The 72089-nt window shown below is 41.3% G+C and overlaps 2 protein-coding genes across 7 annotated transcripts in view; one reads left to right on the forward strand and one right to left on the reverse strand.

The window, feature by feature from the left end:
• Window positions 1-3249, forward strand: part of LOC110492681 (L-amino-acid oxidase-like) — a 14830-nt gene extending 11581 nt beyond the window's left edge. Inside the window, exon 8 of the mRNA XM_090203669.1 lies at window positions 3061-3249. Coding sequence (XP_090059795.1) covers window positions 3061-3075 — 15 coding nt within the window. The 3' untranslated portion in view covers window positions 3076-3249. The remainder of the gene's footprint in view (window positions 1-3060) is intronic.
• Window positions 3250-25361: 22112 nt separating this feature from the next.
• On the reverse strand, window positions 25362-59236 carry LOC110492691 (ceramide kinase). 6 transcript variants are annotated; one of them, XM_036951892.2, is made up of 14 exons: window positions 58885-59222; window positions 40535-40579; window positions 37589-37723; window positions 37338-37460; window positions 37039-37164; window positions 36275-36341; window positions 35576-35721; window positions 34035-34109; window positions 33286-33438; window positions 33087-33192; window positions 32866-32951; window positions 32548-32753; window positions 32189-32400; window positions 25362-30854 (listed from the first exon to the last, which is right to left on the reverse strand). In XM_036951892.2, the coding sequence occupies exons 1-14, from the start codon at window positions 59033-59035 to the stop codon at window positions 30767-30769; spliced, it is 1719 nt and encodes a 572-aa protein (XP_036807787.2). In that variant the 5' UTR covers window positions 59036-59222; the 3' UTR covers window positions 25362-30766. The 6 variants fall into 6 exon arrangements, with proteins under 6 accessions (XP_036807787.2, XP_090059765.1, XP_036807783.2 ...); XM_090203639.1 differs by lacking the exon at window positions 40535-40579 and having other exon boundaries at window positions 58885-59234; XM_036951888.2 differs by having other exon boundaries at window positions 32866-33192; window positions 58885-59186.
• Between the last annotated feature and the right edge of the window lie 12853 nt (window positions 59237-72089).

The raw sequence follows: 72089 nt of genomic DNA on the forward strand, positions 1-72089 counted from the left end.
CCATGAGTGTCATCTGATGAAGATCATAAAAGGTTAGTGATTAATTTGATCTCTATTTCTGCTTTTTGTGATTCCTCTCTTTGGCTGGAAAAATGGCTGTGTTTTTCTGGGACTAGGTGCTGACCTAACATAATCGTTTGGTGTGCTTTCGTCGTAAAGCCTTTTTGAAATCGGACACTGTGGTGGGATTAGCAACAAGTTTATTTTTAAAATGGTGTGAAATACTTGTATGTTTGAGGAATTTTAATTATGAGATTTCTGTTTGAATTTTGCGCCCTGCACTTTCACTGGCTGTTGTCATATCAATCCCGTTAGTGGGATTTCAGCCGTAAGAAGTTTAGACATACAATGTATAATTTTGCCATTCGATTTAGAATTTTAGGATCCATGTAAGTAAAAAAAAATATATATATATATATATATATATATATATATATATATATATATAAGATTTGATGAAACATCGAATTTGGTCTTTACTGCTATAGCCCATAGAAACGCATTGAATGACACATTTGTACATAGCAAAACATACAGGAAAAAAAATCACAAAGAACAGAAATGTCTGTTCTATATTTGAGAGATTTGAGAAAAACAAAACAAACAACAGTAAAACAAAATCAACCCATGTTTGGTCACAGTATTCGTGGCGCATTTTACCCCTATGCACTTTTTAAGTCATAACTGAGTTACCTTCAGACGACTCCCCTCACCCTTGTGTAGGGTAGATAAACCGACACCTTTGTGTTCGTGACAGTCTCCCCTTTCAAAATTGGTGCAATATGTGACCCATTTCAGGAAGCTAGGCATATGTCGCATGTTAATACTTCACAGGAGAGGCATTTGAAAGTATTTTTATTTCAATCAAAGTGTGCTTTTTGGCAGAAATGCCTTCTCCAACATGTGAACTTTCATGTGCCCTAATATCAAACTTGTATGCCATCTGTAAATACAAATACAATTGTTAAATTACAAGCTTAGTTGGTTCAGCCACAGAAAAATACAGCAACCTTCCCGCTAGCCATGATTGGCTGAGATAATGAGTGGACTGGACATGCCGAGAGATGAGTTTGGATTGGTCTGCGGTGTAGCATCTTGTGTCTATAAAATGAGCTGCTCGTAATGCGTAAATAATCCTTTCTACAGCAGTTTTTTTGAAAGATATAACATTAGCCATGGAGAACTGCATATATGTTGCCACTGCTCTCAATAAAATTGCTGCCCTGAAATTATCAGGCGCTATCGACAATGGTCAGTGGGAAAATGTTGTGATGGACTACTTTCTGGAGGACAATCGTGCCATGCTGGCTTGCTAACGTTACTCTATGGATGTTAATAAAGAGTGACTTGACACAACTGGCCAAACAAGCTGTGCAAACTAAACAGAAACGACACAGGACGTCTTATTTAATAAAAGGGGTTGTGGTCTGCCGTGAAGCTTTCATCCATGTATACGGGTAAGAATCTAACATTGAACCTATTTGGTTAACTTTAGCTAGCTATGACAATCGGTTTGTATTGCTAGTTCAAGCTTGCTGTTAGCTAGCCAGCTGGACTTCAATGGCTGGCTTGCTAACATTACTCAATGGATTGGGATTTTTGTACTTTTTTTTTGCTAGCTAACGTTAACGTTACATATCTAATCAAAAGACACCAAGTTAAAGCTTGTTGTTAGCAAACTAACATTAGCGGAGGTCAGATGGCTGGCTTGCTAGCTAACATTGAACCTATTTGGTTAACTTTAGCTAGCAATGACAATCGGTTTGTATTGCTAGTTAAAGCTTGCTGTTAACTATCCAGCTGCAGTTCGATGGCTGTCTTGCTAACGTTACTCTGTGGATTGGGATTTTAGTTAATTTTTTAGCTAGCTAGCTAACGTTAACGTTACATGTCTAAACAAAAGACCCCAAGTTAAAGCTTGCTGTTAGCTAGCTAATGTTAGCCGAAGTTAGATGGCTGGCTTGCTAACTAACTTTGTACCTATTTGGTTAACTTTAGCTAGCTATGACAATTGGTTTGTATTGCTAGTTAAAGCTTGCTGTTAGCTAGCCAGCTGGAGGTTGATGACTGGCTTCCTAACATTACTCTATGGATTGGGATTCGAGTTCATTTTTTAGCTAGCACAGGCTTAGGAGAACTTCTAAGTTTTTTGTTCTATGAGATGATATCAGTGAATTTACATGACCTTTATGAGTTATGAAGCCTTTATGTGCTTGTTTTGATTACATAAATGATTCAAAATGCACCAAAAAAATCACAGAAATTGACAACGTCTACCATATACCCTATTTTCGGTGTTTAGTAGATACAATTATTCTCCTATTAGGGGTGTGGCATTCAGATGGTTATTTTGGCCACCCGTTACAGAAATGTCATTCCTGTTCATGTTAAGTTTATACACTGCAAATTTATATTTTCCTTTAATATTTAACCGGAATGACATTTACTCTCACGGGTGGCCCAAAAAATGATCTCAACCCCACTCCCGTACTAAGCCATGCCTCCAGACAACCTAACTAAGTGACCCAAATGGTTGGGTCAAAATAACCCAAATTGTGTTCTGTCCACTATTTACTCAGTATTGGGTTGTTTTTAAAACCTTTTACTGCAGTGGGCTAAATTAGGGTCACACAGATTGTCTTGGTAATCTCAAAAAAATCTACTTTGACACAAAGGTATACACCTCACACACATGGTTATGGGCTTAAAAAAAATCACATGTACAATGTCAGATATAGAGATTAAATGTATTACATTTTGATTTTGCATCCCAATATTACACTTTATATACATCACAGAAGACTGACTGTTTGACATAGAAATACGGGATTTTCGGCAGATTTTTTTTGAAATAATGTTTATTCATTATAATATTAATGTCACACCCTGATCTGTTTCACCTGTCCTTGTTATTGTCTCCACCCCCTCCAGGTGTCGCTAATTTTCCCCAGTGTATTTATCCCTGTGTTTCCTGTCTCTCTGTGCCAGTTCGTCTTGTATGTCCAAACCTACCAGTGGGTTTTCCCCATTTTCCTGCTTTGCCTTTTCTCCTTCTTCTAGTCCTCCCAGTTTTGACCCTTGCCTGTTCTGGACTCTGTACCCGCCTGCCTGACCATTCGGCCTGCCCTGACCCCGAGCCTGCCTGCCACTCTGTACCTCCTGGACTCTGATCTGGTTATGACCTTTTGCCTGTCCCCGACCATTCTCTTGCCTATTCCCTTTGGATTTATTAAACATTTTAAACTCCAACTATGTGCCTGCTGTGTCTGCATTTGGGTCTCGCCTAGTGTCATGATAATTAAATTATTAATGATATTCCACCCATGAGGCCACTAGAGGGTGATTTGGTCATTTGACTGCAGGAAAGGGCGGCCCCATCCTGTTTTTGACTGTACTCCTATGACTGTAGGAAGTTCTTCACAAGATCTGACCTTTTAACAGTTCATAACTTAAGAAATCACAGGCGAGTATACACTGGAAATAAATCGTATTACTGTTCTGACTGAGGGAAGTGCTTCACAACATCAGGTGATCTAACAATTCATCTGAGTGCACACAGGAGAGACATTTTACTCCTGCTCTGACTGTGGGAAGTGCTTTACCTCATCAAGTGGTCTAACGGTTTATCTGAGATTGCACACAGGAGAGAAATCTTACTCCTGTTCTGACTGTGTAGAGTGCTTCATAAGAACTGATATTCTAACAGTGCACACAACTGGGTAACTTAAAACATCACCAGATAATACACACTGGAGAGGAACCTCACTAGTGCTCTTCTCTCAGACCTCCAACAATTGAAATCAGACCATCACTCAATTCTCAGCTCATAAAATAAATTGTTAGAGTGAATTGTATTAAATGAAGAGTTGCACACTCAGTGTAATCTCATTGTTTCTTAGAAGGGGGGGACTGCAAAGAATGGAAAACTGGCCTACTCCTGGTGGGCAAAATTGGTGGCAATTACATCAGGCTAATGTCCTATTTAGTCAGGTTGTATACTGATTGAACTTTTTTTTTGGCATCTTTGTGACCAACACAATCTTTATTTATTTATTTATTTATCTGACGTAGATTCAGTCATATGTCATGTTGAAAAGTCAGAAACAACTAAGACTTTGGGAGTTCACCTCAAAAATGTATTACAGTATTGATCTTATTAAATCAAATTCAAAACAAATGTTATTGATCGCGTACACATGTGTTGCAGATGTTATCGCAGGTGCAGTGAACTGCTTATGTTTCTAGCTCCAACACTGCAGTAATAAATAACAATTCAAAACAATGCACACCATTCCCAAAACATTTAAATGAAGAAACTAAGGAATATCAGAACGAACAATGTCAGAATATAAATATATACACTGCTCAAAAAAATAAAGGGAACACTTAGACAACACAATGTAACTCCAAGTCAATCACACTTCTGTGAAATCAAACTGTCCACTTAGGAAGCAACACTGATTGACAATACATTTCACATGCTGTTGTGCAAATGAAATAGACAACAGGTGGAAATTATAGGCAATTAGCAAGACACCTCCAATAAAGGAGTGGTTCTGCAGGTGGTGACCACAGACCACTTCTCAGTTCCTATGCTTCCTGGCTGATGTTTTGGTCACTTTTGAATGGTGGCGGTGCTTTCACTCTAGTGGTAGCATGAGACGGAGTCTACAACCCACACAAGTGGCTCAGGTAGTGCAGCTCATCCAGGATGGCACATCAATGCGAGCTGTGGCTAGAAGGTTTGCTGTGTCTGTCAGCGTAGTGTCCAGAGCATGGAGGCGCTACCAGGAGACAGGCCAGTACATCAGGAGACGTGGAGGAGGCCGTAGGAGGGCAACAACCCAGCAGCAGGACCGCTACCTCCGTCTTTGTGCAAGGAGGAGCAGGAGGAGCACTGCCAGAGCCCTGCAAAATGACCTCCAGCAGGCCACAAATGTGCATGTGTCTGCTCAAACGGTCAGACTCCATGAGGGTGGTATGAGGGCCCGACGTCCACAGGCGGGGGTTGTGCTTACAGCCCAACACCGTGCAGTACGTTTGGCATTTGCCATAGAACACCAAGATTGGTAAATTCGCCCTCGCACCGTGTGCTCTTCACAGATGAAAGCAGGTTCACACTGAGCACGTGACAGACGTGACAGAGTCTGGAGACGCCGTGGAGAATGTTCTGCTGCCTGCAACATCCTCCAGCATGACCGGTTTGGCGGTGGGTCAGTCATGGTGTGGGGTGGCATTTCTTGGGGGGGGGGGGGGGGGCGCACAGCCCTCCATGTGCTCGCCAGAGGTAGCCTGAGACTGCCATTAGGTACCGAGATGAGATCCTCAGACCCCTTGTGAGACCATACACTGGTGCGGTTGGCCCTGGGTTCCTCCTAACGCAAGACATGTGGCTGGAGTGTGTCAGCAGTTCCTGCAGGAGGAAGGCATTGATGCTATGAACTGGCCCGCCTGTTCCCCAGACCTGAATCCAATTGAGCACATCTGGGACATCATGTCTCGCTCCATCCACCAACGCCACGTTGCACCACAGACTGTCCAGGAGTTGGCGGATGCTTCAATCCAGGTCTGGGAGGAGATCCCTCAGGAGACCATCCGCCACCTCATCAGGAGCATGCCCAGGCGTTGTAGGGAGGTCATACAGGCACATGGAGGCCACACACACTACTGAGCCTCATTTTGACTTGTTTTAAGGACATTACATCAAAGTTGGATCAGCCTGTAGTGTGGTTTTCCACTTTTAATTTTGAGTGTGACTCCAAATCCAGACCTCCATGGGTTGATAAATTTGATTTCCATTGATACTTTTTGTGTGATTTTGTTGTCAGCACATTCAACTATGTAAAGACAAAAGTATTTAATAAGAATATTTAATTCCTTCAGATCTAGGATGTGATATTTTAGTGTTCCCTTTATTTTTTTGAGCAGTGTATTTAGGCGTGCCATAACAAAGGGGTTGAATACTTAAGGCATCTCAGCTTTGAATTTTTTATGAATTTGTAAAAATCGCTTAAAAACATAATTCCACTTTGACAATGTGGGGTATTATGTATAGAAGTGACAAAAAAAATCAATTTTAAATTCAGGCTGTAACACAACAACATGTGGAAAAAGTCCAGGGGTGTGTATACTTTCTGAAGACACTGTACATCCCTGGCTGTTCAAAAGCCTTGCTGGTCATCACCAGTAACACATGCAGATTATAACACGGTCTGCTGACTTGTCGAAGGCATCTGTTTTCTGTCTTCTGACCTCCCACCGGGCCATTCAGAGTCGTAAAAAAAGAAAGGGAGAGCAATTTATTTGTCTTGTGATAGGGAGGGCTGACCTCCCCCCTTTCATTCCATTGATGCGGTCCAGGGAATATCTGTTTTCCAATAACCCCGACTGAGGGTGCATGATTTCACTTGTGGGCTCTCGTTAAAACGACATGTTTTTCTTTCTTTCAAGTTTCTCGGTAGCTTGGTATCACTGCTCAAAGTTAGCAGAGTTTGGGACTTAATTGCTCACTCATTTCATTTGTATATTTCCTACCAAAGCCACTTGGTGTCACTAGATCACAAGATTCTGAGCTATGTTCAAGAATGTTCTCCAGTCACATGTAGTTGACAGAATGCTACCCTTCCAATTTAGCCCTCATTCCGATAACCAGTTTGTGAAAGGCTTATAAATAACAGTATAATAATTATTATTTTCACCCATTCAAGTGATTGTGTAGAGAGTGAACAATAAAAAATAAAAAAAACTAGTTTAGGGCATAATGCTGCTGTCCCTGCAGCTGTTTGTAAACTGTTGTGATGAGCTTTGTATGTTGAAATATCAGGCTTATTCCCCAGGCTGGTCCTCTTGTTAAGAAGACATAGGGAAGCCATGCAAAGTTTTCTCTGTATGAATAAACCATCTGGCTCCCTCCGGTACTGAGCAGCGTAATCACTTACAGCTCCCGGGAAGCACTGGGATGTTTTCCTATGCCTTTATCAAACTGGCAGTAAATTGGCAGGCTGCACCTTGTAAGATCCATGTAGGTACGGTTGCATACTCAGTGGAAGGGCATGCTTGACAGAGAAAAGGGGTAACTGGATCAAAGTTGATGTAGTACGACTTCTGTGATTTGTGCAGCAGTTATGTGGTGCTTATGAAGCCTTTGTACATGATGGTTTTTCTATAGAGGGACCCACATTGATAAGGAAAGAGGCAGTGAACTGCGGCCATGCTGTGAGGGAGGAGAAGAATAGTGGCAAGATTAGCCACTTGCGTTATCAATTTGGGTCAACTTTTACCACCACTGGGACTTCCTTTAAACCACGGCATATTATGGAGACACAACAGACAATTATTACTACCGGTTTTCATAATGGCTTCACCTACTGACAACCCTCATCTCACAATCTCTAATTTGCCTCCATGTCAACAATAACATGTCAACTTATTGTTGCTCCAGTTTGAATTTTCCATGTGAGGCAAATATTGATGTCACTTCTGTAATGCGGTGCCCAGGCCGTTCTCTGTGCAGTGTAGCTGCAGCATTGAGCCAGTGTGGTTTAAGGAAAGTCCCAGTGGTGGTAAAAGTTGACATTTCAGAGCATATTATTCCCGGAAACATTTTCTGGTTACCCAGCTGTTCCTGCTAATTGCAGTGTAATAAATTCCTAAAGTTAATGTCAGTCAGACAAATACTCCCCGCTAAAGAGGATGCAGGAGCATTAATACCAAGGTTTGTCTCACTTGTTGTATGATAATTGGGGTTAAAGGTCCTGCCTAGTAAACATCATGTTTTCTGTTGAATTCTGTTGTATTTAGCCAGATGAACTTAGCATTATCAATGGTTGAAAAATGTGTTTCATTGCTACTGTATGTTGCTAACGCGTGAAAAGGTCTGAATCGCACGCTTCAAAGACCACGAAGACAACTTATCTTGTTGTCACTGGTTGCTTCTACAGCTGCACCGGGACCAGGACTATACAGTAGATAACGGGAAAGCGGCCTGCCATCATTGTGCAATCAAATCTGTTAAAAAATATTGACCCTTTGCCATCCTTAGGGTATAAGTGTAAAATAAGGAGACCGGGTAGCAAAGAAATGTTTTGGTATCTGCATTCCATTTTCACTGGTAAATTCCCATTGGTGAGTCTCTAAGCGTTGCACCAAGGGAACAAATCTTGGAACATTTTAATTTGGCCCAAAGGCCTTCTCTGCCACCACCTCTCCCTGGACACCAAGTAAACACATCTCCTGTCTTAGAGGTGTGATTGTTTTTCATGGTTGCTCTTGGGATACTTTCCTCAATAATGGGCTCCTATTCTGTCTGGGGGACGAATTTGAATATCTTTCAGTCTGCTGTGTTATCACGGCCCTTTTCCATTTGAACATTTCCCTTCTCGGTCCTATGCTGCATCGTGCCGCAGAATGATATCTGCTCTTGTCAGCAGATGCAGGATTTTAATCATAGCCAGGGAGGCACCCTGTTTGCAGCAAGCACCAGTATTTTCATTTGCCTAGACTCTTCACCATTATTTGTTATCTGCATGCCCTCACTGGCGTAGAGACAGCCCTTCTAATCCTTGCGGGGCCCTGCCTCATACTGAATGTTATTTTTTTGGGGGTGGGTTGCTCACAATTCTGCTCATAATTGCAAACAGAGATAACTCGGGACATATTTGGGTTTGGAACCATTTTTGTGCATGTACTGTTATTATACATTCTGTTGAACCTAAAGGGGGAACCTTCTCAGGAATGTTCCGGTTTCCCTCTGACAGGGAGCCTGCACCTCCTAATGTATATCATTAGTGCCCTCTGCTAAGCTGCTCAACTGTGAATGAGAGCGTCTGAGGACAGTACAGTCGTAAATTTGTTTGGTTCAGTGTTTTCAAAGGGTACCAAATTGCCATTTTGTATCTATGTTGTGTCTATGTATTTTTAATGGTGAGAAGAATATAATAGATAAGGAATCCACTTTTTCTGGTGGGAAACATAAGGTATTCATGGTTTTCTGGAATCTCATTTATATTTGTCAAGAATTCAATTCCCATTTTTTTATGAATTAATAAAACCGAAAGCTTACCTTAACTTGGAAAAGTTGCAGTGTTGGAGAGCCTTAGCCAGCAAGCTAGCATACATATCATTCCTCTCTATTTGAGTCAGGTTGATTAGTTTTTGTTAATGATGTCAGGGTTAAACATGTGTTGAAGTTAAGGAGACAATGTTCCAGATGATCCATCTACATGGAGAGACATCTCTCTCTTGTCCACTGTCTATAAAGTGTTAATGAAATGCTTGATTGCCCGCATACTACCATGGCTTGTAGATACAGGCATTCTCTCTCCCAAACAAAATGCATATATACACTGTAGACAGACAGGGCATGAATTAACATGTATTCTGCCTAAAAACTGGAATTGCTGACTTTAAGCATGAATCCACAAAGTTTAACACTGTGTTATTGGACTTTTAGATATGCCTTTGGTACTTTATCAAAGTGCAGTGATCAATGCCCTTGAAGAAATACACCTGCCTCAGCCTTATTTGGGCATTATATCCGATGTATACAAAGGCAATTTCTTTCCAAGTTATTTGTGGAAGCAGCTGACTGAACCAATTCCACCCACAGGGTTAGCATAAAAACAGGCTGCTGTTAACTTCATCCCATCGGTCAACCAGTGGCTGAAATGGCTATGCCAGTGTGCCTCAAAACTTTTGAGGTCATGGAACCCAGGACAGTGTTATGCTGATGATGTTCCAATCTCCGCCAGAGAGGAGCATGTTATCAAAGACATGCTCTCCAGCACAGATTACTTTTTGTTGAGAGTTACCGGTGGGGGACCCCTGACTGGTAACTTGACCAAGATTACTAAGTTTAGATAGCTGGCCACTAGATCAATTCATCAATCTAAGAAATGTTAGCTGAGATGGGCTAATTGTGTGACTATCAGTGACTGACATAACAAGAGAGAAACTGTTGATGCACAACCAAATTTAATGCCCCCAAAAATCGAAATAAATTTTGTTCGGAAGTGTCTGTCCTATAGCTGAGCGATATAAGAAATATCAGGAAACATTTTATTTTTCTTCGTTTTTTTTTACATGTATTTAACCCCTTATTTTTTGGCACTAAACAGTCTCCATATATACTTCCATACATTTTTTCAATCTGTACCAGGGGACCTTCGGACGAGTCTTGTGGGGCCTGCGGGCATCCTCGAGCAATACTGTGTACCGCAAACTGTTCGGACGCTACAGACTATTTTTTGAGAAGACCAATTTTCAGGATGTCTCATGGTTTGACAAACCCCGCTCTGCTTCTGTACCCTTTCACCGTAGACGTGGGAGTGCGACAACGGCGGATGCGGTAAACAGATATCTTAAACTGACAGATTTTTATATGGGGTTTTCGTATTATGTTAATTACATTCCTGCAGGGCCTTCAGATTTATTCAACAAAATACGATAGTCAGTTTAAAAAGTCAGAAACATCCAGCTAACCCTATGCCCTATCTCAAAACTGAACTTGGATTGAGCTCGCCTAGAGCACATGTGCGCCCAGTGAACACTAGGCTACTTCAGGAGACAGATTGTAGTTTTTATGCCCTGATATCAGGAGTTGGCGGCGAAACATTTGATGAAACAATTCAGAGACTGAAACTAATAAATCAGGTGACTTATATTTAAGTAGATCGATAGACAATCCTGAAATCAGCTGTTAATAGTCAAACAAGGTTTAAAACAATGTTTGAGTGAACCCAGAATACAGAACATTTATGGTGAGGTCGCTTCCGAACACTGTAGACTTCTCCTTCTCATTGGTATCAGGCAGATGCAGCTACGACGGCACTGGACTGGCTTGAGGCTGCTTGGGAAACTCGCTGCTATGGACTGTGCTTACCATTCTGTCTCACACTCCATGTATCAGAATGCTGCTATTGGTGAAGACATTCTCACTTTCAGTGTTAAGGCGAGATTGCAGGTCCTACCAACAAAATACAACCTAGCACTTTGGTGTCTGTTGCAAATCAAATCAAATTGTATTGGTCACATAGACATGTTTAGTAGATGTTATTGTGGGTGTAGTGAAATGCTTGTGTTTCCAGCTCCAACAGTGCAGTAATATCTAACAATTTCACAACAACACACACAAATCTAAAGGAAAGGAATGGAATTAAGAATATATGAATATTTGGACAAGCAAAGTCGGAGTGACATAGACTAAAATACAATAGAATTGAAATACATTATGTACATATGAGATGAGTAATGCAAAATATGTAAACATTATTAAAGTGACTAGTGTTCCATCATTAAAGTGGCCAGTGATCACAAGTCAATGTATATTGGGCAGCATTCTCTAAGGTGCTGGTGATGGTTATTTAACAATCTGATGGCATTGAGTTAGAAGCTATTTGTCAGTCTCTCAGTCCCAGCTTTGATACGCCTGTACTGACCTCGCCTTCTGGATGATAGTGGGGCGAACAGGCAATGGTTCAGGTGGTTGTTGTCCTTGATGATCTTTTTGGCCTTCCTGTGACATCGGGTGCTGTTGGTGTCCTGAAGGGCAGGTAGTTTTCCCCCAGTGATCCTGAGGTTGCGGGTGGTGCAGTTGCCTTACCAGGCGGTGATACAGCCCGACAGGATGCTCTCAATTGTGTAACATTTCTGTAAAGTTTTGTGAGGGTTTTAGATGCCAAGCCAAATTTCTCCTGGCACCCCACTCCCAGGGCCTTCACCTCCTCCCTGTAGGCTGTCTGGTCATTGCTGGTAATCAGGCCTACTACTGTTGTGTTGTCTGCAAACTTGATGATTGAGTTGACCCATGGTCCTGTGCTTAATGATGGGCTTGGAGGGTACTATGGTGTTGAATGCTGAGCTATCATCAATGAACAGCAATCTTACATAGGTATTCTTCTTGTCCAGATGGGATAGGGCATTGTGATGGCGATTGCATCATCTGTGGATCTATTGGGGCGGTAAGCAAATTGAAGTGGGTCTAGGGTGTCAGGTAAGGTAGATGTGATATGATCCTTGACTAGTCTCTCAATGTACTTGTTCATGATGACAGAAGTGAGTTCTACCGGACGATAATAATTTAGTTCAGTTACCTTTGCTTTCTTGAGTATATGTTGTTAATGGTTGACGCTCATACAAAGTACATAGCTAGACACTGCCTTGTCGACCTGATAGCTACTGGTAGTCTCACCAACAGCACACGTTCACAAACTCTCTCAGGCTGGTTTAATGTCGATTATGATATGTTTTCTTGTATGCTAAATATGCCAGACGTTGTTGTGGGGGAGGCCAAAGGGAGGTGCTCATTTTGGAAGTAGGTTGCTCTTTTGACTCTTACATGGAGCAGACCTTTTCTGACAAGTGACAGAAATACCAGTCCTTTGTGTCATGTCTTAACAGCCTCGGTTATCAGTGCAAGCTTGTGGTGCTGATATTTGGGAGTCTAGGCCATGTACGTAGACTGACAGTACGTGGCCTTCAGATTGCAGGCCTGCATAAGACAACAGCAGGAGCAGCTGGCGAGGAACTGCTCTGTGTCAGCGGTCATGGGCACCTTTGCTGTGTGGAGAAGAAGGTGCTATCTGTGTCCAGATATTCATGTCCTTTGAAATGTTTTAATTCATCTCAGCTGTAATGTGATTTAAATAAAGTATTTCAGCTGTGTGTGCGTGCACATGAGTGCCTGCAGCCTGGCATATGAAGAACCCACTTAATATATCCCTCCATGCTACATGTCTTCAAACGAGACGAGTGAAGCTTCCAAGCACATTATCTTTAAAAAAAAAAAGTAATTCACATCAAGATGATGTTATTTGTTTAGTAGTCAAAGAGAAATACTCACAATTTAAGCAAGAAGATTCCCTCTTTCAAAATGTGATGCCTTGTATTTTCTTATGATGGGCATTTTAGAAAAATAACAATGTTAGGGTGACGATGTGTGTACAATGGGCATTTCAGATTCATCTCCTTGACATGGAATGTTGAAGCCGGGGGGGTTTATCTGTTGAAAGACACAATCTGTTCTCGTAGACACCTAGAGATTGGCGTGTCACCTTTCTATGTGACTTCATGAAATCTCGTGAACCAATCATCTAAAAGGATTTATTGGTGAGATGGCGTGAACAGTGAGTCAGTGAACCTTGGGGTCCCTTAGTTGAAGGCAGACACTTCAAAGCAATATTGTTTGAAACTCTCAAGGTTGTCTGATGAAAACAGACGTTGTATCACCTCACATTATCACATTGTCCTGTTCATAGACGCAATAAAGAGAGGAAAGACTCAGACGCGTGAATGGCAGTGACATTGGTGCTGCTGTCTAATTGGATAAACACACGTGAGGGTAAGGTGTGCCGACGCTCTGTGGAGCTGGGGAGTGTGTTTATGGGAGAGTGAAATGGCGGTGAAAGTGGGTGGAGAACTCTACAATAGATATGTACCAACATTATGTCAACGTTTGTGTGACGGTTTCTGTCAGTGTTTGTGTTTCTCCAGAGTGGGCATGAGGTGGGTTGGACATGGCGTTCGTTGTGATCGAGTTTCTGTCTTCGCCGGCGATGCATGATGGCCATCTGGAGGGAAGCGCATTGCTCATTAATCACCTCCCTCTGGACGGACTTCATTAAACACTCTGCTAAGGTGCGTTTCACTAATTCACTGTTCTTTCTTTAACTTTCTCAATCTCTCTCTTTCTCTCTCTCTCTCTGAGATAGTATTTTGATAGTTGATAGCATTTTCTTCCGAAAAAGGAACTGCATTCAACTGCTGGAGGTGGAACAGGAATTGAATTGGTTTCTTGCACAGTACAGGGATTCAGAAGGTAAAGCTGAAAAACTATCAGGCAGTACGCTGTAATGCTTCCATTCACCACAACATGGCAGTGTGTCTACATGAATGAGAGGCATGGAGCAATGAAATAAACCATGGTTGCTGGCTGCACTGTTAAAGATGGTGCACAGTAAATTACTGGACTTTTTCTGTTATGGAGTTTCTATCTGTTAATTTTGTATGGCACACACACACACACACAATCGCTCACTCGCTCTCTTCTCATTGCTCCTTGGATTAGGAAGGTAGCTTAGAGCTCTTACTAAGACCTCTCTTATATATGGGCTTCCACAAAAGACAGATGAATCCCTTTGGATATTAGAGTATCTCGTTCAGTAATCACACACGCACACACACTTTGTCTCCTGGCCTCTGCTGTGCTCATCTCAAGTGCCGGACAGAGGAGAGCAGTTAGAGAGGCCTGGAGGAAGTAAACACTGTATATCATTTAGGATGAATGCCCTGTATTATCCCTCGCTCCTCTCCTCCGCTCACACATTGGCCCACAGGTGGGAGTTACGGTAGCTGCTTATTGCAGTCCAGATGCCTGGCTGGGGTGTTTACTGTGAGAATGGGACTGGCTGTGTTCAGAGCTGTGTTCACAAGGCAAATGATATAGTCATGAAAGGTGGTAGTATATGTGTGTGTTTGTGTTTACATGGATTTTGCATACAACAAACAATGTGCCACATCATATCTTCCAGCTTTCATCTCATCTGCTGTTGGTAATGTGTGTGTGTTTATTTCTAGACCATCACTATGACATATGTCTGGCGCCTTGTATCACTTTAGAGACCCATATAGTGAACTCCCCTCAAACGCCTGCAAGATAAATTGACCCCAACCCCCGCAGGTGTGGATGTCCCCTTGTTCCCCCCCAAATAGCTCAACTAATGTGGGTGTACAGGAGGCATGCATGGCGGATGGGTGAATGTATTGCTCAGGGGGGTGTGCCCAAACCTGCCTTAGTGACCCCCAGGTGATTACAGTACTGCAAGCCCACCAGGCCCTCCCACCTGGATAGATGGAAATAGGAGAGGAGAGAGGAAGAGAGGTTGTTCCCTTTGATGTATACCTTTATCCTATAACTTTGGTGTTTAGAACAGTTCAAACACAACAATCTGTGATCTGTGTGAAGGTTTTAAGGTGGGTGTAATGTGCATGGTAGGTTGGCTGCTGAGGGGGAGGACGACTCATAATAATAATAATAATAATAATAATAATAATAATAATAATAATAATAATAATAATAATAACTGAGCAAATGGAATGGCATCAAACTACGTGTTAGATGTAGTTAATACTATTCCACTTATTCCGCTCCAGCCATTACCACTAGCCCGTCCTCCCCAATTAAGGTGCCACCAGCCTCCTGTATTGCACATGTAGTTCCATGGAACATGCATTAACATATCACAATATCTGGTACTTTGGTTCTGAATCATGGACCAACCTCTCAGGCAGGTAGCAGAATTTGTTTACAATCTTGGAACCCACGACCAAATCTAGCTAGCTAACTCAATTCACTTCTGGGGGTGTGAAACATTAAGCATAGATCAGGGCACCAAACACTCCAGGATCCGAATAAGAAAATGCCCTATAATTAAAATGAAGTGCTTCTCTGTTGTCAAATCAGCATCCTCTAAGGGGTGCTTGGATTGGTCTACCCCACCAAGCAGCTTATTCCTCCATCCTAAATGTCCAACACATGAGTCCCCACCAGACTGCAGCCAGACTCCTAGCTGCAGGGAGATCGTCTCCACTAGGTCCTGGAACATTGTGTGGCACCTCATCAAGGCCCCATCTGTCATTCACGCTGCACCACTGTGTCCACAGAGGCCTGAAGATAATGATAACCGTTAGTCCATTTGCCACAAAACACTGGGCGACCTCCTTTTCAGACGCCCTCACTCGCTGGATGATGGAGATAACTGGACCACGGCGTCCGCACTGTTGTTTGTTGCTTAGGGCCTCATCCATCCAGGCAACAGATAGAGACAAAATGGCAGGCAATCATGGCCGCGATTTAAAAACGGAGGCAGTTGGCATGACAGCCATTGATGTCGTTCACAATTAGCGAGTGTTTTATAATTAGCTAGTTAGCTAATGGGCTGATGGCTGTTTTTCTCCTCATTCTGTCGCCGTGGTTGCAGAGGCAAGACCACCACCTCCTGTGGTTTTGGACAAAATGGCAGGTTAGTCAGGTTGCTTAAATGTGCCCAGCAAATGTCCCTGGTGGCTCCCAGACGTGTGATTCAGACTGCCATTTGGCCACGCGCCTAGAACTTTTCTGTGACACTGCCACCAGCGCCGGATAGGCGGGACAGCTGGTGCCAATGACAAATCGTATAGGGATGTGTTTTTTTTGGGGGTTCCCCCGAAATCGGGGAGCTTCTCTTCAGCATCTGGAACGAAATCCCAAAGTCTCCTTGCTTTGGTTTTGGCTGATTCCTGTTGACTGCCTCTGATATGTTCCAACTGCTCTACATACAGCCAAGAGAAACAGTCATTTCTTCTTTATCTATATTACTCCCCACCCATTAGGGACTCTACTTTTCCTACCAACACCCTTCACCTTGAAAGTCAAAATAATCTCTGTGCTCTTGGATTTCAATTAGAGTTCATATGGGAAGGCTTGTGACATTGACAAAAAAATTGGTGGCTAAACTTCATCACTCCCTGATGAAGGTTGTGTGAAAGCAAAACATTTTGGCCATATTTTTTATTTTTTAAATTGTACCTTTATTTAACTAGGCAAGTCAGTTAAGAACAAATTATTATTTTCAATGACGGCCTAGGAACAGTGGGTTTAACTGCCTGTTCAGGGGCAGAACGACAGATTTGTACCTTGTCAGCTCGGGGGTTTGAACTTGAACTTGCAACATAGAAGGAGATATGATCGAATGTGCTTATCACACAACCTATCCTATCATTTCAAATCCAGTGCCTAGGACAGGGGTGTCAAACATACAGAGGGGGTCCAATCTGGCCTGCGGGGGGTTTGAGTAATAATAAAAAGAAAAAAATATATTTACAAAAAAAAAATATATATATATACAGTGCCTTGCGAAAGTATTCGGCCCCCTTGAACTTTGCGACCTTTTGCCACATTTCAGGCTTCAAACATAAAGATATAAAACGGTATGTTTTTGTGAAGAATCAACAACAAGTGGGACACAATCATGAAGTGGAACGACATTTATTGGATATTTCAAACTTTTTTAACAAATCAAAAACTGAAAAATTGGGCGTGCAAAATTATTCAGCCCCCTTAAGTTAATACTTTGTAGCGCCACCTTTTGCTGCGATTACAGCTGTAAGTCGCTTGGGGTATGTCTCTATCAGTTTTGCACATCGAGAGACTGACATTTTTTCCCATTCCTCCTTGCAAAACAGCTCGAGCTCAGTGAGGTTGGATGGAGAGCATTTGTGAACAGCAGTTTTCAGTTCTTTCCACAGATTCTCGATTGGATTCAGGTCTGGACTTTGACTTGGCCATTCTAACACCTGGATATGTTTATTTTTGAACCATTCCATTGTAGATTTTGCTTTATGTATTGGATCATTGTCTTGTTGGAAGACAAATCTCCGTGCCAGTCTCAGGTCTTTTGCAGACTCCATCAGGTTTTCTTCCAGAATGGTCCTGTATTTGGCTCCATCCATCTTCCCATCAATTTTAACCATCTTCCCTGTCCCTGCTGAAGAAAAGCAGGCCCAAACCATGATGCTGCCACCACCATGTTTGACAGTGGGGATGGTGTGTTCAGGGTGATGAGCTGTGTTGCTTTTACGCCAAACATAACATTTTGCATTGTTGCCAAAAAGTTTAATCTAACCAGAGCACCTTCTTCCACATGTTTGGTGTGTCTCCCAGGTGGCTTGTGGCAAACTTTAAACAACACTTTTTATGGATATCTTTAAGAAATGGCTTTCTTCTTGCCACTCTTCCATAAAGGCCAGATTTGTGCAATATACGACTGATTGTTGTCCTATGGACAGAGTCTCCCACCTCAGCTGTAGATCTCTGCAGTTCATCCAGAGTGATCATGGGCCTCTTGTCTGCATCTCTGATCAGTCTTCTCCTTGTATGAGCTGAAAGTTTAGAGGGACGGCCAGGTCTTGGTAGATTTGCAGTGGTCTGATACTCCTTCCATTTCAATATTATCGCTTGCACAGTGCTCCTTGGGATGTTTAAAGCTTGGGAAATATTTTTGTATCCAAATCCGGCTTTAAACTTCTTCACAACAGTATCTCGGACCTGCCTGGTGTGTTCCTTGTTCTTCATGATGCTCTGAGCTTTTAACGGACCTCTGAGACTATCACAGTGCAGGTGCATTTATACGGAGACTTGATTACACACTGGTGGATTGTATTTATCATCATTAGTCATTTAGGTCAACATTGGATCATTCAGAGATCCTCACTGAACTTCTGGAGAGAGTTTGCTGCACTGAAAGTAAAGGGGCTGAATAATTTTGCTCGCCCAATATTTCAGTTTTTTATTTGTTAAAAAAGTTTGAAATATCCAATAAATGTCGTTCCACTTCATGATTGTGTCCCACTTGTTGTTGATTCTTCACAAAAAAATACAGTTTTATATCTTTATGTTTGAAGCCTGAAATGTGGCAAAAGGGGGCCGAATACTTTCGCAAGGCACTATATATATATATATATATATATATATATATATATATATATATATATATATATATATATATATATATACTGTAAATATATCTTTTTGGGGGGTGGGAGCAAGGAAATATAACACATTTGTAGTGCAGCCCACAAGACCTCGTTGAAGACCGAATGCGGCCCCCGGGGCAAAATTAGTTTGACACTCCTGCCCTGGGAGATAAGGAATGGGGGTCGATTTGAGATTGAGTGACAGCGATTGACCTACAAAGATGATTGAAGACAGCCATTTTGAGCCGATGTCTGCCTGGAGACACACAGGATGTATGACTGAGATGTGAGGCAGGACTGCAGTGATATGTGAGGAGAAGATAAAAGAGGGGAAAGGTGTCACAGCTCCAGGGAGGAGACCAAGGGTCGGACAGCATGCAGGAGAGATGGAAGAGGGGGTTAACAGCACAGGTCTCCGCTGTCAGAAAGGGTCGATCTCCCGGTATTCATAACACTCTGAAGATGAAATAGCAGACATTGACATTGAATTGGACAAATCGTTCCTTCCTTGGCATCTCCTCTACCATGTGAAATCCAACCGACAAACTTGATTTGAGATTCCACAATCTTTATCTGAGCTGAGTTAAGCAAGGCTTCCATTTGTGGGAAACATGTTCCCTAATAACAATTTCGGGTTGGACGATATGAATGAACATTCCAAAATGTTAGAGTGAAACATAAAACGGCAAATTGTGTGTGCATAGTCAGGCTTGTGAGGGGGTGTTCACATGTACCAATCAGTTTGAATACACAAATTTGTATTTTTTATATTACCTTTATTTAACTAAATAAATGACAGCCAATGCCTGTTCAGGGGCAGAACAACAGATTTGTACCTTGTCAGCTCGGGGATTTGAACTTGCAACCTTTTGGTTACTAGTCCAACGCTCTAACCACTAGGCTACCCTGCCGCCCCCAAATATTGAATTATGAAGGGTTCTCACTCTTGCAAGCTCTCCTTTGTAATTGTATTGTATGGAGAGAAAGACCTTAAGTGAAAAATGTTTCATTGGGGCACAGAAGCCAGAACTATCCTTGTGCTGTTGGACCATAAAGGCCAGGAGGTGGTCTCACAATGCTCCAGCGTCAGCACTCCTTCTTTGTGGGCTTATCACTAGCATTAATGGGGTCTCGTTCACTCTCCAATGGCACTGTCGACCGCTGCAGCTATGGCCAATGAAACATCTGTGAGGGTAATACTGTTTTTTGTTTACTGTCCTTCTAAATTAGATTTGTGGTGAAGTTCAGAGGGAAATCGATTCGCTGTATTGAATACAGAGCTGTGGGCGTACTGTGTGGTGAGCAGGTTTAGATTTTATGGCAATGTTCCAATTCTCTGAAATGTTTTCTTACATGAAAGGACTGGAACTGTTTTTCCCATGTTTTTTTCCTTTCCCTTATTCGGTTGGTTTACAATGTTTCCTTTCCTGAAAAGGATCTTTGCTTGACTGATCTTTGCTTATAAACTGTCATGTTTTAGAGCTAGAGCTATACAACTGCAATACAAAAAATTGTTCTGAGAGTCCAAACTAATAGTTGAAATAGAATAAATAATGTAAACAGAAACATCTAGATACAGAAGACAAATTATAGAGGAAAACCCTGAAGCAGGGTGTAATTAATGTGCCATGGAATCAGCGCTTCCAAAATCTATTCCCAACTATTTTGCAACCTGTATGGCGCAGCTGTCAATTTTTGGGCCCTTGAATTAAAGTGGTATACTTTTTTATTTCACACAGTTTTCTTTAACCTATTTTGGTGTTTAATGTAGGGCTGACAGACAAGTTCCTTACCTTCTCCCTCTTCCACTTGCCTCTTCCATTTTTGTGGTAATGCTGCAATCTGTTTTTTGTCATTTTGGAAAGAGCCGACATTTCCATTTATTTGTGTTAGCTGCATGTGACATAACTCCACCAGTCCTATTCATGATATCATTAACAAAGATTTTTTTGTTTTAATTCCCCCCCTAAAATATTTATTTTCAGTTAATAAATATGTTTGAATTTACCCATATTTGTAATTTCTTAACTGGCGGATTAAACACAAATTGCAACCAGCTTTCTATGGCTTGTTTTAAAAATAACAATATTTTGGAGATTATTTAATTTTCAGATAACTGAAAGTGAGAGGTTATAATCTGAATAAAGGGAAAAGGGACATTTTTGAACACGGGGTGAGCCATTCTTACTAATATGCTGAAAACCAGTTTGGATTTAAGTACAACTTTTGTATGACTGAAGCCTTTAGTGAGAGGTTGGTTCAATGATTTAATATTTAATAATTTCAGCCCTTAGAAATCATATTCAATATATAAATAGGCCTGTTGAATTTTATCTGGCTTGCTGTTCCAAATAAAGTGGGATGTTTTTTACTCATATCATTAAAAAACAAGTTGTTTGGTGTAGGCAGGGCCATAAGTAAATAGGTAAACTGGAATACGACTAAATAATTTATCAGGGTGATTTATCCACAAATAGCAAGATCTTATATTTTTGCTAACTTTCTATTAAAATGTATTGGCGTGAGATCGTTTCTTTCTTTCGGGATATGAATACCGAGTATGTCCTCTTCACTGTCAGACCATTGCATTGGTGAACTACACAGTAATGTGGTACAGTACACTTGTAATCCAGAGAGGCTAGAGAAATTATCTAGATCCTCTGTGAGGCTGTGCAGGCATCCAAATTGCGGATTTAAAAGAAAACATGAGTCGTCAGCCAACAATGACCACTTTGTTTTTAAGCCCTGGATTTCTAGCCCCTTGATATTATTGTTGGAATTAATTTGAATAGCTAACATTTTGATGGCCATAATAAATAGATATGCCAATAGTGGACAACCTTGTTTCACTCCTTGACAGTTTAATACTTTTTGAGAAGTAGCCATTATTTACTATTTTACACCTGGGCAATACTCTTTGTCATGTCAGTCTGGGGCGGTCTCTGGGGCAGCAGCACTGAGATTGGCTGGTGGGTTGAGACCCACACATGAGGAAGAGATAGTGGCATTACCTGCATTTTTGTCATGATACCGTTTGCAACCTCGTAGATTGGTGTTTCCTGAAAACAGAGGGTTCTACTGATAATGGGATGTACGTGAGGTTCAGTATTGTAGCTGAGGGAGTTTTATTTCATTGCATTTCGAGATTCGAGGCTAAATGTTCACTGCTACAAATTCTATATATTTTTATAAAGTTTATTTCCAAAATGCTATATAGACACATTTTTCACATTTACTGTATGTTTTTTTTCATCTGAAATTAATGCTTATGTCCACTTCAGTGTCAGACCATTTTATTTATTTACACGATATTGTAAAAATGTCATTTTTGGGCAATCCATTTTTCATCTGAAATGAATGCTTATGAGTACCTTAATCTGTCTGTAAAATATTACTGTTCTCTGATTTTTTTATTGATATTTATTTTAGATATGATTATACAGTATACTATACTATACAATATATCCATTGTTTAGCTGGAATGGAAAGTGCTTATGCTGTGTTTTTTACAAACAGATCTCATATTACTGTATTGATAAAAAAAATACAAATTGATGTCACATGATTCATTTGCATAGTTCTTTAGTAAAACATGTATTTGTCACATTTGACTGTGTAAAACCTTGCAGTGCTACTTTTTTTTATATGAGAATGGGGTGGATATATAGCATTTTGCAACAACATTTGATTATTTGTCTCTCTGAAATGAAACCATCTAGTGATAGATTTCAAACAAACACATCTCTGTCATTTAACAACCCCATGCCATGATTAGATGTGGAAAAACACCAATCTCTTTCATAAAAAAAACATACAAAACTAATCATGATAATTTGCCAACATTTCTGAAAATTGATATATATAGCGTTTTGGTGAGAGTCAGAGAGCAGAGAGGAAATCTGTTTTTCATTGGCTGAGTGGCGAGAGGATGAGCTTTTGATTGGTCTGGGTTGAGAGGAGATGGAGAAAATGTATCTTTCATTGCTTGAGAGGAGAGACCCAAGGTCCGCTCTCCCTGCTACAAAGGCAGCCAACCCATGATCAATATGGTAATTTTCCCTGTTCACTGAACTCTCCCTCTTGCTCTCTCTTTCTCACACAAAATTATCCAATGATAATCCGTTAGGTGAATTGACCCCACTGTGTCATATAGCTTCTTCACAAGCATCTCTTCAGCAGAAGCAGACCCTTTAACAGTTTCAATGAGAAAAGGAGTATATGGCAGCACAGGCTTTTCATCAACACTGTTCCCAATGGATGAGCTCCCAAAAGAATCATGGATCCAGTCGATTAGACCCGCAGTGGGACACGACCCATTACAGATGCGTATGAGTATGTATGCTTAGTAGTATAATTTACAGGAAAGTGTGTGCGCGTGTGTAACAGCAAGCACTACTGGAATATCTTACAGCATATATCTTACAGCATCATTAGCTGTGCAATTCCATCTGCATTTAGTGGTGAAACAGTCCAGTTGCTAATTTCTCAGCCATAGCAGGAAGGTCGATTAGCATATCCTGGAAATATTTTCACTGAAGGGTCTATGTAAGGACAGTAAATGGCAGACAAATCTGTTTACTCTTATGTTCATGTTAGCATATGTTGATTTCTAGATAAACTCTGCATTGCAGTGGCTCAGTGGGTTGATAGTATGGAGAGATTAGTGATAGCAGCAGTTTCTCCATGTGGCCCCCATCAAGGCTGCCATGGAAGTGAAGTGCTGCTTTTTCATCTTGCTAAACAGCACCAAACACTGCAGTTTGGTTGGGATATCTTGCTCTCTCACCAGGCACACTCTGAATCTCGCCATGTATATTACTGTGAGTGAGGGCTCTATTCAACCTGTATCGTTGAAGCGTTACAGATTGCGCGCTAGAAATGTAAAGGTAATCTCAGATTGAGCACACATGTGCAGCACTTCTCGTGTTTGCGGTGCGGTCTCCGCTAACTCGGGAACATTCAATCATGCAGTTACACTTAACTTCGCAATACAGATTGAAGAGCGCTTTGTGTGGGGTTTGTGGAGAGGGTTATGCACACACAAACACACACATGCTTGTGTGTGTGACTATAGGTTGTGTGTGTGTAGTGTGTGAGATTGGAATCCACTTTGCAGATGCAACAACGAGTGGAAAACGACCCTGCTTCATTGTCATGCTGGTCCAGATAGTGCGTAATGTATGGCCGGTATCACAGCAGTGAGAAAAGACGGCGGCTGGGAAGGGTAGAGTAGAAATATCTCCCCATCATGCCAGGGGCAGTGGCATAAAAACGCTGTTGTAGCTTTATTTTTCTCCCTGCTGTCATTTTTATGTAACGAGCCCATAAAACCAGGTGGCGTCTCGTTTGTCTACTCCCTCACAAATGTGTTTTCGTCAACAAAATGGGGCGAGCGCTAGCGTTTGCTGTCATTAAAGGTCCAAGATATGAAGCACACTGGCTTTGAGTCCCATATCTGTATTGATAATAGAGCTGTGAGCCTCGGAGACAGGCCGCTAGCTTTCATCGATTTGGTAAAGCTCTGTATCCAGGTAATTTCCCTCCTAAGTGTGTTGACCTGCCATTTTAAATATATATATATTTTTTACTAACAAATTGCTTTTAATTTGTGGCACAAAATACCTTTATATTTGTTGTGATATAAACTGTAGCCTTTATCCTTTCTAACAGTAGCCTACATCACTTCCAATAGCAAGGGCTTATTGATTTCCCCTTGTTATGGAAGCTTCATTAAATGGCACGTGATACTAATTCTAAACGAGCAAATAAACCCCAAATGAATTAGGCACATACTGTAATACATTTCTCAGATATGGCCCAAATATAACTTGTGTTTTTCATTACACTTGCAGCAGAGGCTCAATTCAATTCTCAATCCCCGAGGACATCTAACCATAGAACCTGGTCAACAGCAGGGCATTGAGGTCCTGAACCCTCTCCGGTGAAATTCCCCTACATTGACTAACTCCACAGTCTTGCTTGACAGGGCATCTTTTTCCAGAGGCAGCTCAGTGAAAAAAAAGTCTCTCATTCTATTATGTAAAAGGTCCATGTCATCACCTTTCGACTGCCCTGGTCCCTCCACTTTATTAGGTTAGGCACCATTATTTTAATGCAGGTATCCATTTTCTCTCAAGTGTATTAAAGTTCCCTAACCTTTACTTCCTTCTGACCTTGTCAGTCAACTGGAATTTAATGAAGTTCAGTCAAAATGACAGGATTAGACAAATCTCTTCCGACCAAACAGCATTTCATATAGTTTAACATCAGTGATCACCTGCATTTCCAATGTATTTAAAATAAAGGAGCAGTATAACTTTTTGGGCGACCCAAACAAATTTGTGAGTTATTTAGATTAAGAAGCGGTAGATCTGTTCTATGTGCACAATTTCTATTCTTGCCGTTCTTAAGATTTGTTTTTGCGTCTCTTACTTTAGTTTTGTTCACCAGCTTCAAACAGCTGAAACAACAATATTTTTGGTTATGGAAAATACATTTCAGTGGTTTAGATGGTAAAATTATCTACACTATACTAGCTTATTTCGTCACAAGCTGAAATCAGGCAAACTAATTTTAGCAACCAGGAAATGGCAGAGCGATATCTGCAAAGTGCAATGTTAATAATCATAGGTTCCTGTGTGCGTTTGTGAATTAGCGGGATTTGATTATGCCTAATATTTCTAGTCTCCTTCAACCCCTTTGTGAAAGAGCCTATAATTCTGCTATGCAAAACGACCTCAAGCCTCTGACAATGTATTATTGCATCAGTGTTGGAAATGAATGTTCTGCAAACCGTCATTACATTGGCCGATTGCAGCAGGCATAACACAGTCAATAACATGTCCACACAATTATTCAGAGGTTTAAATACTCTTTATGTAGTAATTTCTTAGAATGTTCCACTTTCAACCGAAATAGACAGACCTCCACATCATTCTTCATATACTCAGCAAAAAAAGAAACATCCCTTTTTCAGGACCCTGTCTTTCAAATATAATTTGTAAAAATCCAAATAACTTCACATATCTTCATTATAAAGGGTTTAAACACTGTTTCCCATGCTTGTTCAATGAACCATAAACAATTAATGAACATGTACCTGTGGAAAGGTCGTTAAGACACTAACAGCTTACAGATGGTAGGCAATTAAGGTTATAGTTATGAAAACTTAGGAAACTAAAGAGGCCTTTCTACTGACCCTGAAAAACACCAAAAGAAAGATGCCCAGGGTCCCTGCTCATCTGCGTGAATGTGCCTTAGGCATGCTGCAAGGAGGCATGAGGACTGCAGATATGGCCAGGGCAATAAATTGCAATGTCCGTACTGTGAGACGCCTAAGACAGCACTACAGGGAGACAGGACGGACAGCTGATCGTCCTCGCAGTGCTAGACCACGTATAACAACATCTGCACAAACCCACTGTTGCTGGACCAGACAGGACTGCCAAAAACTGCTCTTCACTGACAAGTCGTGGTTTTGTCTCACCAGGGGCGATGGTCGGATTCATGTTTATCGTCAAAGGAATGAGCGTTACACCGAGGCCTGTACTCTGGAGTGGGATCGATTTGGAGGTGGAAAGTCCGTCATGGTCTGGGGCGGTGTGTCACAGCATCATCAAACTGAGCTTGTTGTCATTGCAGGCAATCTCAACGCTGTGCGTTACAGGGGAGACATCCTCCTCCCTCATGTGGTACCCTTCCTGCAGGCTCCTCCTGTCATGACAATGCCACCAGCCATACTGCTCGTTCTGTGCGTGATTTCCTGCAAGACAGGAATGTCAATGTTCTGCCATGGCCAGCGAAGAGCCCGGATCTCAATCCCATTGAGCACGTCTGGGACCTGTTGGATCGGAGGGTGAGGGTTAGGACCATTCCCCCTAGAAATGTCCTGGAACTTGCAGGTGCCTTGGTGGAAGAGTGGGGTAACATCTCACAGCAAGAACTGGCAAATCTGGTGCAGTCCATGAGGAGGAGATGCACTGCAGTACTTAATGCAGCTGGTGGCGACACCAGATACTGACTGTTACTTTTGATTTTTACCCCCCCCTTTGTTCAGGGACACATTATTCAATTTCTATTAGTCACATGTCTGTGGAACTTGTTCAGTTTATGTCTCAGTTGTTGAATCGTATGTTCATACAAATATTTACACATGTTAAGTTTTTTGAAAATAGCTTATTTTCTTTGCTGAGTTTACATATCTGTAACATCTTGAAACCTGCAAGATCACAGAGGGGGTTTCTGTTGTGCGCTTGTTTAGGGTTTTATTGGTAAAAACATACCAATAAATCAGGATATCAGTTGTAACCTAACGAGAGTGTGCTGTGTCATTACTCATGCACTGAACCCTTACAAGACAGAGTTGATCGGTGCTACGCAGTGCTGAGCCTCATGAAGCCTCCTCTGCCATGCTGTGGCTGCGTTTACGCTGCACTCCCCACAGAGGTGTATTGACACCACACACACACTCCTTAGGGATGACGACTAGGGCCCCACAATTTCTAGTGGAGTAATGGCCTCTCAGACACACGCACACTGCTCTCCCCTCCATAGGGGAGCCGCACTCTGCTACAGTCAGCACTCCTATAATGTAAAGTGGGTTGGCATAAATGAGGGGGGCACCTCCAAGATTAAGAATGCAGCATTAAGAGTGGCCCCGCTGATACAGAGAGTTTCTAATGGGCCTGGAAGTGAACCAAACTGAATGGGTGCCTAGTGCTGGTGGTGGGGTGGATGTCACAGTGGATGATGAATCAGCGTAATTCTGTTCTGCCGAGCTAAACCTAAAAGGAACTTGGATGGATGGACGACCATCTGCCTGATGGCTGCCTGGTGTACAATTCAGAGAGGAGAGTGCATGGTCAGAAAGGAATTGTGCAGCCAAGGAGGATGCCAAAGTAAAAATCACTGCACAATGAGTCTAAACCAAGCTACGTCACCGTAGCATACAGTAGAGACTCATATTTTGGTCAGATGGGGGAAAACAGCCTTGTAGTGTTTGCTAGTCACTGTTGTCACAGTACATTCATGTTCAGCAACTGCTACAATTGTCCTAGTCTGCAGCAGCAAGACCAGTGTGACAGTGCGGAGGACAGTGACACCCAGCATAGTATGTGCAGCACGGGATTATATGATATGCAGGGCACCCAACACCGTTTTCGGACAGCTTTTAAAAAAATAGTCATTTTAGCAGATGCTCTTATCCAGAGCGACTTACAGGGGAAATTATGGTTCCTTGCTCAAGAAAAAAAAAAAGATTTCTCAACTAGTCAGGGATTCGAACCAGAATCCTTTTTGGGAAACTCCACTCAAAAACAATATTTTAGTATTTGCTTCATTAGTACATTGTTTGATATAGTCCCAAAATGTTTTGACGCTAAATGCATCATATCGGCTGTATTTCTGTATTTTGAAAGTTATACATCTTGAAAACTTGATTGCTGACATGGAAAACATTGAGACAATATCAATCAATGGACTAATGAAACAAATGTCAATAGTTTTTGGGTGGAATTTCCCTTTAACTGCTATACCTCAGATATCAAGGAATCTAAACCTGGAATGACAATGCCGCAAATGGCAGAGATAGCTTGGTAAAATGTGCCTAAAGCCACTATTTCTATGGTAACAAGTCACACGTTTTAGCGCATACACTGTGTTGACGAGCTACATTGTTGATTTTTCAGCATCCCATGCGAATCTTGCCAGTCTAGACATTTTGTGAACCATTAGATTTGGTGATGGTTTGTTTCAATGTCACATTAAAGGACATTGTAGTGTTTTTATGTCTCTATTTTTTTACCCCAACCAGCGATTCACTTCCTCATCCTTGTTGTGCAGTACAGGAGCTCTGAGAAAGCTCCAAAAACACCCAAATAAGTCCTTTTAGAAACCGGAAAGCTCCTAGTATAGTGAGGTCTTTAGAATTTAAAACTGTTCATGGTGTGGAGAAATGCTGTATGGAAAAGATGACATGAACAACTTCTATTTTTAAAGATTTATTAGACAGACATATGGAGAGGGGAGACGGACACGTTCCTCTTAAGAGATTCGCAGAAAATCTACCACCAGAGGAGGGGTTGATTAGACTACACATTTGAAACATCTTAATCGCTTAAGGACACCATTGGCCAATTTTATGGCTCAAAGGCCCAGATACCAGTTACTAAGACCTGCTTTAGTGACTTATGGCCTTAATGAGGGTACCTAGAAGCCAACTGAATATAACGTTGCGGAAAAGTTTCGGAATGACAATTACATGTGTACAATATCTAAAGACCTGCATTACTATACTGAGAGCATTGTCATTTAAAAGACTACGTATTTGGAGCATTTCCTCATGTTTTCTTCAGAGCCCCCGTATTGCACAACGAGGATGAGGAAGTGAATCACTGTTTGGGGTCTCTCACAAACGTGAAATCGCAAACAAAAAAAAGTGTCTGGACCCTTCTATAACATACTATTTACATTCGAAATACAGATTTGTTTGTAAAAAATAATAATCTAACTTCTCCTTTAAAGGTAAGAGTCTGGCTGGTATCTGGTACCCCTAGAGCAGTGTTTCCCAACTCCTGTCCTGAAGTACCCCCAACAGCACACAATTTTGAACTTGATGGAAAAGCGGGCATAGCTCCATGCAACTTCTAGTGGTATTGCAAGCAAATATTGTTATTTTGGGGGAAATTGAGGTGTTTGATGCACAGGAATTCTAAGAATGTAGGCGAACAAAAACAAAACGTTGGTCTAATGACAACACGGATGCATTTGCCGTTGGTATGAAGATCGCGTAGCAGCATGTTGCCTAATATATTTAATTTAACTTTCATTATATACACCTAAATCATATTGCAGGACATCGCTCCTTTTCTGACGACTGCTTTATTCCCGCTACGCAACAAATATTAGGCTACCGTTTATCCATTACTCATTCAAAAGTAAATAGACCGGTAGCCTATATGACAGTATGGGTAGGCCACAGTATTGCTTTGTGACAGGAGCGAGACACAATAGCCTATTCATCTCAGAGCCTATACCAAGGCAGGAGATTGTGTTTCTATCTTCTATTGATAAACAAAATATTCAACAACAATTAGTATCTTACATAGAAGTGTGGGCTGTAGCATTTACTTTTAAATTGTTTGAATGGACAATCAATCGTGCAGTACACGTGGACAGTGTTTGGCACTCGCTATAGGAGGCATAGGTCACTGCAAAATATATATATAAAAAAAAAAAAAAAAAAAAACATTCTTCACGCACATCTACAGAATTGTGTCATACAGCAAATGTGGGAATTTTTGTTACCATAAAATGTGAATGGGGGGTGTTTTCCAAGTCAGGTTTTAGTGCTCGTTTACAAGCCCACAAATATAGTATGGTTTAACAATCACAACATGCGTATGTATATGTTGCGTGTGACAGTTTGATACATTTGTTGCGGAAATTCTAGAATCTCCACGTACCTCAGAACTAAGTAAGACATGTATGCACGGTTGATAAATGAGGCCCCTGGTTCAATTGTCAAGGGCTTGATGATTAGTTGACAAGTAGAATCAGTTGTGCTTGTTCGGGACCACAATAAAAATAATGTACTGCTGGGGGTACTTGAGGACTGGAGTTGGGAAACACTGCCCGAGAGAGTTCTCTGGTTCACCCAATATTCGATCATCAATACATATGTATTCAAATTCGTGCTGTAAAATAACTTCTAACAAGGCATTGCTTATAAGGTCAAAACGCATACGGCCTATTTGAAACAAAAGTGCAAGCAGCTAGCAAAATTCAAACATCCTCTAAATGTTTTCTCTAAATGAATAAATAAACTAAACGTAACAGTTATTCATAATTTGGAGCAGCATACATTGTAAAACGTGCAAAGAGGAGTTCTAAAAATGTTGAACAGCATGTTAATTGCTAGGTTAACATCGCTCGATTGAAAAAGGAGAGCGGAAAAGAGCTACATTCAATACCGCTTTAGTATTTTCATGATTTCTTCTTCAGTATAGTGGATGTGGATAGTGAACCTCTCTGTAAGTGTACCATCAACAGTACTCTTTGACCTGTGAACTTGTGACCTCTAAAATGTGGCAGACAAACAAAAATGGCCCCAGAAAACAGATGTCTGAAAGACCTCAAAGTACATCAGAAAAAGGTAGGGCACAGGGGTAAGGATATGACAGCAGTAGCCTTTGAAATGCAGTAGGACTGTTCCAGTGACTTTGATTGGGTAGGGCAACAGTGGGGGGGGGGGGGGGGGGATCTATACTGCACACGGGTTGGGAAGGTCCTCAAACACAGGCTGCTCTTCGATCCCTCGCGCAAACAGCTTGATCAACTGGCAGTGCACTCTGGAAGAACAGATGACAAAGAGATTGTTTTAAGCAAACAAAAGGCAGGAAATCAAATCAAATGTTGATTTTCTGCACTGCACTTTCAGAAGTGGGTTACAGTGCATTCGGAAAGTATTCAGACCCGTTCACTTTTTCCACATTTTGTTACGCTACAGCCTTATTCTAAAATGTATTAAATAGTTTCCCCCCCATATTAATCTACACACACTACCCCATAATGATAAAGCGAAAATTGCTATTTTCAGGTCTCTCCAGAGATGTTCGATCGGGTTCAAGTCCGGGCTCTGGCTGGGCCACTCAGGGACACCCAGACGCTTGTCCTGAGGAAACTCCTGCATTGTCTTGGCTGTGTGCTTAGGGTCGTTGTCCAAATGGAAGGTGAACCTTTACCCCAGTCTGAGCGCTCTGGAGCAGGTTTTCATCAAGGATCTTTCCCTCGATCCTGACTAGTCTCCCAGTCCCTGCCGCTGAAAGAAATCCCCACAACATGATTCTGCCACCACCATGCTTCACTGTAGGGAGGGTGGCAGGTTACTTACAGACTTGACGCTTGGCATTCAGGCCAAAGAGTTCAATCTTGGTTTCATCAGACCAGAGAATCTTGTTTCTCATGGTCTGAGTCCTTTAGGTGCCTTTTGGCAAACTCCAAGCAGGCTGTCATGTTCCTTTTACTGAGGAGTGGCTTCAGTCTGTCCACTCTACCATAAATGCATGAATGGTGGAGTGCTGCAGAGATGGTTGTCCCACTGGAAGATTCTCCCATCTCCACAGAGGAACTCTGGAGCTCTGTCAGTGACCATCAGGTTATTGGTCACCTCCCTGACCAAGGCCCTTCTCCCCCGATTGCTCAGTTTGGCTGGGTGGGTCTTGGTGGTTCCAAACTTCTTCCATTTAAGAATGGAGGTCACTGTGTTCTTGGGGACCTTCAATGATGCAGACATTTTTTGGTATCCTTCCCCCGACACAATACGGTCTCTGCGTTCTACGGACAATTCTTTCGACCTCATGGCTTGGTTTTTGCTCTGACATGCAATGTCAACTGTGGAACCTTATATAGACAGGTGTGTGCCTTTCCAAATAATTTACCGTAGGTGGACTCCAATCAAGTTGTACAAACATCTCAAGAATGACAAATGGAAATTTTTGGTTCAGATTTTGTCATGACTTGTCATGAATTTGCAAACATTTCTAAAAACCTATTTTTGCTTTGTCATGATGGGTTATTAGAATAAGGCTGTAATGTAACAAAATGTGGAAAAAGTGAAGGGGTCTGAATACTTTCCGAATGCACTGTATATTTGCACAACAGTTTATAGGGAGTGGTTACTCACCCGACTTCAATGGCAGCATGAGGGAGGATCTCGCCGTCACAGTTCCAGCTGCTGTAGGCAGGGCTACAGCTGCAGGCCGGGTGGTCTCGGCAGATCTGGCTGAAGAGCTTCTTGCCATTCTCCCGCAGGTCCAACTCGGAGTCACTCTGGCAGTAGCGCGGGGTGAAGCGGAAGCGCCGCACACGGTGCACTTCTACAAAGGTCATGTCAAACTGAAGGGAAAAGAGACAGAAGTGAGAAAATCAACTCCCTGAAACAGGGAATTGAAACACATCTCATGCAAACACTCCTATGGACCCGGGTTGGAGTAGCCATAAAAAACATGACATCATTGCAGTAGCCCCACCCAGTGTGGTTACCTGGTCGTATTTGCTGGTGTGGCGTAGCAGGTGGCGCAGGAAGTTGAATCGAGAGCACTTGCGTACGAGGATGAGATCAGTGGTGCCGTCAGCGAGGTGGGCAGCGGGGGACAGGCCCTTGGGGCTACGGGGACAGGCACAGCTCATACTGGCCGCGTTGATGGCCAGGAACTTCCCTCTGATCACCCGCCACCCCCCTTTGTATTCTGGGAGCAGAAATAGAGGTTGGTGCTTTTGAAGTACATGTATTGTGGTTTTTGTAGAGACCCATGGTGCGTTGGCTTGAGGTCAGATGGGTGTTCAGGCAGAAACACTTACCACTGTCTGGAACATCTGGATCAGTCTCGCAAATCTCTGGGGCATCCTCGGAATACAGCTGTCCGTTGTGTTGGCATATGAAGCACCTGGAACTCAGGGATGGAGTGAGGCTAGTCAAATCTAGATGATATTTACAGAGACAAACATGTGGATATAATACTAAACTACACAATTGGTTGTGGATATTATTGGACAGGTTGCATTTGTACAGTAGTACATACCCAGCTCTACACCTGGTCTTGTCTCGTGGAGTTCCCAATATGTCCGTTGCTGGTAGAAAAGACACAGTCCCTTCATAGTAGTGATGTGTGAGAAACGTCTTAAAACCTGCACAAACAATGGCATACAATATCATTAGCAACAGTCTACCGCAACAGTATTAAAAGTTTCCTAAGTGTTAAAGCTACTCTTCTGACCTACCTGAAAAGTCGTATCTGGCTGGTCCCATCCATCGTTTCCTTTCGCTGTCTGCCAGCACGTCGCCATAGAAACCGTACCCAAGCAGGGACACAGAGTACCTCAGGAATGTGTTGTTGTGATGGACTGAGCACACGTCCATTGCCTGGGCATCTCCTGTGAAGAGATCACCCCCCACCCCCAAGTCTAGTATGAGTAATCCTCCACAGATGTGTGTAGTACAGTGTCCTACACAGGTGTGATGGATTTGTGTACTTTTACTATAAAACATACACACCAGTGGAGGCTGGTGGGTAGAGTTATAGGACCAGCTTATTGTAATGGCTGGAATGGAATAAATGGAACAAAGTCAAACATGTGGTTTCCATATTGTAAATGAGCCTGTCCTCCTATAGCTCCTCCCAACAGCCTCTACTGATACAACCCACCCACATGCGCTCAAACTCACATACATGCCTACACACACCTCCAGCAGTTTCCTCTCATCTCAAAACCATTGAATAAGTAGGTCACCTGCTGACACTTGTTGGTCAGCTGAGTGTGTGGTAGGGTTAGCATAGAAGTAACAAATGTGACAAACATTTCTATGCACAATAGAGTCCTGGGGAATTACCTGGAACGGTGATAAAAGGTGGCTTATGCTACTTATCGGTGCATCGTAAGCATTTTAGTGCCACTTCCTTTAGAGTCACTTTTAAAGGCACTTTAATGGGAAGTGCTGCTAGTATTTCAATATGGACAACTGCACTCACCCACTATGATGTGTAAGGCCGAGGTCACAGGGTCGTTGATGCCTACAGTTGCATAGCAGATGCAGTCCGTTGAACCTGGATAACACACACAAACAACGGAACCTTATGTTTCTGACTACACAGAAAAAAAGAAAGAGAACTCTGCGGTGTGTGAGCATGCAGGACAGAAAAGTGGAACGCGGAAATCAGCACACAGGTAAGATACTGTAGTGTACATAAAATGGAACTCATCGTTGACGTATTCGTTTGTAAACAGACAACACAGTCAGGTCAAAAACTGTGACACGATAAGATGGGACATCTTGTCAACATCAGTTATTGATAGCTTATGACGTGATCATTGCCAGGGCCGGTCCTGGCCGTTCTGCTGCCCTAGATGAGACAAAAATAATTGCTTCCCCTGCAAGAATAGTCCTAGTAAGCAAAATGACGTTAAAAATATGTCTAAAATACGTATTCTTCCAGACATGGAAGGTAGGTTCAAGTTAGATTCTGAATGAAAAGGTGAAATTTTTTATTTTCCAGACAATGAAATCAGGTTAATTTTCATTTCTGAATGAAATGTGAAAATATGTAATTTATAGACGTCTATGTTTAGGCCAAAATCTGAACCAAAAATCAACGTCTATGGACGTGTAAATCAAGGCCGGTCGGGACTGAAAAAAAAAAAAAAAAAAAGAAGTCCAAAAGGTGTCAGCATCGTTCTGTGCTTACTGATGTATAGCCTACAACAGGGATGGGCAACTACAGTCCTCAGGGGCAGGAGTGGTGTCACTTTTTGCCCATCCCTAGTCAACACAGCTGGTGAAACTAATTGCATTCTAAACTGAAGATTATGATTAGTTGATTATTGGTGTCAGTTGTGTTATCTGGGGCAAAAGTATGACACAATCAGGCCCCAGAGGATTTGTTGCCCATCCCTGGCCTAGTGTCGCTTGAAATACAATTTACGTGGTAGGCCTACAGTTTGTAAAACACCGAAAGAAATAGAAGGCCGGACCACAAAAAAAAACGCTGGCGTCAGTCAGTGCTTACTGGGGCGTTGTCTACCATGTCAGCCCACAATGGAATGTCCATCCATGTGGTAAGCCTGTTATCTCCAGCCTGTAGGCTACAGAAAAAGCCACGTACTATATCCGCTACATAATTGATGTTATATCCTTTTTTTGACAGAATGTTGGTGGAGTGCCGCAGCAATGCATCTCTCCAACAGCACCCTGGCGAGGCAAGCTGGGAAAGGACAAGATAAATATTTTGCATCCCTGCCTTTGACAAAGCGGGCACTACTTATCATAGGGCAGCATCAGCACTCACCTAAAAAGCAAACATGCCACTGGTTGAGAGAAATTGTCATTTCTGGGCAAAATTCTGAGCGGTTTTATTTGTTGTTGTAGGTGCATCTTGGTCAGTTTGGCTCAGAAAATGTCACCCGTGTCAATCTGCCACCATAGGCAGCCGTCTAATGCTGCCTAATGAGCGGGCCGGCCCTGATCATTGCGGTGTCAAAATAGTGGTATGTGTGCGAGTGTGTATGCTCTAACCTGCGGGTATAATGCCGATGCGCAGAGTACAGGGTACCAGCTTCTCCTCCGGGCTGTTCTGGTCCACGCCGTTGTCCCTCTGGGTCCGGGAGACCAGGCCGTGAACCATTTCACTGAACATGCCGTCCCCGCCCACACACACCACTCTGCATAGAGGTCAAAGGTCAGGTCGCACACAGAGGTCAAAACAACAGCACTAATGTTTTTGTTTACTGTTTGAGAGGAAGAATATACTGGGCCTGGGGTGGTTTTTAGTTCAACTCTGAATATGACTGATGTTTGGGCTGAAAACCAGAATACAAAGAGGGGCTTCCCAAACAAGGACATTGAGAACCCCGCAAACATCTAGTTAGGGTTTTATTTAACATTAGGATGACCACATCCCAAAAACATTCAGCTAATGTTTTAGTTTATTTCAGAAAATGTTAAAACATTTAACATTTGCACAACATATGTAAAACCACCACAGAACGTTCCCTTTAATTAAGTTTCCAGGTAACGTACCAGGTAACAAAAGGTTTCCTGGGAAAGTTCTTGCAACATCAGGCAAATATTTTTATACAAACATTGTATAATCAGCATCACAACTGGACAGTTTTTGTGTTATTATAACCTTTGGGGGCAACCTAATGAATGTTCTGGGAACATTCACAGAACCAAATTTTGGTTTGCTGGGAAATGTCTCAATCCATGACTCACCCATCATATTTCTTCAACTCAGCCTCTGTCCTCAGGTGGTCCCTGGCATGATTGGCATGCTCTGTAACTATGACAACCAATGACAAGGAAAGCGTTAGACATCTCAGCATGCTTTACATTTTTCATTCAAGTGCTTCCTGTAGATAGGATACACTTGAAAAGTTAGGATTTTAAATTAATATATTGAACAGGTTTACAATCGACTAGATGATATCACTTGACGGTTTCATAATTTGCACTATAATCTGCAATATTTTGGATTTTGGGAGTAATCCTTCACTAGCTTGGAGCAATATATTGAATAAGCATTTTCCATAAATAATTCTAGCCACAAAGCAGCAATTTACCTTCTCTAACCATTATAACAATGTGTAGCTAAAGGAATAGTTTGTTTTCATGATTTCGTACCCATTTTAGATTTATATATATTTTTTTAAATGCTCAACTATTAATATCTTGATATCAACCCAAGCTTCTATATTGTTGAAAATACAATTGGTCATAATTTGTGACAATGAAATTATGATGTCCACAATGGTTCTCCAGTCTGAGAAGTAAAACGAATGTAAAGTAATCCAGTATTCATTGACCATCATCCTATCCATTAAGGGACATGGCTGATGGATGGCGGCCGTAAATTATGTCACAATCATGTGCGGCTTGAGAGAGCTTTTGCCCATTTGCCTACAGTGAGAAATGTGACTTGGCCCATAAAGACTCCATCTTTTATTAAAGCATGTTTAATGTTGTTGGCAGGAACTCACCAATCACGTGCGTGGAGATGGAGGCAAGGGTGAAGAGAGGGGCGATTTTCTGCTCGTAAATACGCTCGCCTTGCTGCTTGCCCCCATAGGGGTTGATGTACACCAGCAAATGCTTGGGTCTGCTGGCTGAAAAAAGTCAAGCGAAAGATGTTACTGGGTTTTCCAGAGAGAAGGGCATAACAGTACCGACTGAGGCCCATACTCATTTCTGAGTTAGCCTCGCAACTAGACTTCACAAAGCATATTCAGTGACCGTAACAGTGTACACTGAATAGAGTCAGTAATAAAATCAGCCATACTCAGTGCTGTCAGCTGCTCTCTGATGGTCTGGACCCACTGCTGACACAGCGCCCCCTCTAGGCAGTGAAAGGTGACGTCACTACACCGCCAGCGGTGCTGCCACGCTCTCTCCACGTAGGACACTGTGGCAGGGGGACACAAAGGCGGTGACGGGAGAGAGGCTTAACAGAACATAGGATTTACTATGCAGTGTCATCTACCATATCGAATCCAATATCTGTAGATTGCTCAAGATCGTCAACATTCTTACCTGTGAATGCATATGGATAGGCCTCGGTCGATTTCTGAGGCATTTTCTGCCACCTGCCGTCATCTTTCGTCCCGCTGTCCACGTCGAGCTCCCTGACTGCTAGGATCTCAGACACTGACACACCGTGACTGGTACCTGTTGAACACACACCAAATCAATCCGTCACAATGTGGTAGGAACCAGTGATATACCCTTTATAAATGTAATTCTTAGAGAAAGGGAAAAGCACACAGATAACTGTGTGCCAGGATAATCTATTTAAGCCTTTTTTTACCATCCCAGCCAAACAAACTGGTCAGGCTGTATCAATTACAGCTTGGATAGCTCTATTCTAATACAGTTTAATGGGTTGAAATGGGAGCTTTAATGGACTAATTAACAGTTTGATTTCAACATTAGGGTGGAGCTAGTGTTGGGCCGAGAAGGCAGGGAGTGGAAGAGCCATTAGTCTTGTATGTCTGACGACCATCATAGGAAACACTATTGATGGATAATAACACAGCAGATGAGATTATTTGAAGGCAGATTAGATCTTTCCCTATAGTCCAAACAATACCATAGTTAGCACAATGCCTACATTAATGGTGCCTCTTATTACCAGTTTATGGCCCTTTCCTGCATCATTATTATCATGATCCGAGTCTACATTCATTTGACTTTGTGCCCACTGCCCAGCTCAGTTCTAGAACAGTATAGGAAATCAGAAACATTAATGACCTCTGAGTGACTTCTATGTTCATTAATGCACTCCATAAAATGGCCTGTTTGTGGCACAACGGAGGCCATAAGAGTTCCATTATAATAAAAATACAGTTCATTTATGCCTGCATACCACAACCCAACTAGCTGAAATCGAATGTCGTTTGTGTGCTGAATGAAGTCACTTTTCAGCTATCACGACCTGTTTATGACATGTCACTACGATGTCATTGTCATTTAGTCTTTGATGAAAGTCTCCCATTGCCAGAAGTGACAAAAAAAACATTGGCTGAGTAGTGTAAATAAGAGGCCCCTACAGGAGAGGGATGGTGCAGTGACTTGGTTCAACAGGCCGCGAGGCACTATCCGTGTACCTTTACACACAAACCTGAGGACACGGATTATGTGACAAGAGGCACGGAGGGAGAGGGGGTTTTGGAGAGGTTGTAGTGTGAGGAAGAATTAAATACACATGAGTATGGCGAGACTTCAAAAATCCTGAAGCCAATGTCATACAACATTCATGGAAGAGATACGTGCACAGGTGTCAAGTTAGGATTCAGGCCAGGGTGCTAAGGCACAGACCGAAGCGACAGGGCATGACTCAAGTCACTTTTTATGTGTATGGGTTTTTCTTGGCACAAACTCAAGGTCACGAGCATAAAACTGATCTGGTTAATGATTACCTCAAAGAGAGACTCAGTTGATGGTGCTAATCCTGACAATGTCTCCCAGGACCTAACTGAGAAACACAGCGCAGAGGGATGGGCAACGAAAACAACAAGCTCGGAAACAGTCACCAGAAAGCAATTAAAATTAGGAAATCTGGGAATGGTAATTCAACTTTTGGACTTCTTGAAGAATATAATGTATAAATGACTAACGAATTTAGTTCAACTTTTTGTAAGCAAATTGTAAACAAACTGTATAGCTTCAAAACATGGTTTAAACTATACTTTTGATCTCATGGGTGGTCGGTCTTTGCATCCATAACTCCAGCCCCAACCCTCAGCTGTTTTCCAAAACAGTGTTAATGAAAATGAAACAATAGGAACCATTTCTGTCTGGGCCTAGACACACAGCAGTGCATGTATGTATGAATCACTGGGATGATGTCCATTCAATTACATAACTTATCCACTGAGGGTGCAAAAGCCTCAGTGAAATCTCACACTGTTGCACAATGGGATGAAAATGCTACACAGTAGCAGGAGGCAAGAGCAATACAATTGTGGAATGACATGATAAATATCAGTTTATATTAGCACGAGAGAGACAGAGCTCTAATAAGAACAAAGGATAATTCCCTCTAAAAATTTTACTGCTGTGGTTCACGGGCCATGAGGGTGCCAGTAACGTAATGCCGGAGAGACACTAAGTATCACATTGGTCACGTTGCAATGCACAGCCTATTCACATTTAATGATGAAGCAAAGTGGCAACAGGACACAGGAGTGTCATTGTTCTGTTTGCTACAGGTTGTTAACAACAGATGGCTCTCCTACCCCGGTGGAGGTACGGAGAGCCCAAATGAAAACCATACATCCACTGTGATGAGTCAGCAAATTGTAGGTGTTAGTTAAACACACAAGACGGAAAGCACCTGATCATTTTTATGTCATGAGCATTAAAACACATAGACTTTACACCCCCCCCCCCCCCTAAGCAATTAGGTCAGAGAACATTTTATGTTCACAAGGTTCCCCCTTTTTCAAACAAACGTGTTGCAGAGAACATGGTTCATCACGCCAATTTTCTTTAGATATTGTACCAACACATCTCCCTAGGACTTCCTTGACCACACGTTTTGTACATTCTTATCAAGGTTGTGAACGTACTGAGGCATTTATGATGTGGGTGTGTGATTCCCTGTGGGAACATCACTGTTGACTGAGGGCAAGACATAACAGCACACTCCACTACAGCTAGGACCACTAGTCACCACGACACAAGCAGCTAACTGTATTTGATGTAGGCCTACATAGGCTAAATAGGAAGTAAGGGACCTTTTTGCAATGACTTTGAAGTCATACTCGTCAAGCTGAACTTCAAAATCCAGCCTGAATCAGGAGACCTCTAATCATAGCAAATGTTTTTAATTTCATCTCGCCAACTTCTCTGTCTTCTAAATCTGATCTGATCTAGTGGAACCCCATCAAACACAGCTGGCAAAAGTACTTCAAACTACTCACTCTAGCGAACACATGTCACCCAATTCTTTGACCACATTGTGGTAAGTGCTCCTACCTGACTCTCCTTTGTCTCTGCGCAGAAACTTAGGAAAACAGAAACCTGTAAGGGGAACAGTGTTATTGTGGTTGGTTGCACCAAGATGAGCAAATACTTGATATTTAAAATTTTCCAGCCTGGAATAGGGATTGTTTTTTTTTGCAAAATAAAATTTTCAGAACATCCTGCATTGGCTTGCTTTACAATTCAACCAGGGGAGTTCAAAGTTAAGTAAGCGTTTTTTCCTCAGTAAACCACAACAATGGCACCACAATGAATTAATTGAAGGTCAAGATGCAGCAGATTTTGTTACTGAAGTCAGTAGTGGGTTCGAGGTATAGAGCCAGCATTTGATTAAGCAATCTCTACTCCAAGATAAGGTCTTGTGTCATTCGATCCCTTTCAGCTAGAGAATGGAAAAAAAATAATCCTATGAGAAATGCGTAGAAATGCATTTACCCTTTAGGCCTTTTGTGAAAAAAAGTTATTTTTATCAAAGACTTCATTCCCCTTCATCTGGAAAGATGATCATTTCAATAACGCCCTTTGTGATTGCTCATTTTCAGGCGTTATGTCCTTGAAACATCCAGATATCTCTGAATTTGATGCTCTTTTTACAGCTCCTGAAATGAATAGGCTCGACTCCAAAGCCCATCCATTGTGAAATAAATGGAGAGACCTTTGACAGCCTCAAGATGTAAGATGGCAGATAGAAGGCATCCAAAGAACTAACACGATACGGGGAGGCTACTAGTCGATCTCTACACAGATCTGGTGCCTTCAGAAAGTATTCACACACCCCTGGACTTCTTCCACATTGTTGTGTTTCAAGCTAAATTTAAAATGGATTAATTTGAGATTGTGCCTAGGCCAGTGACACACAATACTCCATGTCAAAGTGGAATTATGTTTATACCTTTTTTACATTTTTACAAATGAACTACAAATGAGTCAATAAGTATTCAACACCTTTATGGCAAGTCTAATAAATACGTTCAGGAGTAGAAATGTGCTTAACAAGTCACATAATAAGTTGCAGGCACTCACTCTGTGTGCAATAAGTGTTTAACATTTGAATGATTACCTAATCTCTGTACCCCACACATACAGTTATCTGTAAGGTCCCTCAGTCGAGCAGATTCAACCACAAAGACCAGAAACGTTTTGCAAAGAAGGGGACCCATTGGTAGATCATTAAAAAAAGCAGACATTGAATATCCCTTTGAGCAAGGTGAAGTTATTAATTACACTTTGGATGGTGTATCAATACACCCAGTCACTACAAAGATAGAGGCAGCCTTCCTAACTCAGTTGCCAGAGAGGAAGGAAACCGCTCAGGGATTTCACCATAAAGCCAATGGTGACGTTAAAACAATTAGAGTTTAATGGCTGTGATAGGGGAAAACTGATGATGGATCAACAACATTGTAGTTACTCCACAACACTAACCTAAACGACAGAGTGAAAAGAAGGAAGCCTGCACAGAATGAAAATATTCCAAAACACACATCCTGTTTGCAACATGGCACTAAAGTAAAACCACAAAAAATGTGGCAAAGACATTAACTTTATGTCCTAAATACAAAGTGTTATGATTGGGGCAAATCCAACAACACACCACTGAGTACAACCCTTCATATTTTCAAGCATGGTGGTGGTTGAATCATGTTATGGGTATGCTTGTCATTGGCAAGGATTAGGGAGGTTTCCTTGGATAAAAATAAACAAAATAAAGCTAAGCACAGCCAGTTTCCTAGTGGAAAACCTGGTTAAGTCTACTTTCCAGACAAATTCACCTTTATGCAAGACAATAACAAAAAACACTAGGCCAAATATACACTGCCTTACCAAGATGACATTAAACATTCATGAGTGGCCTATTTTTGACTTAAAAGACTTAAAATGTCTGTCTAGCAATGATCAACAACTCATTTGACAGAGCTTAAAGAATTTTAAAAACAATAATATGCAAATATTATACAATCTAGGTGTGCAAAGCTCTTAATAAGATACTTACCCAGAAAGAGTCACAGGTGTAATCGATGCCAAAAGTGATTTTAACATGTACTGACTCCAGGGTGTGAATACTTATGGAAATTAGATATCTGTTTACATTGTCAATAAATGTGTAACAATTTCTAAAAACATGTTTTCACTTTGTCATTATGGACTATTCAGAGTAGATGGGTGAGACAAAATAAATATGAAATAAATGTTGAATTCAGGCTGAACAACTTAATGTGGAATAGGTAATCGGGTATGAATACTTTCTGAAGGCACTGTGTATCTTCCACATAAGAAGCCATTACATAAGTATTACAGGATAAAGTGTGTAACTATGATAACTTACTTGCTTTAACAGATAAGATGGCACCAAAGAGGATGGCTGACAATTTACATGCACCTAACCAATTGTGCTATTTTGTTTAGTTTTTGTGTTGTTTGTAACTTATTGTTTTACTTATTTTGTACATAATGTTGCTGCTACTGTCTCTTATGATCGAAATAACTTCTGGAAATCAGAACAGCGATTACTCACCACGAACTGGAAGAAACCTTTTCCTTTAACGAGTCCGACGAGAAGGATATACTGCTCTCCCGGGAACAGGTGCAAATCCCCATTTTTTGTGAAGAAAAGAGGACGCAGATTGGGCAGCTTTCTGAGAATCCGTAGGCGAGCGAGTAAACATTAAGAACTGTAATATCTTATGTTTCACCGAGCCGTGGCTGAACGACGACTCTGATAATATTTAGCTGGCGGGATTTTCCATGCACCGGCAGAAGAGAGAAGTTACGTCAGGTAAGACGAGGGGTGGGGGTGTATGTCTTTTTGTCAGTAATAGCTGGGGCGCGATGTCTAATATTAAAGAAGTCTTGAGGTATTGCTCGCCTGAGGTAGAGTACCTTATGATAAGCTGTAGACCACACTATATACCAAGAGAGTTCTCATCTATATTATTCGTAGCCATCTATTTACCACCACAAAACAAAGCTGGCACTAAGACCACTCTCAACCAACTCTATAAGGCCATAAGTAAACAAGTTAATGCTCTCCCAGAAGTGGCGCTCCCAGTGGCCGAGGACTTTAATGCAGGTAAACAAATCAGTTTTACCAAATTTTTACCAGCATGTCACATGTGCAACCAGAGGACAAAAAAAACTCTAGACCACCTTTACTCCACATACAGAGATGCATACAAAGCTCTCCCCCACCCACCATTTGGCAAATCTGACCATAATTCTATCCTCCGGATTCTTGCTTACAAGCGAAAAGATAAAACAGGAAGTACCAGTGACTTGCTCAATACGGAAGTGGTCAGATGATGCTACAGGACTGTTTTGCTTCCAGACTGGAATATGTTCTGGGATTCATACCACCTCAGTCACCATGCTTCAATAAGTGCATCAACGATGTCTTCCCCACAGTGACCGTATTTACATATCCCAACCAGAAGCCATGGATTACAGGCAACGTCTGCATCGATCTAAAGGCTAGAGCTGCCACTTTCAAGGAGCATGACACTAATCCGGATGCTTATAAGAAATCCTTCTATGCCCTCAGACGAACCATCAAACAAGCAAAGCGTCAATACAGGATTAAGATTGAATCCTACTATACCGGCTCTGATGCTCGACGAATGTGGCAGGGCTTGAAAACGATTACAGACTACAAAGGGAAACCCAGACACGAGCTGCCCAGTGACGCAAGCCTACCAGACGAGCTAAATGTCTTTTATGCTCGCTTCGAGGCAAGCAACACTGAAGCATGTACGAGAGCACCAGCTGTTCTGGATGACTGTGTGATAACGCTCTCGGTAGCCGATGTGAGCAAGACCTTATAACACGTCAACATTCACAAAGCCGTGGGGCCAGATGGATTACCAGGACATGTACTCAAAGCATGCGAGGACCAACTGGCAAGTATCTTCACTGACATTTTCAACCTCTCCCTGACTGAATCTGTAATACCTACATGTTTCAAGTAGACACCATAGTCTCTGTGTCCAAGGAAGCGAAGGTAACCTGCCTAAATGATTACTGCCCTGTAGCACCCACGTCTGTAGCCATGAAGTGCTTTGAAAGGCTGGTCATGGCCTACATCAACACCAGCCTCCCGGATACCCTAGACCCACTCCAATTCACATACCGCCCCAACAGATCCACAGATGAAGCAATCTCAATCGTACACCACACTACCCTTTCCCACTTGGACAAAAGGAACACCTATGTCAGAATGCTGTTCATTGACTACAGCTCAGCGTACAACACCATAGTGCCCTCAAAGCTCATCACTAAGCTAAGGACCTGGGACTAAACACCTCCCTCTGTAACTGGATCCTTAACTTCCTGACGGGCCACACTCAGGTGTTAAGGGTTGGCAACAACACATCTGCCAAGCTGATTCTCAAGGTCCGTCAGGGGTGTGTACTTAGTCCCCTTCTGTACTCCCTGTTCACCCACAACTGCGTGGCCAAACACGACTCCAACACCATCATTAAGTTTGCTGACAACACAACAGTGGTAGGCCTGACCACTGACAACGATGAGACAGCCTATAGGGAGGAGGTCAGAGAACTGACAGTGTGGTGCCAGGACAACAACCTCTCCCTCAATGTGAGCAAGACAAAGGAGCTGATCGTGGACTATAGGAAAAGGCGGGCCCAACAGGCCCCCATTAACATTGACGGGGCTGTAGTGGAACGGGTCGAGAGTTTCAAGTTCCTTGGTGTCCACATCACAAACAAACTATCATGGTCTAAACATATCAAGACAGTCGTGAAGAGGGCACGACAAAACCTTTTCCCCGTCAGGAGACTGAAAAGATTTAGCATTTGTCCCCAGATTCTCAAAAAGTTCTACAGCTGCACCAGCGAGAGCATCCTGACCGGTTGCAGAGGGTAGAGCGTACAGCCCAGTATATCACTGGGGCCAAGCTTCCTGCAATACAGGCCCTCTATACCAGGCGGTGTCAGAGGAAAGCCCATAAAACTGTCAGAGACTCCAGTCACCCAAGTCATAGACTTTTCTCTGCTACCGCACAGCAAGAGGTACCAGAACGCCAAATCTAGGACCAAAAGGGTCCTTAACAGCTTCTACCCCCAAGCCATAAGACTGCTGAACAATTAACCAAATGGCCACCGGACTATTACACTGACGCCCCCCCCCCCCCATTTGTTTTGTACACTGCTGCTACTCGCTGTTCATTATCTATGCATAGTCACTTCACCCCTACCTACATGTACAAATTACCTCAACTAACCTGTACCCCCGCACACTGACTCGGTACCGGTACCCCCTGTATATAGCCTCGTTATGTTATTGTGTCACTTTATTATTTTTTAACTTTACTTTATTTGGTAAATATTTTCTTAACTCTTCTTGAACTGTACAGTTGGTTAAGGGCTTGTAAGTAAGCATTTCATGGTAAGGTCTACATTTGTATTCGGTGCATGTAACAGTTTGATTTTATTTTGAATAATGTCACTAAGTATTTTCACGTCCGGATTTGGCAGGCAAAACCCAGAGCACAATCCATCCAGGGAATTCTTTGAGGTCACTGTGTTTTCCAATGGTTTTCTATGGGGGACCTGATTTAATAGGGCCCAGATTGCAGTTCCTATGGCTTCCACTAGATTTTAAGTCTTTAGAAATTGTTTGATGTTTTTCTTTTGAGAAATGAAGAAGTAGGGCTGTTCTTTGTAGATGTCACTCTGAAGGACTTTAGTCTTTTGTTGCGTGTGAACTGGAGCGCGCTTCACGTTGTTTTTATCCTGTATTAGAAACAGTTTATTCTGCCTTAAATGTTATCATTTATATACATTTTAGGATACCGGAGGTTGGATTAGGACCGTTGTTTGAAATGTTTGGACCAAGTTTACAGGTAACTTATTAGATACTTTGTAGTCATGTTGGAACCGGTATATTTCTGAATCAAACGCGCCAAATAAATTGACATTTTGGGGATATAAAGAAGGAATTTATCGAACAAAACGACCATTCATTGTGTCACAGACATTTGAGATTGCAAAAAGAAGATCTTCAAAAGGTAAGGCATTATTATATGGCTATTTCTGACTTTTGTGTCGCACCTGCCTGGTTGAAATATGTTTTTCATGTGATTGTATGCGGGGCGCTGTCCTCAGATAATCGCATGGTTTGTTTTCGCCGTAAAGCATTTTTGAAATCTGACACCGTGGCTGGATTAACAAGAAGTTAAGCTTTATTTTGATGCATTACACTTATATTTTCTTGAAGGGTGAATATTGATATTTCTGTAGTTTGAATTTGGCACGCTACAATTTCACTGGATGTTGTCAAATCAATCCGAAAACGGGATTCGCGCCTAAGGGATCCATAAGAGGTTATTAACATTGCCCAGCTGAAAAGACAGTATTGCAGTCTTTCCCAACTCTCTCTTTGTGGACCACCAGATTTTGTTTTAGCCCTAAACTGGCACACCTGATCCAAAAAAAAAAAGTGACATTTCTGGTGGTCCCCAAGGAGAAGGTTGGGAATGGAAAGTACTGCACTATTGGTAAGTTCGGTCATCAACTTTTTGGAGGTCATAGTTTATGAAATGTTCTTTAAGCACAACCATTTTTGGTTGATACATATCTTAAGTCTGACAATCGACAACTGCATAGTCACAAAATAAGCCAACATATGTTGTTGGTGGAGAAGTGAAGGGCCTTTGCTCCTGTGCTCTTTGTCAGTGTGTCAGCTCATCTCAGTCATCAATGAACATAATGTAATTAAGGCGACATTCCAATCGTGCTTGTACACATTACAGTTTCAAAAAAAGGTCCAATATGCAAAAATTGCTCCCACATTTCCTGGTTGCAAAAAATTTGAATAGTTTGCAGTTTGTGGCAAAACAAGCAGAATACAGTGTAGAGAATCACTGTACTATGTAAACCGCTGAGAAATATATTTTCCGCTGGTCTACGAAACCAAAAGTAAAAAACACAAAAACTAAACTAAAGCACAGGAAGCATAAAAAATATCACATTTCTACAGTGCATTCGGAAAGTATTCAGACCCCATTAACTTTTTCCACATTTTGTTACATTACAGCCTTATTCTATTCCACAGAAAGTGAGGTGGGATAAGGAGTGGGAGAAATTCAAACTAGAGGTCGACCGATTAATCAGCATGGCCAATTAATTAGGCTAGATTTCAAGTTTCCATAACAATCGGTAATCAACCTTTTTGGACGCAGATTATGGCCGAATACATTGCAATCCATAAGAAAACTGCGTGGCAGGCTGACCACCTGTTACGCAAGTGCAGTGTCAAAAGGACCTTGTGGCTGCAATGAGCCAAGGTAAGTTGCTAGCTAGCATTAAACTTATCTTATAAAAAACAATCAATATTCACATAATCACTAGTTAACTACACATGGTTGATGATATTACTAGGTTAACTAGCTTGTCCTGCGTTGCATATAATCAATGTGGTGCCTGTTAATGTATCATCGAATTACAGCCTACTTCAACTTCGCCAAATTATTTTTATTTAACATTCGCAAGAGAAGCACATTCGTTGCACAAATGTCCCTAACCATAAACATCAATGCCTTTCTTAAAATCAATACACAGAAAAATATTTTTTTGAAACCTGCATATTTAGTTAAAATAAATGCATGTTAGCAGGAAATATTAACTAGGGAAATTGTGTCACTTCTCGTGTCTATGCAAGCAGAGTCAGGGTATATGCATTCATTTGTGCCGCCTGGCTTGTTGCGAACTGTGTTTTTTCTAACAAAGACCGTAATTAATTTACCAGAATTGTACATAATTATGACATAACATTGAAGGTTGTGCAATATAACAGCAATATTTAGACTTAAGGTTGCCACCCGTTCGACAAAAACCAGTTCCAAATTTCACTGAAAGAACAAACGGTTTGTTTTCAAAATGATAGTTTACGGATTTGACCATATTAATGACCAAAGGCTCATATTTCTGTGCGTTTATCATAATTAAGTCTATGATTTGATATTTGATAGAGCAGTCTGACTGAGTGGTGGTAGGCAGCAGCAGGCTTGTAAGCATTCATTGAAACAGCACTTTACTGCGTTTGCGAGCAGCTCTTAGTACAGCGCTGTTTATGACTTCAAGCCTCTCGAGATTAGGCTGGCAATACTAAAGTGCCTATAAGAACATCCAATAGTCAAAGGTATATTAAATACAAATGGTATAGAGAGAAATAGTTGACACATAATTCCTATAATAACTACAACCTAAAAATTATTAACTGGGAATATTGAACCACCAGCTTTCATAGGTTCTCATGTTCTGAGCAAGGAACTTAAACGTTAGCTTTTTTTTACATGGAACATATTGCACTTGTAATTTCTTCTCCAACACTGTGTTTTTGCATTATTTAAACCAAATTAAACATGTTTCATTATTTATTTGAGACTAACTAGATTTTAGTTATGTATTATATACAAATATTGTTGTATTTGAGTATTCAGTATTGTTGTAATTGTCATTATTACAAATATTATATATAATAATAATAATAATCAGCATCTGCTTTTTTTGGTCTTCGAATAAATCTGTATCGACGTTGAAAAATCATATTCGGTCGACCTCTAATCCATACCCTTGGTAGGTCATAGGCATGCCATGCAGGACTTCTCAACTCTGACTTAGTGTTCACTTTTCATCACTATACTAATAGGGATGGGCTCCCATGTTTGCATTGGACTGTTTTTGAACATTACAACATCTGATGGAAATGTGCCAGGAACTACATTATGAAAGTAACGTGCTAGGCCTTCCTACCATCTCTTGACAGAGAAAGTGATGGGAATGTTTGCTTTTGTTAAGGGTCCAATGTTAGAATGAGGAGAGTAGGCCTACTTCAGAAGTAGGCTGCAGACAAGAGTGCAACTCAATATGTGATAACGATCGGCTTAACTGCAAAGGTGATACTGTTCGTGCTACTGAGGGGTTATTCAAGGGGCATTAATAAATGGTAAAGGATGTTGCTAGTCAATTCCACTTTCAAATGTATGCCAAACAAAAAACATTGATTTTCAAATTTTCCTCCTTTTCATATTTGGGTTTTATTCTACACACAGGCTATTATTTCCGCTGCCAAACAAGACCAAATTTGGTTGGTCAGGACTAGAGGTCGACCGATTATGATTTTTCAGCGCCGATACCGATTATTGGAGGACAAACAAAGCCGATGCCGATTTTTAAAATGTATTTGTAATAATGACAATTACAACAATACTGAATGAACACTTATTTTAACTTAATATAATACATCAATAAAATCAATTTAGCCTCAAATAAATAATGAAACGTTAAATTTGGTTTAAATAATTCAAAAACAAAGTGTTGGAGAAGAAAGTAAAAGTACAATTTGTGCCATGTAAGAAAGCTAACGTTTAAGTTCCTTGCTCAGAACATGAGAACATATGAAAGCTGGTGGTTCCTTTTAACATGAGTCTTCAATATTCCCAGGTAAGATGTTTTAGGTTGTAGTTATTATAGGAATTATAGGACTATTTCTCTCTATACCATTTGTATTTCATTAACCTTTGACTATTGGATGTTCTTATAGGCACTTTAGTATTGCCAGTGTAACAGTATAGCTTCCGTACCTCTCCTCGCTCCTACCTGGGCTCAAACCAGGAACACAACGACAACAGCGACCCTTGAAGCAGCGTTACCCATGCTGAGCAAAGGGAACAACTACTCCAAGTCTCAGAGCAAGTGACGTTTGAAACGCTATTAGCGCGCACCCTGCTAACTAGCTAGACATTTCACATGGGTTACACCAGCCTAATCTCGGGAGTTGATAGGCTTGAAGTCAAACAGCAGAGCTGCTGGCAAAACGCACAAAAGTGCTGTTTGAATGAATGCTTATGAGCCTGCTGGTGCCTACCATCGCTCAGTCAGACTGCTCTATCAAATCATAGACTTAATTATAACATAATAACACACAGAAATGCGAGCCTTAGGTCATTAATATGGTCGAATTTGGAAACTATCACCTCGAAAACAAGACGTTTATTCAATCAGTGAAATAAGGAACAGTTCCGTATTTTATCTAATGGGTGGCATCCATCAGTCTAAATATTCCTGTTACATTGCACAACATTCAATGTTATGTCATATTTACATAAATTCTGGCAAATTAGTTCACAATGAGCCAGGCGGCCCAAACTGTTGCACATACCCTGACTCTGCGTGCAATGAACGCAGGAGAAGTGACACAATTTCACCTGGTTAATATGGCCTGCTAACCTGGATTTCTTTTAGCTAAATATGCAGGTTTAAAAATATATACTTTTGTGTATTGATTTTAAGAAAGGTATTGGTGTTTATGGTGAGGTACACGTTGGAGCAACGACAGTCCTTTTTCGCGAATGCGCACTGCATCGATATTATGCAACACAGGACACGCTAGATAAACTATTAATATCATCACACATGTGTAGTTATAACTAGTGAGTATGATTGATTAAGTTTAATGCTAGCTAGCAACTTACCTTGGCTTCTTACTGCATTCGCGTATCAGGCGTGCTCCGCGTTGGACTAGTTAACCGCAAGGTTGCAAAATTGAATCCCTGAGCTGACAAGGTAAAAATATGTCGTTCTGCCCCTGAACAAGGCAGTTAACTCACCGTTCCTAGGTCATCATTGAAAATAAGAATGTGTTCTTAACTGACTTGCCTAGTTAAATAAAGATGTCCGATTTCCGATTGTTATGAAAACTTGAAATCGGCCCTAATTAAATCGGCCATTCCGACTAATCGGTCGACCTCTAGTCAGGACCAAATCTGAACCAATCATAGAAGTCTGTTTCACATGAAAGTACAACTCAGTAGAGTACATTACAGTAGAGTTCAGTACGGTACAGTTAGGTCTGGCTAATATGGCCAAAAAATCATTTCTCAATTTTTTTCAAACCTATGGGCGATTCTCGATATATCTCAATTTTTCAAAACGTTTTCTCTAAATAAATGTTATACAATTAAAAGGTCAAATACACTGCATTACAAACAGTTAGCAGTAATCTAATGCATTTAGGGCTTGTGAAGTTATACCTAGGATAAATATAAGCCTTCCCCAACCATAATTTTGGTTTTGATTTTATCAAAATAGTTTAACCAACTTTTTTTGTTGCAATAATCACTGATCTGGCTTTGAAGTCTATGAAAATGCTTTTTTTTTGTTACACATTTAACTTTAACCATGCATAATGCACATTCACAAATAATGACTGACTTCTTGTAGCAGGCGTTAGGCTATAGAAAAATAACACAGGTCTCATCAACAATCGCTCAAGTCCAGTGCTTGTGATTAGCCAGCTAATCTTTATATTTCAAGTTTAGCCAACTTGGGATCTATTTGCAAGCTAACACGGTTGAACAGTTGAATTGTTATGAACATACCCTTCTGTCGGTCTCCCAACATTTTGAAAAGCATGTTAGCCTGTCCACTTTGTTCATAGGTTTGATGGATTCTATTAAAATGTAACATGTTTCAAGTTAAACTGTACAGTCGTGGCCAAAACTGTACAGAATGACACAAATCTAAATTTTCAAAGTCTGCTGCCTCAGTTTGTGTCATGGCGATTTGCATATACTCCAGAATGTTATGAAGAGTGATCAGATTAATTGCAATTAATTGCAAAGTCCCTCTTTGCAATGCAAAAGAACTGAATCCCCCAAACACATTTCCAGTGCATTTCAGCCCTGCCACAAAAGGACCAGCTCACATCATGTCAGTGATTCTCTCGTTAACACAGGTGTGAGTGTTGACGAGGACAAGGCTGGAGATCACACTGTCATGCTGATTGAGTTTCGAATAACAGACTGGAAGCTTCATAAGGAGGATGGTGCTTGGAATCATTGTTCTTCCTCTGTCATCCATGGATACCTGCAAGAAAACATGTGCTATCATTGCTTTGCACAAAAAAGGCTTCACAGGCAAGGATATTACTGCCAGTAAAATTGCACCTAAATCAACCATTTATCGGATCATCCAAAACTTCAAGGAGAGCGGTTCAATTGTTGTCAAGAAGGCTTCAGGGTGCTCAAGAAAGTCCAGCAAGCACCAGGACTGTCTTCTAAAGTTCATTCAGCTGCGGGATCGGGGCACCACCAGTACAGAGTTTGCTCAGGAATGGCAGCAGGCAGGTGTGAGGCAAATACTTTTGGAGGATGGCCTGGTGTCAAGAAGGGCAGCAAAGAAGCCACTTCTCTCCAGGAAAAACATCAGGGACAGACTGACATTCTGCAAAAGGTACAGGGATTGGACTGCTGAGGACATTTTCTCTGATGAATCCCCTTTCCAATTGTTTGGTGCATCCGGAAAAAAGCTTGTCCGGAGAAGACAAGGTGAGCGCTACCATCAGTCTTGTGTCATGCCAACAGTAAAGCATCCTGAGACCATTCATGTGTGAGGTTGCTTCTCAGCCAAGGGAGTGGGCTCACTCACAATTTTGCCTAAGAACACAGCCATGAATAAAGAATGGTACTAACACATCCTCCGAGAGCAACTTCTCCCAACCATCCAGGAACAGTTTGGTGATGAACAATTCCTTTTCCAGCTTGATGGAGCATCTTGCCATAAGTCAAAAGTGATAACTAAGTGGCTCGGGGAACAAAACATCAATATTTTGGGTCCATGGCCAGGACTCCCCAGACCTTAATCCCATTGAGAACTTGTGGTCAATCCTCAAGAGGTGGGTGGACAAACAAAACCCCACAAATTCTGACAAACTCCAAGCATTGATTATGCAAAAACGGGCTGCCATCAGAAGTTAATTGACAGCATGCCAGGGCGGATTGCAGATGTTGAAAAAGAAGGGCAATCACTGCAAATATTGACTTTTTGCATCAACTTCATGTATTTGTCAATAAAAGCCTTTGACACTTATGAAATATTTTTAATTATACTTCAGTATTCCATAGTAACATCTGACAAAAATATCTAAAGACACTGAGGCAGCATATTTTGGGAAAATTTATATTTGTGTCATTCTCAAAACTTTTGGTCACGACTGTACGTTGGGCCTACAGAAATAAATGCCTATAAAAACATATTTTTCCAACAACAACAAAAAATAAGTTAAGGCAAGTTAGTTAAGAACAAATTCTTATTTACAATGACGGCCTACCAAAAGGCAAAAGGCTTCCTGTGGGGATGGGGGCTGGGATAAAAAATATAGGACAAAACACACATCACAACAAGAGACAACACTACATAAAGGGAGACCTAAGACGACAACATAGCATGGCAGCAACACATGACAACACAGCATGGTATCAGCACAACATGGCAGCAGCAGGTTTAGTTTGGCAGCTGGGGTGAAAGAGGAGCAATTATGATAGAGGAAACCATGTCTAGATTTAACCTTAGCCTGCAGCTTTAATGTGTGCTGAGAGAAGGACAGTGTACCGTCTAGCCATACTCCAATGTACTTGTATGAGGTGACTACCTCAAGCTTTAAACCCTCAGAGGTAGTAATCACACCTGTGGGGAGACCTGTTTATCCACTTCTCCACCAGACAAGGCGGTGACTGAAAATGTTGTGTTGATTGATGCAAGAACCACTTTACAAAATATTCCCATACCCATTATTACAGATAATCAGATAAATTATGCTACCCTCTGCCTATTGGCTACGTACCTTATTCAAGCCCATCTCAAAATACAACACTGACTCTTTAAGACAAAAAAAAAGCTCTTACCTAGAAATGTACACATGTGTGCTCTTATGGGAAGCAATCACTCCATTGCTGACTACAAAGTATCCATAACTGGGCTAAAAACTCACTAACTAGCAAAGGATATGAAGAAAATGTGCTCATGTGGCTACATGCAGCTCTTGCTTTGATCTCAAACCAAGCGCATTTACTCACAACCACAGCTGTAAACACAGTCCAGTTCAAAGTAAATGGCACAGATCCATATATGGCAATAGTCTGCATACAACAAAATCTCTTCCATAGTTCATTTTGTTTTGGTATGTTACACTGAAAGTGGCTAATATTGCTTTGATTCGATCACAATTCCCACAATAAAGGGAAACGTTGCCAGTGTTAACAGGCAAAACTCGTTGAGTGAAGTTCAATCTCATGCTTCTCTCAGTGGGATGATATTTCTTCTGCACTGCAGTCCCAGGGGGCGCAGCTTAGAGGGAACATTAGTCTTGACTGATAAGGGCTGAGGAAATATAAGCTCCTTGTCTGCAAAATTAACAAAACAAGGCTATGCCAATGTACAAGCAAGCGCCACTGCTGAGGTTACCACCTTTTTGAAGATTGTGTTTCACTGATACTACAGTTTTGATAACTTAATCTTAAATGGCACTTGTTTTTTTATTGACTGACTATACACCGAGTGTATAAAACATTAAGAACACCTGCTCTTTCCACGACATACATTGACCAGGTGAAAGTTATGATCCCTTATTGATGTCACTTGTTAAATCCACTTCAAATCAGTGATGAAGGGGAGGAGACACGTCAAAGAAGGGTTTTTAGGCCTTGAGACAATTTGCCACCTTGAGAGTTCATGCCCCGACAAACTGAGGCTGTTCTGAGGGCAAAGGGGGGTGCAACTCAATATTAGCGAGGTGTTAATGTTTTGTACACTTGGTGTATATGAGGCAATTTAGCAATTACGATTTGTTATCTGTAATAGCTATGATAAATTAGGCATTTATTGCGCACTGTTGGCATATAGAGAAATGCCCCCAAAAAATTCCAGTGTGGGCAGTGAGTCCCATTTGAGCACTCAAAAAATAAAAGTGTGAGTACTCGAACAGCCCATCCCTAGTACAATAAAGTACATTATTGTGTTCTCAACTCTAGTGTGCTCTACTGTGTACTGTTCTGAAGTAGAGTTAGGCGGTTTACAGATTTTTATATCACTATACAAAAATGTGAAAAATACCATTGGGCATCTTACCAGAATGCTAACAAAATTAGCTCAAGTACTAGCGAATTTCCATGAGGCTACTAGCTAAATATGCCAACGAGCGCAAACGAAAATAAACAAATTACAATTACAGGCAATCCAGCTAATAAAGTTATACATGTATAGGTATGGGGCTACCGAATGTCATTTTTGGGGATTTTTTATTATTATTTAAAAGCAAATGTGAACGAGACATATTGAACAAAATAAAGATGTTGACACGCTTGTCTGCTCTGAAACAGATCTAAAAATGCTTATTTTTGTCATTTCTGCTCGGCATCAGACAAAGTTTGTGCTTCAGTAGCACTTCTCGTTTTGGATGAGAATTCACAAATGTGCATTCTATCAGCAGACAGCTCTCGTGACTAATGTGTTGCTTTTTTTCTACCTATTTCTAAGTGTAGACAGCAAGCCTACTTTTCTCCGGTAAAGTTCAAGATTAACTAGCTGGCTACATTCTTTCTATGATTAACATTAGAAATATGATGGCCATGCATCATTTGTTTCACAAAAAAAAACCTTGCAAGGTCATTTACCGTGTTTGCCAGCCAAATAGCGTTGCATTTGTCATCTGATGAAAATGAAGCTATTTTCAGACTAATTTACTAGTGCATTTTCTGTGAAAGAAAACTATATTTGCACGTCCCTGATCCCTCTATTGAAGCAAACACAACACACAGCTGGACTCACCTGCTCACGCTTTCTTTCACCTGTTGTGCTATTAACAAAAAAAACTGGTCCTGGCTGGACCAAATCTGAACCAATCATGGACATCTATGTTTTGGCCAAGACAAGGCTGGTACGGACAAAAAAATCTACATCTGTGGAAGTTGAAATTAAAGCAGGTCTGGACTAGGGCTGTTAGGGTGACAGCATTACCGCCACATCGGCAGTTACGAGTCATGACGGCAGTCAAATTCCACGTGACCGTTTAGTCACGGTAATTTGGCTTCTCCAAGCTCTGACGCTGCTGATAGTCATTATTAGCCTACCAAACTTGCTAACTGATTTGCACTCAGCACTCTATTGTCCCTCTGACATCAATGCAAATGTCATCAAAAATCTAATCAAACACTTCGTTACACTTCGCTCATGTTGTGCAAAACTTCTATAGGCTATGTAAATTGTGTGAGAAAACAAGAGTGATGGCCTTTATTAAAAAGATGATCCCATCAGCTTTCTATAGGCTAGGCCTATTATATTTATTTCTCAACTTTTCTTAATATTAAGCACATAGCTTATCTTTACAATCTTTACAATAGGATTATATAGCCTACCTGGCTGGCATGAAAATTAACCATTGGAAAAGCGTCCTCCATTCGCTATTTAAGTGCATTTAAAAAAAAAAATGTTTACCTTTATTTAACCAGGCAAGTCAGTTAAGAACAAATTCTTATTTTCAATGACGGCCTAGGAACAGGGGCAGAACGACAGATTTGTACCTTGTCGGCTCGGGGGTTTGAACTTGCAACTTCCGATTACTAGTCCAACGCTCTAACCACTAGGCTACCCTGCCGCCCATTGATGACATTCTTTTCTCTGCCCCTGTTTTGAGACAGGTGCATGATAATGGTCCATCCTAAATCAAAACACATATACTATTTAGTATATGTAAATACAATATTAAAACATGAATAGTGTGAAGAATTTGTTCTTAACTGACTTGCCTAGTTAAATAAATAGTTAAATAAATAAAATAAAAATGAGGTGACAAGATTAGCCTATCACTTGTGAATGCATTTCGCTATACCCGCAATAACCTCTGCACGTGACCAATAAAACGTTGATTTGATGATATATGATCACTTGTGAATGATGCCCAGCTTAAGGCCAGGAACCATTTCCTTGTTTGACCGCTAGGTTTCATCGGTATTATGACTCATACTGTGGTACTCTATATGCTTTGCCCCTCATCTGAATCTCAAGTGACAAGAGATTTGCTATGTAGCCTGTCATTGATGATTATAAAGAAATAACTTTCAATATTTTTTATTTTATTTATTATTTTATTACCTTTAACTAGGAAACTCAGTTAAGAACAAATTCTTATTTCCAATGACGGCCTAGGAACAGTGGGTTAACTGCCTTGCTCAGGGGCAGAACGACAGACTTTCACCTCGTCAGCTCAGCTCAGGGATTCGATCTTGCAACCTTTCGGTTACTAGTCCAACGCTCTAACCACTAGGCTACCCTGCCAGCTAATACATTAATAACATCCTAGAATTATGATTCTTTGTGAATTTATATGCAGTGTCTTTAGACTAACAACATCGACACAGTAGCCTAAAACATTAAGGCTAATTTGCAAGGGCTATGGTGGTTATTACCGTGTGAGGTGATAAAATGTCAGCCAGCTCATAAAGAAGAACTCCGAGGCCAAATTGTGTGCCATCCAATTGACCCGACATAGCGAGGCTATCCAAGCCAGGGCCGCAGCCGCACTCCGCGGACCAGCTGTCAAACAACAAACAGCTCAGAATCGGCTTGCTTTCATTTAAAATGAAGCCCTGGGCAATGGATAGAGGTCAAAAACTTCCTTCACCATGGAGTGGAGTTATGATGAATTTCACTTGAATGATGAACTTCAGTGAAGCTGTGAGGAATCTAGCTCCGATTACATTATTTGCTCATTCTCAATTCTTCCAAAAATGTCAATTATGAAACACCCACCTTGTGTTTGTCCTCGGTAGTTGCGTACCTATTTTTTCAATAAACGTTAATCAAATACAACCACTGACTGTTTACTCATTGCTGTTGCTCCAAGATGGCAACTAAGCACAAATGCGCATGTGCCCATTGTATATCAACAAGGAAACAGTAGGTGGTGGTATTTGATTAACGTTTATTACATAGGTACAATGTGGGGATTTCATAATTGAAATGTTTTGAAGTGCGAATCGATGTAGTCGGATTCCACAAAGCCTGGTCTCGGCTCCACGCTGCTGAAGTTCTTCAGAAACTTCCTTCACCATGGAGTGGAGTTTAGTCCACTAGTCAATGGATCGTCTTGCTGTTATAATATTCAAGCATATATATAAGAAAAATAAACGAGTACATGAAACTCTTAATGTCCTAACGTTAGTTGTCGGTGTCGGATAGGCTATGGGGCAATTAACTACATCGACCTTATACTTATAGGGAAAATGTAGGCTATATCATTCCATGTCATTCGTTGACAATAACAAATGTTAAGAGCATGCAACGACTAATTTATATTGCCTATATAATAACATTCAGAGGATTATGTGCATGCCCACGTCATGTGTTTACGCGAATGTGGATGGCGGATATACCCAACAAAGAAAACAGGCTAAATCACCAGTCCCTCGACCTCTCAACGTCCTTCATCGTGCACCGCGGAATATTTTAATAACATCTTTGCACTTCATAACCAGTTTATCTTTTGACACTTACCGACTTTAAATGGGTGATGCATGCCCCCAGAAACGCGTTTTTTCTTGGTCGCAACCTCTTTCCATGTCAGAAGCACACGGTTTAACGACACTTCGAATAAGCTGTTTTTCAGTAGGAGTTGGGATGCCAACAACCGTGGTTGTTTTTCCATGTCTTCACCAAGAAGCCACAGAACTGGATGACTATTCAGTAATTTATCGGGTTGTCGAGACACCTTTGTCTACAGAAGGAAACAATGTTGCTATTTTCGACAACGGCAGTGCCACAATTGGATAGCGGATTCTTCATTCACCATAGGGGACGAACTAAACATTACGCACAGCGTCACGACGTATTCTAATTTTGGTGCTGGAGAGAAATTTTAAAATGACGGACAGACAGCTTGCTCTGAGAGCAAATATTACGTGGTGGAAAAAGTACACAATTGTCATACTTGAGTAAAAGTAAAGATACCTTAATAGAAAATGAATCAAATTAATGTGAACGTCATCCAGTAAAATACTACTTGAGTACATTTTGTTAAGTATTTGATTTTACGATTGTTAAGTATCAAAGGTTAATGTAATTGCTAAAATATATTTGAGTATCAAAAGTATAATTATAATTAATTTCAAATTCCTTATAGTACTTTCCTGCAGTCAAATGACAAAATCATCCTCTAGTTGCCTCATTGGTGGAATGTTATTAGTATTTTTCACAACTTCATAATTAATTAACATTATTTCAAACCTGTCGAAAATCCAGTTTTTCTATGTCAAACGGTTTTGCTATATTTCAGTCTTCTGTGATGTATAGAAAGTGTAATATTGGGATTCTAACTCAAAATTCAATACATTTGAACTCTATATCTGACATGGTACAAGATCTTATTTTTTAAGCCCATGTGTGTGAGGTGTATACGTTGGTTTCAAAGTAGATTTGTGATCCAGATTTAGCACACTCCAGTCAAAAGGTTGTTAAGCAAACCAGACGACAATATAACAGCATTTGTGTTTAGTGAGTCCACCAGGTCAGGGGCAGTAGGATGATCAGGGATGTTCTGTTGATAAGTGCGTGAATTGGACAATGTTCCTGTCATGCTAATCATTCGAAATGTAATGAATATCCTGGAAAGGGGATGGCGCCGGAGGAGATGGCTGCCGTTTTATGGGCTCCTAACCTATTGTGCTAATGTGTGTTTTTTCACATTATTTGTAACTTATTTTGTACATAATGTTTTTGCATCCATCTCTTATTACCGAAAAGAGCTTCTGTATGGCAAGACATCAATTAATCACCTTGTACTGGATAAAGATTAATTTTCTTTAACGAGTCGGATGCGACAGGATTTACTTCAGACAAGGCCCAAATCCCCGTCACTCACATGAAGAAGAGATGGAGATATCAGGAACATAGGTCGGGGTGGACATGTAAGAATCTGACGGCGAGTGAGTAATCCCCCTCTACCACCAATCGTATTAGCCAACGTGCAATATTTGGATAACACAATGGATGAGCTCAAGTCATTTTCCCAACAATTGTTTATAGACAGATTATTTCACTTATAATTCACTGTATCACAATTCCAGTGGGTCAGAAGTTTTAAACAGCTTGCAAAATTCCAGAAAATTATCTCATGGTTTTAGAAGCTTCTGATAGGCTAATTGACATCATTTGAGTCTATTGGAGGCGTACCTGTGTATGTATTTCAAGGCTGACCTTCAAACTCAGTGCTTCTTTGTTTGACATCATGGGAAAATCAAAAGATATCAGCCCCCAAAAATTGTAGACCTCCACGAGTCTGGTTCATCCTTAGGAGCCATTTCCAAATGCCTGAAGGTACCACATTCATCTGTACAAACAATAGTACGCAAGTATAAAAACCATGGGAACACGCAGCCGCCATGCCGCTCAGGAAGGAGACGCGTTCTGTCTCCTAGAGATGAACGTACTTTGGTGCGAAAAGTTCAAATCAATCCCAGAACAACAGCAAAGGACCTTGTGAAGATGCTGGAGGAAACGGGTACAAAAGTATCTATATCCACAGTAAAACGAGTCCTATATCGACATAACCTGAAAGGCCGCTCAGCAAGCAAGAAGCCACTGCTACAAATCTGCCATAAATAAGCCATGGTTTGCAACTGCACATGGGGACAAAGATCGTACTTTTTGGAGAAACGTCCTCTGGTCTGATGAAACAAAAATATAACTGTTTGGCCATAATGACCATCGGTATTTTTGGAGGAAAAAGGGGGAGGCTTGCCAGCTGAAGAACACCATCCCAATCGTGAAGCACGGGAGGGGCAGCATCATGTTGTGGGAGTGGCAGCATCATGTTGTGGGGGTGCTTTGCTGCAGGAGGGATTAGTGCACTTCACAAAATAGATGGCATCATGAGGAGGAAAATTATATGGATATATTGAAGCAACATCTCAAGACATCAGTCAAGAAGATAAAGCTTGGAACTTCCAAATGGACAATGACCCCAAGCATACTTCCAAAGTTGTGGCAAAGTAGCTTAAGGACAACAAAGTCAAGGTATTGGAGTGGTCATCACAAAGGCCTGACCTCAACCTACAGAACATTTGTGGGCAGAACTTAAAAAGCTTGTGCAAGCAAAGAGGCCTACAAACCTGACTCAGTTACACCAGCTCTGTCAGGAGGAATGTGCCAAAATTCACCCAACTTATTGTGGGAAGCTTGTGTAGGTTTAAATGCAATGCTACCAAATACTAATTGAGTGTATGTAAACTTCTGACCCACTGGGAATGTGATGAAAGAAATAAAAGCTGAAATAAATAATTCTCTCTACTATTATTCTGACATTTCACATTCTTAAAATAAAGTGGTGATCCTAACTGACCTAAAACAGGGAAGTTTTACTAGGATTAAATGTCAGGAATTGGGAAATACTGAGTTTAAATGTATTTGGCTAAGGTGTATGTAAACTTCCGACTTCAACAGTCTTCTTATAGTCTGACGTAAAATTAACACCCAAGTGTCACGCCATGATCTGTTTCACCTGTCCTTGTGCTTGTCTCCACCCCCTCCAGGTGTCGCTTATTATCCCCGGTGTATTTACCCATGTGTTTCCTGTCTCTCTGTGCCAGTTCGCCTTGTTTGTCTAGTCAATCAGCGTTTTTGTGTCTCAGTGCCTGCTTTTCCCAGTCTCTCTTTTGTCGCCTTCTTAGTTTTGACCATTGCCTATCCTGACTCCCTGACCACTCTGCCTGCTCTTGACCTCAAGCGTCTTGTACCGTTTGGACTCTGACCTGGTTACTTAAACCTTGCCTGTCCTGACCTCTCGCCTGCCTGTCGCCTGGCACTGTTTGGACTAAGCTGGTTTATTAACTCTCGCATGTACCCGACCTGCCTTTTGCATACCCCTTTTGTTATAATAAATATCTGAGCTCTACCATCTGCCTCGTGTGTCTGCATTTGGATCTCACCTTGTGCCCTTATACCAAGTAACGCAGGCTTGTATCAGTCCACTTAAATGCATAGTTGTCTTTGATAATTGAGGGTGCATCACCAAATGTCATCATTGCAATAGTTTTTCCAACATACATTTTATAGCCTGATTTAGCACCATATTCACCTATTAATTGGAATATATTTGGAATCGTCGGCTTCTTTAACAGGGTGATGGTTGCTTCACACCAAATATCTGGGTATTTATTGTGCTCTATAACCTCATGAAGAACCCCTCTGATCAGCAGTATTAGCTCTTTAATGACATTTTTATAGAGGGGAACCCATCAGGAACCCATCAGGACCTGGACACTTCCCATTTTTCATGCTTCTGATGGCCACTTTGCATGTTCTGTGTCAGTAATGGGGGCGTCTATAATTTCCTTATCTTCATGCGATAGATCTGGCAGCTTCAAATGTGTGAGAAAGTCCTCAGGAGAGGAAACATCTATAGGTTTCTTATGTAGGGTCTCGTAGTACTCAGCAAATGTCTTATTTGTTTCATGTGTACAAGAAGTAACAGCCCTGCACAGTTCTGATTTTGGGAATACATCGTTCAACTGCATCCTTTTATAGTTACAGTGCAAGAATTTTCCCTGGTTTGTCTCCATCAGTATAGTATTAATTTCAGGCAAATGTTATAGAACCCTCAGCTTTGTGAGTAAGAAGCGTAATTAGCTCCAATTTCTCTGCAGTCAGCTGAACTAGTGTCCCCTTGTTTCTTATGTCTTTCTTCTAATTGGAAATGTCTCTCTAAATCTTCTTTTGTTTTTGTATACATACTTTTTTGAGCAGAGATGAATAAGCCTTAGCACTCTGCCATAAAAGGCTTGGGCTGATAACTTCTGTTGAGTTAAATTCCAAAAACTTAAGTTCAGCTTGAGCAACCCTTTGAAAACAAGTTTCTCCAAGAAGAGGAAGGTTTAGCCTCCACCTGTATGTATCAGGTTGTCGATCTTTTAACTTAAGTTTTAGGGATACCCGACTATGATCTGAGATGGTGATGTTATTAATAATACTGTGTTCTGCCTGATGAGCTAAGGTCTGAGTGATAATACAAAAAGTATATCCTAGAGTAAGTCCCACGAGGATTTGAAAATAAAGTATATTTTGTTGTTGGGTTTAACTTTCCCCAAACATCAATAAACCCCTGTTCTTCAAACCGAAACTGAACTGCTCAAGACATTTTTAATATGGGACCACCTGGTCATGACCACCAAATGTGGAGATAATGTGCAATTAATGTCACCTCCAACTACACAGTGTGTATTTGAATACTTAGCAATCTCTAAGAAAAATATATTAATAAATTGCGGGGAATCATCATTTGGTGCATACAAATTAGCTCAACTAAATTATATGCCAAATAATAGACACTGAATGATAACAAACTGTCCTTCTGAATCAGTTACCTTATTTTTCAATGTAAAAGACAACCTCTTATTAACCAATATTTAAACACTATTTCAATTTTGAGGAGGAGTGAGAGGAGAAGAAGGTCTGACCTACCCATCCCGTTTAAGCTTTTTGTGCTCCTCGTCTGGAAGGTGTCCTCGTCTGGAATGTGGTATAATCCCAATGGAGCGCAGGAAGGACTTGGCATCAAGTACAGAATCAAAGATGAGGGTCTTGCTCTCATGGGTGACTCGCAGCTTCGCAGGGAACATCAGAGAGTATGTGATGCTTTTGAATGCCAATTCTCTCTTGATCCCGTTGTAATCTTTTCTCTTCCGCTACAGCTCTGCAGAATAGTTATTGAAGGTAGATATGCGCTTGTCCTTGTAGAATAGTTCTCCCTTGCCTCTCGACAGCTGCATTATCTCCTGTTTAGTTTCGAAGTTGAGAAGGTGCACAATGATAAGCTGCACCTCTGTGTGTCCTTTGCTCTGGGCCTGTTCTGGGCTGCAGGTGCCGTTATGTGGGCCCTCTCCATGACCAAAGTTGTAGCAGCATCGATTTCCAAGACCTCCCTCAGCATCTTGTCCACAAATGTAGACATGTTCTGCCCCCTTTCTCCATTGGTTTTGACCCAAATATTTTAAAATTATTACGACGTGAAAAGTTTTCCAATAAGTCTCCCTTCTTTTGCAATTCCTCTACCTAGCCCATCAGGTAGTTAATAGCCTGGTCTTGTTGTGTTAGCTTTTCGTCATGTTCCTCATTTTTCTTTTCAATGTGGGTCAAATCAAATCAAAAGTATTTATATATCCCTTCTTACATCAGCTGATATCTCAAAGTGCTGTACAGAAACCCAGCCTAAAACCCCAAACAGCAAGCAATGCAGGTGTAGAAGCACGGTGGCTAGGAAAAACTCCCTAGAAAGGCCAAAACCTAGGAAGAAACCTAGAGAGGAACCAGGCTATGAGGGGTGGCCAGTCCTCTTCTGGCTGTGCCGGGTGGAGATTATAACAGAACATGGCCAAGATGTTCAAATGCTCATAGATGACCAGCATGGTCAAATAATAGTAATCACAGTGAACAGGTAAGGGTTCCATAGACGCAGGCAGAACAGTTGAAACTGGAGCAGCAGCACGGCCAGTCGGACTGGGGACAACAAGGAGTCATCATGCCAGGTAGTCCTGAGGCATGGTCCTAGGGCTCAGGTCCTCTGAGAGAGAGAAAGAAAGAAAGAGAGAATTAGAGAGAGCATACTTGAATTCACACAGGACACAGGAAAAAAACAGGAGAAGTACTCCAGATATAACAGACTGACCCTAGTACCCGACACATAAACTACTGCAGCATAAATACTGGAGGCTGAGACAGGAGGGGTCAGGAGACACTGTGGCACCATCCGATGATACCCCCGTACAAGGCCAAACAGGCAGGATATAACCCCACCCACTTTGCCAAAGCACAGTCCCCACACTACTAGAGGGATATCTTCAACCACCAACTTACCATCCTGAGACAAGGCCGAGTATAGCCCACAAAGATCTCCGCCACGGCACAACCCAAGGGGGGGCGCCAACCCAGACAGGAAGACCACGTCGGTGACTCAACCCACTCAAGTGACGCACCCCTCCTAGGGACGGCATGGAAGAGCACCAGTAAGACAGTGACTCAGCCCCTGTAATAGGGTTAGAGGCAGAGAATCCCAGTGGAGAGAGGGGAACCGGCCAGCAAGGGCGGTTCATTGCTCCAGTGCCGTTCCGTTCACCTTCACACTGAAAAGATGAGTCTTCAATAAAGACTTAAAGGTTGAGGCCGAGTCTGCGTCTCTCACATGGGTAGGCAGACCGTTCCATAAAAATTGAGCTCTATAGGAGAAAGCCCTGCCTCCAGCTGTTTGCTTAGAAATTCTAAGGACAATTAGGAGGCCTGCGTCTTGTGACCGTAGCGTACGTGTAGGTATGTACGACAGGACCAAATCGGAAAGATAGGTAGGAGCAAGCCCATGTAATGCTTTGTAGGTTGGCAGTAAAACCTTGAAATCAGCCCTTGCCTTAATAGGAAGCCAGTGTAGGGAGGCTAGCACTGGAGTAATATGATCAAATGTTTTGGTTCTAGTCAGGACTCTACTAGCTGTATTTAGCACTAACTGAAGTTTATTTAGTGCTTTATCCGGGTAGCCGGAAAGTAGAGCATTGCAGTAGTCTAACCTAGAAGTAACAAAAGCATGGATTAAGTTTTCTGCATAATTTTTGCAATGTTACGTAGATGGAAAAAAGCTGTCCTTGAAACAGTCTTGATATGTTCATCAAAAGAGAGACCAGGGTCCAGAGTAATGCCGTGGTCCTTCACAGTTTTATTTGAGACGACTGTACAACCATCAAGATTAATTGTCAGATTCAACAGAAGATCTCTTTGTTTCTTGGGACCTAGAACAAGCATCTCTGTTTTGTCCGAGTTTAAAAGTATAAAGTTTGTAGCCATCCACTTCCTGTCTGAAACACAGGCTTCCAGCGAGGGCAATTTTGGGGCTTCACCATGTTTCCTTGAAATGTACAGCTGTGTGTCATCCGCATAGCAGTGAAAGTTAACATTATGTTTTAGAATGACATCCCCAAGAAGTCATCCGCTTATAATTTTTCTCTAGAGTAGCCTTCATGCCATCAATAGAGGTTTGCATTTTACCAAGTGAGGTGGCTGTTTCCCATCTAAATAACTTCAGTTCTGCCATTGTTCTTTAAAAGTGCTTCCCTCACCATCTTAAATAAGAATGCCCTGTTCAAAAAAATGTAGAACTAAGAACAGATATATCCCTTGCTTCACTCCAGACTTGACTGCCCCTGATCAGCACAAAAACATCCTGTGGCAGACTGCATTAGCATCGAATAGCCCCGCGATATGCAACTTTTCAGGGAAGTCAGGAACCAATATACACAGTCAGTTAGGAAAGCAAAGGCCAGCTTTTTCAAATAGAAATTTGCATCCTGTAGCACTAATTCCAAAAGGTGTTGGGACAGTGTAAAGTCCATGGAGAGTAAGAGCACCTCCTCCCAGCTGCCCACTGCACTGAGGCTAGGAAACATTGTCACCACCAATAAATCTACAATAATCACGGATTTCAATAAACATTTTTCTAGGGCTGGCCATGCTTTCCACCTGGCTGCCCCTACCCTGGCCAACAGCTCTGCACCCCCTGCAGCAACTTGCCCAATCCCCCAACAGCTTCTCCTTCACCAAAATCCAGATAGCTGATGTTCTGAAAGAGCTGCAAAATCTGGATCACTTCAAATCAGCTGGGCTAGACAATCTGGACCCTCTCTTTCTAAAATTATCTGCCGAAATTATTGCAACCCCTATTACTAGCCTATTCAAACTGTCTTTCCTATCGTCTGCGATCCCTAAAGATCGGAAAGCTGCCAACATCATCCCCCTCTTCAAAGGGGGAGACACTCTAGACCCAAACTGTTATAGACCTATATCCATCCTGCCCTGCCTTTCTAAAGTCTTCGAAATCCAAGTTAACAAACAGATCACAGACCATTTTGAATCGCACCGTACCTTCTCCACTATGCAATCTGGATTCCGAGCTGGTCATGGATGCACCTCAGCCAACCTCAAGGTAGTAAACGATATCATAACCGCCATCGATAAAAGACTGTGCAGTCATCTTCATCGACCTGACCTGGCTTTCGAGTCTGTCAATCACCGTATTTTTACCGGCAGACTCAATAGCCTTGGTTTCTCAAATGAATGTGTCGCCTGGTTCACCAACTACTTTTCAGATAGAGAACAGTGTGTAAAATCAGAGGGCCTGTTGTCCGGACCTCTGGCAGTCTCTATGGAGATGCCACAGGGTTCAATTCTCGGGTCGACTCTTTTCTATGTATATGTCAATGATGTCGCTCTTGCTGCTGGTGATTCTCTGATCCACCTCTACGCAGACGACACCATTCTGTATACATCTGGCCGTTCTTTGGACAATGTGTTAATTAAAACTTCTTCGGGCTAGAGTCTATTTTTCTCCACTTCCTTTCTGTCTGTTTGGTACTGGGAGTCAGAGTTGGAAATCAGTATGTGCGCGCGCGACGAAGATAACGCATACTTGTTAATTTTGCTTTGCTATTGAACATAATTCTTTATATTATATATTATAGTTTATTTACATTTTAGGGTACCTGAGGATTAAATAGAAATGTATTTTGATTTGTTTTAACAAAGTTTAGCGGTAGCTTTTTGGATTCCTTTCTCTGCATGTTGAAATAGTGGATTACTCAAATCAATGGTACCAACTAAACTGACATTTTAGGATATAAAGGATTTCATCTAACAAAACGACCATGCATGTTGTAGCAGGGACCCTTGGGATTGCAAGTCAGAGGAAGATTTTCAAAAAGTAAGTGAATATTTAATCGCTATTTGTGATTTTACGAAGCCTGTGCTGGTTGAAAAATATTTTGATGTGGGTCGCCTTCCTCAAACAATCGCATGGCAGGCTTTTGCTGTAAAGCCTATTGTAAACCGGACAATGCAGTTAGATTAACAAGATTTTAAACTTTTAGCCGAAATAAGACACATGTATGTACCTAGATGTTTAATATCCATAATTTTTGTGATTATTTATTTGAATTGTGCGCCCTCCAATTTCACCGGAAGTTGTCGATAGGTGTCCCGCTGGCGCCTATCCCAGAGAGGTTGTGTTAACATACCTCCAAACGAGCTCCAATGCCATACAACACTCCTTCCGTGGCATCCAACTGATCTTAAATGCTAGTAAAACTAAATGCATGCTCTTCAACCGATTGCAGCCCACACCTGCCTGCCCACCTAGCATCACTGCTCTGGACGGTTCTGACTTAGTGTACAACCTCAAATACCTAGGTGTCTTGTTAGACTGTAAACTCTCCTTCCAGACTCACATTAAGCATCTCCAATCCAAAATTAAATCTAGAATCGGCTTCCTATTTCACAACAAAGCCTCCTTCACTCATGCTGCCAAACATACCCTTGTGAAACTGACAATCCTACCAATCCTTGACTTCGGCGACGTCATTTACAAAATAGCCTCCAACACTCTACTCAGCAAATTGGATGTAGTCTATCACAGTGCCATCCGTTTTGTCACCAAAGCCCCATATACTACCCACCACTGCGACCTGTATGCTCTCATTGGCTGGCCCTCGTTACATATTTGTCGCCAAACCCACTGGCTCCAGGTCATCTATGAGTCTTTGCTAGGTAAAGCCCCGCCTTATCTTAGCTCACTCCTCACCATAGCAACACCAACTCGTAGCACGAGCTCCAGCAGATATATCTCACTGGTCACCCCCAAAGCCAATTCCTCCTTTGGTCATCTTTCCTTCCAGTTCTCTGCTGCCCATGACTGTAACGAATTGCAAAACTCTGAAGCTGGAGACTCACATCTCCCTCACTAGCTTTAAGCACCAGCTGTCAGAGCAGATTTCAGATTACTGCACCTGTACATAGCCCATCTGTAAACAGCCCATCTATCTACCTACCTCATCCCCATACTGGTATTTATTTATTTATTTTGCTCCTTTGCACCCCAGTATCTCTACTTGCACATTCATCTTCTGCCGATCTACCATTCCAGTGTTTATTTGCTATACTGTAATTACTTCGCCACCATGGCCTATTTATTTCCTTAACTTACCTCATTTGCACTCACTGTATATAGAATTTTTGTTTTCTTTTGTTCTACTGTATTATTGACTGTATGTTTTGTTTATTCCATGTGTTGTATGTGTCGAATTTCTACGCTTTATCTTGGCCAGGTCGCAGTTGCAAATGAGAACTTGTTCTCAACTAGCCTACCTGGTTAAATAAAGGTGAAAAAAGAGGAAATAGATTTAAAAAAAAATTGATCTTAAAGAAAAGGGGAACTTTACAAGCCATGTACAGCAATAAATATTGAGATATGTTTTCTTCCCCCATTGGGGTGTCACCTTCCCCTCCAGATAGGAATCCATCTAACTCATTACATGGAGGGCCTAGTGTCAGCTGGTTTTAGTTTTTTCCTTTCAATTAAGATCAGACAACCAGGTGAGGGCAGTTCCTTACTAATTAGCTACCTTCATTCATCAATCAATTACAAGGGAGATGCAAAAACCTGCAGACACTTGGCACTCTGAGAAATGAGTTTGACACGTGACAAAGATCCTGAAAAGACATGATAAAAAATTAAGTACAACATTGACCAAAACATGTGCAACGTAGAGCCACGTGTGACTTTTCTGCATATACAGCTAGACAGCTAGACACATATTTTATCCAAAAGGAGTGTCAAGTGCAGCTTACCGTTAGCCTACTTTTTAGCCTACCAGAACAGGAATCTTCTTTAGTGCATAACACCCAGTGGCAAAATAGCTAGCTATGGCGGCCACATGACTTTCTCAAACCCTTTCGCTGCAGCATTTCGCCGACTGGTGAACAGATGTTCCTGAGAGGATCATAACTCAATCATATGCTGAGTATTTTCATCAGACCAGCAAGGAGCTAGCTAGCTAACTGACTAGCTAGGCTAAATATAAAGTTGTGGCTCAACAACAGCAAGCTTATCGGGTATCCAGCTTCAAGTCCTATTAAAGTACGTAGCTAATGTTAGCTATTTAGCAAAAGTAAAGGCATGGAAGGCTGCAATTAACAATCTATTATCAAAGATGTAGGATTAAATAGTCGTGATAATATTAAGGCCAACAAAAACTAATTACCTTTGAACGCTGCAGGAAACTATTATTAATGCCCCTTCTCTTGTCAAATTTCTGTTTTTGCTGAAGCTGAAGGAAAGACTCATGACACTTAGACAGACCAGGCAGCAAATGTCAAAGGGAAATGACCTGGGCATTGATATGGACTGGTCAGATTGAGGAAAATATAGGTGATATTGAGATTGATGAGGAAACAGACCAACCAGCAACGTGCTAAGGTAACTCAGTCAGTTGGAATGAGGAGTGCTGAACTTGTTTGACAGCATGTGAAAATTGTCACTAATAAGTTATAATTCTAGTAAAATCAAGAACACTTTCTCACTCATCTTTTTTTTTGTCCCATCCTTCAGCTACCCTCATCTATCTCTGAAGACCATCCTGGTTTGATTTATATTTACCATACATTTTTCAACTGTGCTGTGATGATTCACAAAAGTTCTGAACCTTTCTATTCTCCAAGATTCTACAGAATAGCTCAGAGTATTATTATTTTATTGATTGACGATTACTTTTCAGATCACCCAGAAGTGTTATTTGCAGAGTTAACTCCAGGTAAATGTTGCAATTCTTAAGCCATTCCTGAATCTGCGACCAAAAACAAGCTACATACATACATACATGCATACATACATACAGACAGTACCAAAACAAATTATCTATTGATTCTGTCTCTTCGTAGCAAAATCTGCAGAGCTGTATCCCACATACAGTTGAAGTTGGAAGTTTACATACACCTTAGCCAAATACATTTAAACTGTTTTTCACAAATCCTGATATTTAATCCTAGTTCCCTGTTTTAGGTCAGTTAGGATCACCACTTTATTTTAAGAATGTGAAATGTCAGAATAATAGTAGAGAGAATTATTTATTTCAGCTTTAATTTCTTTCATCACATTCCCAGTGGGTCAGAAGTTTACATACACTCAATTAGTATGTGGTAGCATTGCCATTAAATTGTTTAACTTGGGTCAAACATTTCGGGTAGCCTTCCACAAGCTTCCCACAAAAATTTGGGTGAATTTTGGCCCATTCCTCCTGACAGAGCTGGTGTAACTGAGTCAGGTTTTTAGGCCTCCTTGCTCTCACAAGCTTTTTCAGTTCTGCCCACAGATTTTCTTTAGGATTGAGGTCAGGGCTTTGTGATGGCCACTCCAAGCCATTTTGCCACAACTTTGGAAGAATGGCCCACCCCGTGGAAAATATTTCTGCCCTCCAAATTCATAATCATTATATAAATTGTACCGTTTAATTTTGACTGGCTTGCCATTCCAAATAAAACTGAATATTTTTGCTAATATAATAAAAAAAAAAAAAGTTGTTAGGCAGGGTGTGTATTCATGGATGCAAAGGGAAGCCAAGCTTCCCCAAAAAATGTACCAATCGTCTGTCTGTGTTTCATAATTTTCCTTCAATTCACAAGAGGCAGAATTTATCTCACAGGAGAAAGCATCTGAGTGAGCAAGATCTTAAAGAGCAAGATAAGGTGTTGTATGAGATTTTCAGTTAGCCTTAATATCTCAGAACAATAATAGATTGACAAGTTTCAGAAGAAAGTTCTTTGTTTCTGGACATTTTGAGCCTGTAATCGAACCCACAAATGCTGATGCTCCAGATACTCAACAAGTCTAAAGAAGGCCA

Source organism: Oncorhynchus mykiss, chromosome 2 (genome assembly GCF_057628025.1).
Source record: "Oncorhynchus mykiss isolate SJ-2025 chromosome 2, ASM5762802v1, whole genome shotgun sequence".
NCBI lineage: Eukaryota > Metazoa > Chordata > Actinopteri > Salmoniformes > Salmonidae > Oncorhynchus > Oncorhynchus mykiss.

Coding starts and splice junctions, on each gene's coding strand:
- LOC110492691 (XM_036951888.2), bottom strand. CDS start 59,035: ATGGAAAAACAACCACGGTTGTTGGCATCCCAACTCCTACTGAAAAAC. Junction 34,110..35,575: donor CATCGGCATTATACCCGCAG/GTTAGAGCATAC, acceptor TGTGTTATCCAG/GTTCAACGGACTGCATCTGC. Junction 30,855..32,188: donor CATGCTGCCATTGAAGTCGG/GTGAGTAACCAC, acceptor CTGTTCTTCCAG/AGTGCACTGCCAGTTGATCA.